General features: G+C 44.1%; 2 protein-coding genes across 2 annotated transcripts; both read left to right on the forward strand.

Annotated features, from left to right (window-relative positions):
• The first annotated feature begins 13669 nt into the window (after nucleotides 1-13669).
• Nucleotides 13670-25828, forward strand: MLN (motilin). The gene is made up of 5 exons (XM_081914057.1): nucleotides 13670-13767; nucleotides 21151-21268; nucleotides 22231-22335; nucleotides 23685-23790; nucleotides 25716-25828. The coding sequence occupies exons 1-5, from the start codon at nucleotides 13685-13687 to the stop codon at nucleotides 25721-25723; spliced, it is 420 nt and encodes a 139-aa protein (XP_081770183.1). The 5' UTR covers nucleotides 13670-13684; the 3' UTR covers nucleotides 25724-25828.
• Nucleotides 25829-47020: 21192 nt separating this feature from the next.
• Nucleotides 47021-64338, forward strand: LEMD2 (LEM domain nuclear envelope protein 2). Its single transcript, XM_081915579.1, has 9 exons — nucleotides 47021-48179; nucleotides 49654-49694; nucleotides 50794-50869; nucleotides 53028-53104; nucleotides 53734-53813; nucleotides 60235-60380; nucleotides 61583-61684; nucleotides 61779-61881; nucleotides 62434-64338. Exons 1-9 carry the CDS (start codon nucleotides 47048-47050, stop codon nucleotides 62582-62584), a joined length of 1908 nt encoding a protein of 635 aa, XP_081771705.1. The 5' UTR covers nucleotides 47021-47047; the 3' UTR covers nucleotides 62585-64338.
• The last annotated feature ends 7751 nt before the right edge of the window (nucleotides 64339-72089 follow it).

Consider the following 72089-nt stretch of genomic DNA (forward strand, 5'->3'; position numbering starts at 1 on the left):
GGCTTAGGGAAGGGGGAAGGATGAACAAGAAACAAGAAGGGAATGGACAGCTTTGATTGCACAATACAGTTTGAAAAGCAGAAAGCTTCTTGGCAAGGACGCTCACTGGGGGTGATAAAACAATGCTATTTTTGGCCTGGGCCTGAGTCACTTGAAGAAGATGTGCTGGGGTTTAAATAACAAAAAGTGTGATTTGTTAACACTTCCCAACCATTCCCCTGAGCCTGCTTTCTATACAAATTGGACCTGTCCTTCAGTTTCAGTAAATGGGAAGGAGGAGAGTTTGTCAGACTTTGCAGGGGATTTAGTAGCCCCATTAAGATTCTTTTCAACATTTAAAAGAGAGAATCACTCCTTCCTGACTAAGGGGGATGATAGGACCTGGTAGCTTCTCCATGACCTCCAATATTATATATCCACTTTAAAATCTGAATTATTATTTGTTAAATTTACTAGGTGCTTATTCTTGCCACAGGCAACTCAAAGCAACTTTAAAAAAAAATATTAATATACTGTGTCTCAAAGAGCTGCAATTTCACAGCTACTCATTCTGGAACAGGGACACTATGGAAACCTTATTTTTATTCAACGGGATAAATCCAGAGTCACTTCCTGTGCTCACCTTAGAAATAATCACTAATGATCTCTTTGGGTTAAATCCTGGTACTTCATTAAAGAGGGGCTGTAGATCAGAGTGCCAGGGGATAAATAATGCAACAGGCATTAAGCACTCAGCATTTGTATGCTATGATACACTTGCTCTCAGCAAAGCTAGTGGGAAAAGAGGAGATATTGGTATGAAAAGAATCCCTCTGGCCAGCTGAAGGTGTGAAATACAGTTTGCTTAGAAATCTAGTCCTGACTGGGGCAAAACTACACATTACAAAGAACATGGGTTGTACTCAGCTTCATGCCAAATACCTTCCTTCTCTCTCGTAATATTTAGTTCAAATTACTCAGGAGTTACTACACTGTTCACTTTACTCTCACCCCTTTTGCCTTCATGAGGGTGCTGTAGATGTGGGTGGAGATATGTGCGCCATGATGGCATCAGGGCTTGGGTCTTATGCACCTTAGCTTCTGTGGGGGGTGTCCGTTCACTATTCCACCTCAGGAAGCAAAATGTCTTGAGCCAGCCTTGATAGTAGGCATGCCATGTGTTAACAACCATCAATGTAAAAATGAGTGGTACAGAACAAATATTAGACTTGGAGCTGTTAGGCTTGTTCCAGCAACTCTGGGATAAGTGACCACTGCTCTATATTCTCAGGTTGGAAGACCTACTGCATTCCTGTCCTCCAGATATCTTCTTGAACTCCGTCCTCCTCCCTGATCATTAGTGCCTGTTGACATTGGCCATTACAAATATTTCCAGGTCATTTTCCAATTCTTGCCTGAAGAACAGATTAGCTATGCTTGTGACACCTGGCGCATGAGATCTCTCCACTTACACTGCCCATCCTTCCTGTCTATTGAACCCCAGTACATTTTGTTCTCTAGACCATTTTGCCCCTTGCAATGCCTTGCTTCGGTGGGGTTCCATTTCTTATCTCCACTTCCCCACACACTGATGCAGGCATGTTGGTTTCCACATCTCAAAACAAAACCTTCGAAACAAGGTCCCATTGGCTGCAGCTTCAGAGGAACAAAATTGTCTCGTCTGCAATAAAAGCAATTTTATCCTGTGCATGAGGTGGGAGAGCCAGGAAACAGAATATTTGGCAAGACCATGAGGTTTGCCCAAGGTCACAGTGGAAACCAGCAGTGAGGCAAGCAAGCTTACAGGCTGGCTAAACATTTGCTCAGTTCCCTAAATGATGTCCTGACCTGTTTCCTAATTCTCGGCAAGGGTTGCTGCTTTCCTGCTGAGCAGGAGAAAGGAAATCTCCTATTATAGCCAGACTTCCACCCCTCCTGCCTGCCCCTCTCTATCCCCAGTACAGACCAAGTTGTGCATTGTTGAGGAGCTGAGCTGCTTATCTGTGGCTTGTGAGCTCACCCAATGGGAAAGGGGTTAAATGGAGATAAAGCTGGAGAGTGGTAGAGACCATATGGAAGGGGAAGAAAACTCTTTATCCTGTAATTGGATTCATTCCCAGCAGCTCCTGGCTAAGGTGAGCCTGAGTGGATGTGACAGGTCATGATCTGTGCATTGCTGTCAGCTGGGCCGCCCCAAGCAGGATGTGTGTGCACAAACTTGTAGATCAATCCATTAGTATGGATCAAATAGATTTAAATGTGTGACAGGGAAGAAGTAGGACACAGATATATTTACAGTTAGGTTTGTTGGTGTTGTGCTGTTGTTTTTTCCCCCTTCAGAGTCAAGATTAACTCTAGCTCAGGTAGCTGTTCCAGCTCTGTGCTCCTAAGCCCTCTGCTGGCTACAGGAAGGCACAATTTTACACAAGACTAAAAATAAAACAACAGCTTGAAAGCTTGAAAGGAGACAAGCTAACCTGGTGCACTGACATTCTGTAGTTTGCAGGAAAATAATGGTAAAACCAGGGTTTGTTTTGCTTTATTTGGAAAGATGTATAAACCACTTAATTTAAAAATAAAAACCTCCAAGGGCTGTGCATAAAACAATCATCAATCAAACACAGATAAAAATCAGCAGAAGTTAAAAACAAGTGTACACAACTAAATTATGTGTCCAAATAGGCTTCCTGAAATAAAATATTTTTAACAGGCATCTGAAACAGTATTGTGAGGGCACCTGCCTAATATTAATCAGCAGGGAGTTCCAAAGCAACAGCGCTGCTACACTGAAAAACTAGCTCCGAGCAAAATGTGGAACTGACATTTTATGGCACTTGTAAAAGTGCAAATTTTGCAGATGGAAGCCGTCGAGTTGGCTCATAAGGGGCAAGGCAATCCTTCAAGTAAGCTGGCCCCAAGCTGTTAAGGGCCTTGTGTACTAACAGTAAAACCCTGAACCAGTAACAAATTGGCAGCCAGTACAGATCTTTGAGCAGATGTGCAATATGCTGGTAGGAACTAACTCTTGTCAGCAATCGTGCTATAGCATTCTGTATTAATGGCAGTTTCCAGACTGATTGCAAAGGAAACCCCACATAGAGTGCATTCTGTTAGTTCAGTCTTGATGTTACCAGTGCCAGAACTACTGTGGTCAGACTCTCCCAGTCCAGGGACAGCTGCAGCTGGGTTTAGCTCTGCTCAGGAGTTCCAAGTGAAGAGGATTCTTTCCCAAAGTGGAACCTGCTTGGGTCAGCTGTGATCAGGAGCTCCAGAATGCAGCCGATCCCTGCCCAAAGTGGGGCTTGCAGTCAGCATTGAATGGAAATGCCAGTAGGGACTAAGGAACTCTAGAACTAATTGTTCCTGAGGGAATAAGTCACATCTCTCCTTCTCTCTGTGTGTGCCCTGATAATGAGCATGCAGTCCAAGCAAGCATTGAGCAGGGTGTTATGCTAGTCACTGGCGTACGAAGGGGGGGCGGGGGAGCGCATTGCCCTGGGCACCATTTGGGGAAAGGTGCCATCGTGGCCACCCCCCTGGGACATGCACCGCGCCCTCCAGAGATGCACGCCATGCAACCCTGGATGCGTGCCACGCCCCTGCTGCCAATGAGCCAGCCACACCCCCGCCTGTTCTCTGCTCCAGGGGCTGCAGCATGTTGCTCCACCACTGATGCTAGGGGGCCTCTAAGTTTGAGGTCCTCTCAACAGTTATGATTTTATAGCGAGAAAGCAAGTATGCATGCCCTCTCCAGCACATATATAATATAATTATAGAGGGGGATGTCCTGGCCCTATGTCCCTCTTCTATCCTTCCCAGCAGATTAGCACTGTGATAGTGTTATACTACTTAGAGTGAGGAGTTGGGCAAAAACCTATGGAATTCTCTAGCTGCTGAGCATCTGTCTGCAAAGTAGAAGAGCCATAGCATGGTGGGGCTGAAACACTCACCTGACCTCCTTCTGGCCAATTCTCTGCTGAAGAGAGTGGGGGATGAGGCGGTGGGGAGGTCAGTGCAGTGTGAATGCATTCAAGCAGCCAATGGGGCACTCATGCCAGCACATTTGCAATTCACGGTCCATGCTGCCACTTCCCTCTTCCCCCTCTCCATCCCACTATGTCGCAGTGACTTAGCCAATGGGAGGTCAGCTGAGTGGCACAGACCCTCCATGCCATCTGCTACTGAGAAGAGCACGTCTGGATTGATTCTAGGGTCCACACTCTCACACTCTACCTGTTAACATACTTGTGCCAGTTCCCCCCAACTAGATTATTGGTTCATTTTAGATATCGTGGCTGAGACCACATAACACCGGTCCTGAAAGACCTACATTGGCTCCCAGTATGTTTCCAGGCACAACTCAAAGTGTTGGTGTTGGCCTTTAAAACCCTAGATTGCCTTGGCCCAGTATACCTGAAGAAGCGTCTCCACCCCCATCGTTCAGCCTGGACACTGAGATCCAGCGCTGAGGGCCTTCTGGGGGTTTACTCACTGTGAGAAGCAAAGTTACAGGGAACCAGGCAGAGGGCCTTCTTGGTGGTGGCGCCCGCCCTGTGGAATGCCCTCCCATCAGATGTCAAGGAAATAAACAACTATCTGACTTTTAGAAGACATCTGAAGGCAGCCCTGTATAGAGAAGCTTTAATATTTGATAAATTATTGTATTTTAATATTTTTCTGGAAGCCGCCCAGAGTGGCTGGAGAAACTCAGCCAGATGGGTGGGGTATAAATAAATGATGATGATGATGATGATGAAAAAGAAGAAGATGATGCACATCCCTGACATTCTTTATTGTTCACTGTTGGTTTTATTTAATTGTGGGTTTTTTCATATTTGAATACTCAGTTGATTTTATATCTTTTTAACATTTTAGTGCTAGAATGTTATTCTATAAACAGCTTCAGGATCCGTGGTTGGGAAGTGATCTAAACATTATTTTAATGAATAGATATTACTACATTGCTACTGCTGTGATAGCGCTAATGAGGGCGGCACCATCTGAGGGGGTTGGGGGTGGAAGCAATGTTCCTCATCCATGTGTCAATGCTGAACGAATGGCCGCCCCACTAATCTTCACAAACAAACAAATGCTAATAGTTGCAGATAAATAGTAAGCTTGACAGCACAGAATTTTGCGAACGAAACACGCAACTGTCAGTCAAAAATGCTGATAAAATCTAAAGCATCAAAGCCTGATTTAATCCAATTCCTGTTATCAGAAAATCTCCAGGGAATTGTACAGCAGTGAGAACAGCTATTTCTTTTCATTGTACACCTCTCTTACCGTGACAGCTAATATCTACTGACAAGACTTGGGTGGTAAAGTTGAATCCAAGGGTCTCTCACTTCTTACCCAGGCAAAATATCCATTGGTTTCTGTAAGAAATCTGTGTGAGCAAAAAGACCTTGGTCACTCAGGACTCAGAGGACAACCTCGTCATTTTTTCTGCTTCCTTTTTTTAAAGCCAATTTTTCACCCTTTGTCAAGAAGGACTTGGATATCATGCATCATTGTCTTACTCATTTGATTGTACAGGCAACTTACAAAGACATAGTTAATGTCCTTCCTGGTTCTGTGGTATTTTATCTTGTTATGCTTAGCTTAATATATTTCAGTTTGGTGTGCTGCTGTTGAGAATGTGCAAGAGGGAAAGGAGGGAAGGAACAAGTAAAATGATTAAAAGTCACCAATGTGCCTGTCAGGTGGCCTTTCAATAGGGATGTGGAAGGAATTCTATTCAGTTTGCATTTAAACCTACCTAATTCGCACTCTCGAAAACAATACAAGACCCAAAACACAGCCATTCTTTGAAATTTATACTCCTCTGAATTTTGCAATGCAATGCTCCAACCAACCAACGTTTACAAAGATGCATAATGAGGAACACATGTGAAAACAATGTGCAAAATGCATTATATTAGGAGAAATTCCTTGTCAATGCATTAGTCAAAACTGCATATGAATGTGTAACCCCCCCCCCCCCCAGGATAAATTTGCACTAAAATGCTGACAAATATTCATGGGGATTTTTGTAATGCAGATTGCTATAGAAGAGTGGAGAAATAAATTTAAGATTGGAAAAATGAGAAATGGAGAGAACTGGAATTGACAGTTCCATTCATCTATATCTGTAAATGGACCATCTGTATGAGAAAAAGGCAGTTCCCAATATTCTGATTGAGAAGCCCAACCCAGGAAGCAGTTCCCCAAATACCAACACAATAAAGTTCACATGAAATACGAAAGGATCTTCATTGCTTCTTTTCCTTACAAGTGAAACTAAGCATTGCTTGTTTTTCCTCTTTACTAAGAGTGCAGTGATGCTCTCCCCTTTGTTGGTGCTGGGAGCAGGGAGAATAGCACACAAGCGTCTTTCCATTAGCCTCCACTTGCACAGAGGAACAGCACAGGCCTAGTGGGCATGAAAATCAGCAGTTCTCCAGCTAGTGATAACCACCAGAAAGTCCCCAAATGGGGCACTGGGAGGAATCTGCCAGCTTTGGATCTGCTGGATCCAAAGCCTCATGGATCCCCTGAAGGGTTGAATCTTTGGCCTCCCAACTATACCACTGGCAGAGCAAGAGAGGGAGCCCCACCTTTTACCCTGGTCAGCATGAGCTGGCAGAGCTTTGGATGCAGCTGTAGATTTGCCAGTCTGCACATCCCCTCATTAGGATTGCTCTGTAAGTTGGGTAGGAACAGATAATGTGGCTTCAGGAGATGAATCCCAAGCCCAACTGCAAGTGTGCTTGACGGGGTCTATACAACCCAAGCCTGTCTTGCTATTGCCTCTGTCACAGCCCACTCTAGACAAGTAAGGCACACACCTGATACTTAACTCTTCATTGGCAAGAGAAACAATTATCGTAGTTTTCCGTGTATAAGATGCCCCCATGTATAAGACGCCCCCTATTTTGAAGGACTCAAATTTAAGAAAATGGGGGGAGATGGTACAGAGATGTTGAGCTTTTGGGGGGAGGGTTGCCCAGAGTTGTTGAGCTTTTTTTGGCAGAGGATTACCTATGGTTCTTGATTGCGGGAAATCGCTCACCACATGCATCACAAAATCTGCCTCTCGTCTGCCCCCTCGCCAGCAGAACCTGTCAACTGCCCACCCAATTGCCTCAGAGTCAGCCAATCAACACCAGCCATTGACGCAGCAATCAATAACACACCCAATAAACACTGACAGACGTGGCAGCAACCAATCAAACATCTACCCTATGCACTATCCATGTATAAGATGACCCCCCACTTTTTACCAAAAAATTAAAGAAAAAAACCTTGTCTTATACACGGAAAAGTACGGAACATCAGCTCCCACAGTGCTCTGGATATACATGCACGCACACTTCTAGTCGCTAGGCAGCTGTCCATGGTCTGGACCCCATGGAGCAGTTGCAGCAACAGCGGGGCCATGCCTTCCGGCTTATATTCCTTCCTCTGATGGGTTGCATGCCTGAAACCTGAGATTTATCCTGCATGGAAGTCATCACTGCTATTCCCTTTTCAATCCCCTCCTGGTTCAAGGAGACAGTGGGGTGAGGGAAGGTGAGGACAGTACTAACCCATCCCTCACCTGAACTGTCCCTTTTTCCTCTGCCACATACTGTGCGCCCTGGCCTGGTTGCTGCCTTGCGACCAGCACCCAACCCCATAAATCACTGGTCCCCATTCCTGGGTCATTCTCCTAGCCCCTGCCTCTACTTCATAGCCCTGCCAGTCCCTGATACCCTCAGGTGTGGTACCTGGCCTAATGGAGATCAGCCCAGGATTTGGCACCATTCTTATATGGCTTATGAGTGTCAGGTACGCTGAATCAATGTGCCTGTCATTGATCTTCTATCTGAATCAGGAGTACACAGCAGGCTATGTAGCACTCACAGACAGGATGAAACCTCACTTCTGATATCCTTCATTATCACATTATCATTGGCATCTGATTAATGGTGTAGCCAAAGTCAGTTTGATATTTATGGGGGAGCACAAGATGACAAGATGCCACAATCTGTAGGGGACCATGGTCTCTCATGGAAAATGAATCAGCTCTTGTTAGGATCAGTAAACATTCCCAGCTGAAATTAGAACCAGGATCACAGGGCTTTTGGCATGGATCTGAGAAGACAGGGAAAGTGAGAGTTTAATGGTAATCCAGGAAAGTGACAAACCCCCCCACCGAATTCCCCATTAATCTGACATTGCTTTCCCCAGCCAAGAGCCAGAGTACGCAATATGGTCTGAACCCAGCAGGAGTTAAATCTTACTATTGATTGTCTCTTTCCAACCCGGCTATGCTCCAGTGAATTAACATGAATTACATTGCTGAGAAGTTGGGAGAAATGTAACCAGTCTGCAGGGAAGAATAGAAACACAAGTTAAAGGCTGTGCATTTAAAATATTTATGCTGTGAGTGAACATGTATTTAAACCCTCTGAATTTCAAATATTTATGTATGCAGGGGGACAAAATCTAATATTAAGAAAAATGTATTAAAAGTTGCCAAAGGCACTTTTCTTCATTAGCAAAGCTGAACACCCACAGATAGCGGTGGCGGCGGCTGTTGTCCAGAATGCATCTGTGCATTCACTGGCACCAGTTTGCAAATGCTGCTTGGATAAGAATATGCTCTGTTTTACACCACAGATCAAATCATTTGCAAACAGAAGGATTAAAATTGGAGTCTGGTGTGGGCTTGATCCAGTGGACAAGATGGGTGCCTCTAAAACAAACCTCTGTAAGATGATGTGTCTGCATTACCTAGAATTCCGAGCAAGGTGCTTGCACACACAGTGTTAGAAATCTGTGGTGTAGCTGTGTTTTGGTTACCAAACACAGCTTGATATTTAAATAAATGCTAGTTCTCATGAACAGACAGCACATGGATCCCCACCACACACACAAACCCTTTATGCTGTGATTTATGCACAAATCAACTTAATGAGAGTTGAGCAGAGATGTGCCAAATCACAATTTGTGTTCACAACAAATCATTTGTTAATCATGGTGCAATCAAGAAAAAGCAGCCACCCATGTTAATTGTATTTATTTCTATAGTACCACCTACTCTACATGCTCAGGGATTGCGTGAATTGGTCCTCCATCTCCTAACCATCCAAAGACTTGTGGATTTTCAGGAAAAGAGGAGAAGCAACTTGAATATATAATTTTGGTCCAAGGACTCAATGGCTGAGTTTAGATGGTCTGCAAAGGTTTTATAAACCATGGTTTATGGAGGTGTGGATGAGCACCAAGGCTGTTTGCTCCTCACTCCCCCCTCCTCTACACTGCCATCCTTCTATTGCACTCTGGGTTCGGCATTAAGCCGAGTTTCCTGTTATATCTGAACCCAGCAACTCAGGGTTCATGCCAGTTAACAAACCAGGAAAATAAGCCAGGATCATAGACAGAACAGATGTCACACCAGCCTGTTCAGATGCAACAGGGAACCCTGGCTTAACTCAAAACAGGCTCTTAATGCAGAAGCCAGCACAACAGGAAGAGGGCCAGGAAGGATTAAGAGAAGGGCACACAGTTATGGTGTTCATTCACAGCTTCGTATGCCGTGGCTAGGAAGCCTTTGGCAATCATCTGAATGCATCCACTGGGCAATGGAGATAATCTGCAATAACCATTCTGTTTGAGCATCATGTAATAGGAAGCTACAGGCAAGAGTTTTGCCCATCTAGCTTAGGAGTGGGATCTTTGGCCCTTCAGATGCTGCTGAACTACTACTCCCAACAGCCCTTGCAAACATAGCTAATGGCCAAAGATCATGGAAGTTGTAATTCAGAAACTTCTGGAGGGCTAAAGGTTCCCCATGCTTGATGTAGCCCATGCGGCTCTCCAGAACCTTTGTATGAGAAATCTCCCATCACCTGCTATCTGATCCTTTTCTCTGGAGATAGTAGGGACTGGCCATGCTCAGTAGCCGATGATGTGGTCAGGCTGTGTTGCTTGCCGACCTCCCTCCTGCCAAGTCCCTGCTGCATACCGTGACAGAGAGGGTAGCAAGATTGGTGCAGTGCAAACATGCCATTGGAGCCAATCTGGCGCTCCTGCCGGGACATTTGCACCATGCTGCCCATGCTTCCACTTCATTCCTTTCTGTCACAGTATGCAGCAGCAGCAATTTGGCCAGGTAAGCAGCACAGCCCCACTGCACCGTCTGCTACGGCGCTAATCCAAACTTTTGGCCCCAAAACTCAGCTCCATTTAAACTGAAACAGTGAATTTAGCAGTGGATTTCAGGAACTGCGAGTCTTCCTCCATCAGAAGACTATTGATCTCATCTTCGCGTGTTGAAAACAAGCATCGCCTCACTGTAATTAATGATTCCTCGGCAGTTTCCACCAGGTATGTCTTTTGAAGAGCGTTGGTTGTGCTCCAGCAGCAGCTCTACAAACACATGCCATGGAAACCACATCGGCATAGTTAATTTGTCCTCTGACATCTAATTGATACAAATATGATTGATCTAACCATTTTATTTTTATTTTTAAAACTGTCCCTCATGCTGGCTGGCAGACACATTTCACTGGCACAAAAAAGGGAGAAAGATATGAAAGTTTTGTGCTTTCAAAGAATGACCTTTCCTGATAATTAATTTGCTGTTCCCAGCACCATCTGCTGTCTCGCAGCCACATCCATCATTGCTGTAAAAAAAATTAAAGCTCAATTAAAATGAAAACTGGTGTCACAAATTTGTCAGGGGAAGGCACAAAGTTCTGAGCAGCAAAGCCATTTGACCCCTCCTGGAGGTTTACATCTGGGCCCCCTTCACAGGATTTACGATAACCTATCATAAATACAAAGGGCTCTGGGGAGTGCCTTAACTACCAGCACATTTCTAGGGTGTGTTTTGATCAAAGATGACATTATTGACTGGGATGATAACTGGGAATGTGTCATAAAACTTGGGCGAAATTCTATAGTTGAACATGTTTGCATTGAGACGCTGTCAGCCAAAGCAGATGAGGAAAACTCTATTAAGCAGCCCACGTCTCCAACCCCCTTGTATCTGGAAAGCAGAGAGAATGCTCGGAATCCATACACAGCAGGAGAAATGTTCCTTGAAATAAATAAATAAATAATCTGTTATTTATTTGTCATTTATTTTAGATACGTCTGCCCTACGCTTTGGTCGACAAGGCTTCCAGAGCACCTTACAAATGCAATCAAGGAAAGATGCAACCGATAATAAATAATTGAACCAAACAGATAATCACAATAAAAGCAGCAATTAGGGCCAACATCTAAAAGGTTTTTAAAACCCAGCATAAAATGCAAGCTACTTTAGAAGGCTAAGATGAATTCACCTGGCAAATAAATAAAATAAACCAGGCAAGTCTCTCTGGCAACCTCTTATGAACAGGGGAAATAACCCAGCTGCTATTAATCAGAACTGAGATATATTTGGAAGCCTTTGTGTCCAGAGTTGTGGCTTTTCCACCCAAACTCCATTGTGGTTGCTTCTTCCCATAACAATGGGATAACACTGAGGGAGTCACCTTTGGAGGCAATGCGGGTCCTCTGTTGGTCACATCAGATTTTCCAGGCCATCTGCACTCAGACAGTTCCACTGTACAGTGTATCAAAAAATGGAAGGCTGACTGATGATAGATAGATAGATGATAGATAGATAGATAGATAGATAGATAGATAGATAGATAGATGATAGATAGATAGATAGATAGATAGATGATAGATAGATAGATAGATAGATAGATAGATAGATAGATAGATGATAGATAGATAGATAGATAGATAGATAGATAGATAGATAGATAGAGATAGATGATAGATAGATAGATGATAGATAGATAGATAGATAGATGATAGATAGATGATAGATGATAGATAGATAGATGATGATAGATGATAGATAGATAGATAGATAGATGATATAGATAGATGATAGATAGATGATAGATAGATAGATAGATAGATAGATAGATAGATAGATGATAGATAGATAGATAGATAGATAGATAGATAGATAGATAGATAGAGATAGATAGATAGATAGATAGATAGATAGATAGATAGATAGATAGATAGATAGATGATAGATAGATAGATATAGATGATAGATAGATAGATAGATAGATAGATAGATAGATAGATAGATAGATGATAGATAGATAGTCTCAGAGGAAGTTTGCTACCCTCATACTTTGAAGCATTTTCCCACTCACCTCAGGGCTACACACACTCACTTAGACTAATGAAAGGAAGAAAGCTGAGATTACAGTTTCAAGTGTCTGGGCTTCAAAGAATTGCCCCCCAGGGCAATAGTTCAATAACAGAATGAAATGCAGACTTGGAAGATCTACCCGTTTGTAAGTAACTTTTACCATGTATGTACAAAGCATTAAATAGAAAGGTTCATCATAAATCAGTGTCATGTATGTCTAGGCAAAGTAATCCATGAGGAAAAAAATGAATTGCACACTCCAGATGATGATACATTGAATTAAAAATGTTTATTTGGCACAGCTTTGTGTAAGTAATGTGAGTTATCATTTCTGACAGTGGTAAAGATTTAACTTTCAGAATCTCAGTGTTTACATAATTATGGAGTGACACCTTAATTTTCTGTAATACTTAAAAGATATGGGTAAGTGGTTTAAAAAAATGCTTAAAAGCTGTAATTTTCCACAATTCATCCAAACTGATAAACACTGAAAGACTTCCTTTACAAACAAACATGGATGTACTCTCTGTTGGTATGAAATTCTGCACAGCCTAATTATAGATATTAAGGCTTAGCAAATTAAGTAACAGGAAATCAAGCCAGCTACTCTAGAACACAGAGAATGGTCGACAAGATTCATGGGCTTGAAGCCTGGCCCATGTTCTACAGCAAGGAAAGGAAACCCCTTCTTTCAGCCCATGGCCACATTTATTCATGGACAACCTTCCGGGGGGTGGGGGCACATGTCCGTGGTGCTCAGGACCAGATACATGTGTGGCAGGCTACATTCCAGCCTAGCAAAAGTCACAGGTTTCGACACAGCCACCTCTGCAACCTCTATCCAGTCAAGCAAGAGGCATCATCACACATTTGAGCCAGACAACAGGCAAGGAGCACATTCAGTTGTGCTCTGGGGACAATGCTGAGGGCTAGATAGAGGGGCTTGAAGGACCACATTTGGCTTTCAAGTCTGAGATTCCCCACCCCTGTTACCCAAAGTAAACTTGGGTTTGTCAGCAAGTATATACTCAACAGGGAGCTACAGCCAAGCCTGGCATTCTGATGCGTATACCTCTGCATATACTTGTATTTGCAAACATATTTGTTGCATTCACAGTGTACGTTTTTAAGATGTGCTCCAAAATATGTAATGTTGCATTAAGAGACACTCATCAAGAGCTTTGTCACTAAGATGAAAAAGCCATTCCTTGAATTCAAATGGCGTTGTGAGTGTTTACAATTATTTAGGATTGTGGATCAAACATTTTAACAAAATCACTGGGAAGGAGGCGAGGAAAGGGATGGGGATGAAAGCCCAGCCCAGAATTCCCAGTGGCAGCAACCAAGGGAAGCAACGCTCCTTGGAAACTCAGGATTCTTACCTGGTATGTGCAACAAAACCATTTCTATGTTCCTACATTTCCAATCAATCCAATGTATTCAAGGGCCATGAATACTGACAAGGGCTGTTGATGTCATTAGGAGCTGGTAATGGTTATATAAAGGCCAATGAGATCAGACCAGAGAGAAGAACAGACAAGGGGAATCTGCAGAGCACTGTTCCACAGACAAGGAGGCAGCACATTCACTAGGTAAGCATTTCTACCCATTCATTTCTATGCAATGTAAATCTTCCATGGAGAGACAGTGGAGTTTAGGGATCTCAGATGTCTCCTTATATGGATATTTCATTCTGTTTTGTGGCCCAGAATGTTCACTCTGTAAGCCCAGGACAACTGAACAAGAATGGGCTTCTGGCTTCTTTCCCTGTGTGAATAATAATTTAAAAAACCATTTTCGATCTCTGTGCAATGTAAGCATACTTTAGAAAATTCTTGACAATGCACAGATCTTCTGTGGAGGCTCAAAGTATGGGTGAATTTCACTCTAGTGATGTCAAGAAAGGCTACCGTTATGTCCACACCAATATTATTACAATGATTGGGACTCTGCAGTTACAACGTCCCATCACACCTGCATCTTCTCAGTGTCACAGTCCACTTTGTGTACCTGATAAATTAAATCCTTACCTATAAAAGCTGATGTCTCATTAAAACAGAGTCTCTGGCACATATGCATTGCTTTTCTATACACTTATCTCTTCTGAACTTTCATTGCTTGTAGTTATAGCCCCCTCCATTGCCCAAATGGTCTTCTGAGCAGTTTATAAGAATAAAAACCATTTTAAAGCAACTATCACATTGCAATGAGGACTGTGGTTAATTTTGGACAGAAGGTCAAATCCAAATATGACTTTTTATTTTATCGTTTTTAGAAAGCTACTTGCATTCCCACATTCGCCCCCTTCTCCCCCATCCCTTACACCAAGTATGGGGAAGCTGTGACCCTCCAAATGTTGTTGCTGGATTCCAGCTCCCATTATCCCTGGCCACTGGCCAAGCTGGTTGGGACTGATGGGAGTTGTAGTCCAGCAATACCCAGGGGGTCGCAGAATCCCCATTATCATTCACTGTTCTCAGAGTTTCTATGTCCCATTCTAAGTAGCAGGCACTGCTGTAGAGAAGGGAAATAACAAGCTCCACATTATCATGTAATGCATCTTCTTTAATTAAAATCACCCGGGAGATCTGCAAGGCAATGTGAATTGGCAGCAGCCACACATTTGTGATGCTATGTCGTTTAGCCCCAACACTAAAGCTATATCCAGGCATTTGCCTGAGCACGCAAAATGTTAAACCAGGGAAATGTTAAACTGCTGATGAGGGCAGGGGCATGCATGAACTTAAGTACCATCCCCAGTGTCCTCAGGCACAAGCAGGTTGTGCTTCAGATCTTTGCATGATTAGCATGAAGGTCTGACAAACCTCCATAAGAGTGAGAATCCTGACTTACCACCGTTTCTGATCATGGGGAGAGTTTCTGCTGACTGAACATGGATAAAAAATTATCATCAATGTGCGTGGCACTTCACAGAGCACAATAGCACAGGTCCCAGCTGCCCCCAGGAGCATACAATCTGAAATCCAACACGAGGGGAACAATAGGGGAAGGCAAGGCAATAATAAACAGAGAAGCAATGTGCAACTCTTTCAAGTTACAGAATTTGGAAAAAGGAGAAAAGAGACTATAAAAAATTGCTTAACAGTAGGAACAATGTTGGTCCAAAATAAATGTGATGTTTGACACATTGCTTGCCCTTGCATGGTTGATTTTTTTCCTCAACAAAAAGCTGAATTGGGGGACCTTGACATTATGGGCAGAGACCTTTAATCCTTTGCCCCCACCAGTTTCCCACTTGGAATTGTTCACCCCCACACCTGCTATTTTCAATAGGAAGAAATCCCTCCTTGACACTGATGGGAGTTTTATTCCCATTGCGAAAGGCAGGCATGGGAAACAGTCTGATTTCAACCCCAGGCCATGGCGTGGACAAAGGGTTAACACTCCCATGCCTCCCTGACCTGGTCCGAATTCAGCTCCCCCTCCCCAAGTTGCCTATTTGTTAAAGAAAAATGAACCTGGCAAATGTTATGTCTAGTTTGGCTCCCCAATTCTATTCTTTCTGGGTAGAGGAGAGGGGGAAGAGCAAATGTTTAAACAAAAGAGACAGTGCTTCCTACAATTCCTTCTCTGCCTCCACATTAATTTCCCCCTTGTTTTGTACCGATGTGCACGATGACACCTGGAAAAAATGGTCAGAGAAAGGGAATCAGGCCCCGAAGATGTCCAATTTTGAATCACACCTTTTCAAAATGTTACCAGTGAGCTAATTTACAAACAGCAAACACACTATTCGCCTTGGGAGGCACCGAGCTGCAGTGTTAATGTTTGAAAGACGTGCCCTGCTTGCAAAACAAGGAAGGGGCAATCCGTAGTCTCACCAATCAAACAACAGAAAAACTAGGGGCTCTTTCCCCGGTAGCAGAGAAACAGCGAGGCTAGTCAAGAGCAAGGGGGAAGCTAACTGGCTTTGAGGCTCTGCAGTGTTATGCTGAAATTACAAATAAAGTAGCACGAAAGCACAATCATGCAAAGGTAACGTTGTGCAAAGAAAGAGAGGCAGATTGTGTTATATGGATCTGGGCAGCACCCTTTCAAATCATAGCAAACCACACTTCCCTCAACCTTATGGTGCAATTGGCTCGAAGCAGAATCCACAAATTTACTCTGGGGTTCTGGTCCCTAGCAACAATTTGCAGGCATGACAGCTGGTCAGGAAATAGAATATATGCTGCTGCTTCTTTTTTTACCTGATGAAAAATGTCGACCTTTTGTCTCTCTTCCTATTCAAGGAAGACATTTTATTTTAATCTTTTAGAAACTGGACGTTTTCCGGTTTCTGATGTGCTGTGCGCACTGTGTCCATGGAAATGATGCACAGCCAAATGTGCAGCAGAATGGAAACAAAGCTCATCAACACTGGGTTCAAAAATAGCCAAAATAATAGTTCTGAACTGTCAGGTTCTTGGGGGGGGGAGGACTAAACACAGCAATTATTTAAAGAAATGGGTTTATTTAAGGGCACCATTTGAAATGAATGAAGGTGGCTCCAAATGTTCCAACGAAGGATGGAAGTGCTAATGTAAAAAGAAGATAATGGCAGCGGTTAAGTGGTTTGCAAATAAAGAGCACATGCAAAATAGTGATTTATTGGAATCTGTTGGTTCCCAGTAGCAATCGGAGGGGGTTGGAGGGGGGCACTAATTGGCACCAACAGTGCATTACGAACTAAATATGCAAATGACTGCTTTTTCTCCCACTGAATATACAGATACAGGTGCAGGAGTTCCAGGATCGTGGCAACAGCTCCACGAGAGAAGTAGGGACTAAAAAAAGTATAACTTCCTCCCTGACATGCTCCCACTAGCCCAGTTTTTGTGTGACTTGTTGAAGACTGGCTAGATTCTACTCTTAGAGCAACAAAAGCTCAGTCTTCCTTTGCACCTGGCTGCTCAGTGCCAAATTAGACGCTGCATGTGTAAGTGTGTAACAAACTCCTAGTGGCCCTTTCATATCCACCCACCTGCAGAGAATGCAGCTTTGTGAAGTAATGGTGTGGTGTTGGGGCCAGTGGGTGCTTACCCCTTTCCTTGTCAGCCACCTCTCCACTCTACATTGACCTCCAAGCTGCTTTATCATCTGCAGGATTTCAAAGGGGTATTTGACCCTGCAAATATGCATTGGGAGCCTTATGGTAGGATCACAAAAAAATCTGTTTTATATAGCCAGACCATTGATCCATCTAGATCAGTATTGTCCACATTGGAAACAGTTCTTCAATGTTTCAGAGAATTGTGGGCAGGGCTGGGCAGCCCATAAGGTAGACTGAGGCAGCTGCCCTGGTGGCAGAATCTGCCCCATGGATGCCCCACCTGCCCCTGCTGCCGCTGGAGAAGTGAGGAGAAGAAGCGGTAGCTTCTGGTGAGATCTCATGAGATCTCGTGGAACTCTTGTGAGATTTTGCTGGAAGCCACCACCATGCAACCCTGGTAAGCAAGGCTTTGATGGGAGAGGTGGCGGGGGGGGGGGAGTGCCTCAGGTGGTGAAATGGGACAGGCCTCTCCCAGTAGTGAGGGATTTAATGTAGGATAGTTCCATGTAGGCAGCTTGCTATAACAGAAACTGCCTGCAGGCTGAGATTTTTTAAGCCTTTGACTCCGGACTGCTTCTCCTAGGCTCTGCCCCTATGTGGAGAACTTCAAGTTCTTGGAGGCTGAACTCTCTGGTTTGAAGAAAGGTGCTTCTCTTCCATTCTATGCCCTCCTGTCTGATGTGTGCCCTGCACTGCTGGACCAGTGAGGTAGTGTGGGAGGCATTTGGTTCCTCAGGCTCATGGGAAGGTGCCCTTGAGGATTCTGGCTCTGGTTCTACAAGCCCTGGTGTAATGAAAGGTTCTTCTGGGGACTTCTAGTGGTCTCCTGATGTTGAGCAGTCTATTTAGAACCCTGCTCCTTGATCTAGCTCCTTAGCTGGTGCCCCTGCAACCTCCAGTTCTGGGTCTGAATTGTTGCTGGATTCAGGGATCATAACACCTTGTGCATCTGTAGCCATGCAGTTGTTGTGACACAATTTCCTTTATTGTTCTGCATTTGAACATGTGATCTGGACCAGTATCTATATCGGGATGGAAAGCCTGTGGTCCTCTAAATATTGTTGGACACCAACTCCCGTTATCCCCAACTAATGACCATGCTGACTGGGGCAGATGAGAGTTAGAGGTCTGCAACATCTGAAGGGCCACAGCCTCCCTATTTCTGATCTAGATAGAACATGATCCAGGAATAGAACTGAAACCCACCTCATCCATGTTAAAGGTGTAATTACATCAGATACTTCTCAGGTTTGTGCTCTTGTGTGCAGTCAAAAATGTGCATTGTGCACAATGTGGTGCAACATTTCTTGCACTAGCTTTTCAACTTTTCATGTGAGTACTGCAGCACATCCTGGGTGACCCTGTAGCACTTGAGCAGATAGGTGTGAGATCAAGATTCCTGGGTGCAATGAAAATTTTGGATTTTTGATGTACTAAATTAAAGTACTCCCCCAAAACTCCCCAGAGGAATGTCATATAAATGGCACCATGCTCAGTTCTTTTTCATCTTCCATGCCCTAATACATCTGGGTAATAAATGCACCAGAAGAATTAGTTTTTAGGTGCTGTACAATATTGGTTTCAGATCCTGCACAATTTTATTGGTACATAAAGGCTTGGTTTAGAACTAAATCTGACCCAAGAGCAATACTTGAATAATGCCAAAAGCACTTTAAAAAAAATTAATTAAGTCTCAGGATAAAAATGAGCAAAGCTTCTAAGTACTTGGACCATGCTTCATTAAATTTGTTCAACAAAGAGCATTTAATAATTAAAAGGCTCTTGAATGTTTACATAAATCCTCCTTGTGATGTGGTATTGCTGTCCAGTCAAGTCGAAAACTGGTTTACAGCAGCCCCTTAAAGTCAGGCTCCCATAGAGTGAGAGTGACAAACCATGTTCTTAGCTCTGTACAACCTATCAAGGTTTATTAAGGAGCTCAGTGCACCAATGGGAATTGACCAGATGAGCTTATTAGGTCTCTTATAAGATTAGGGACTGTGACACAGCTGTCTGATTCTTTTCTTCCCCTCTGTGAAGCTTATGGAGGAAAAGAAAAAGAGGGGAATTACAATAATACTAATAGGAAAAGCAATATGTTTCTCTGCCAAGAGCTTTCTCATCAGGGGACAAATGGTAAGGAGGAAAGATGCAAAACCCTCATGTACATTCCCGTACTTGAATGACTAGATTTCTGAAACACAGCTATAAATCTACAGCATAGCTAGCAATACTGAACAGCAATTTAAAACTCCTGGAGATTCGGTTATAAATGCAGTAGGTTATTTCCTTATAACAAGCCAGTGGTGTTGGTCAACTGTTTTAAAAGCTTTCTGTCCATACCCCTGGGTTTTGATGTTATCTGGTAGCTAGAGAAGAAAACACAACCAAGGTCTCCCCAAGTCCTTGTTTCAGCTCAGGACAATGAATCAGTTCACAGAAAGTCAACATTCTGATGTGCCAGCAAGCACAGGTCAGCTTTCTCAAATGGATCTTGAGATGCTGCCCACAGGTGTTGGGAATAATGGCACCAAGAAGAGGTAACACAGGAGCACCCAAGCCTCACGCTCACTGAAGTGGAAATGGCTGTGTGTGAATCCACTTGGCATGTGAGCAAAGAAGTCTGTGAAGGTTGTCTGGGTTGTGTTCCAGCACTTTGCATCTTGAGTCATCCAGTTGCCATTTCCCGAGGAGCATGAATTTGAATGCTACACAAATACTCAGAAGTAAGCCCCCGTTGAGTTTAATGTGGTTTATTATTGAGTGGGTATAGGACTGCAGCTTTAGGCTCTCAAACCATTAGAAGAAGTCCAGAGTCAATTCCCCTACCTATACAGTTGCTCTGATGACTTACTTTCTGGAATATGAATGGCCACTGAGAAGAGAGGTGGGTTTTTTATTAGGCAAAAGATGTAGTTCCAGATACACTTTACTGCATCACATTCCTGCTTCATTATCTCAATTCTAGCAAGCAAAGTCCTAAGCAATATAATAGCAGTTTCAGATGGTGTGCAGTTTCGCCTGTAAATTGCAGATTTATGAACGTTTTTCAGCTGACTTGCTGAATAACTAATAAGTGCTTATTAATCATCAGCCATCAGATCATATTTTGCTCTCCCCATATACTGCTTTCCATGCTCTAAACAGGGAACCAGCTTTCTATTTCAGCTTTTAGAGCAAGGGTAGGGGACCTGTAGCCCCCAAACATTTTTGAATTCCAGCTCCATCATCCCTGCCCACTGGCCACACTGGCTAGGGTTGAAGGAATTTAGAGTTCCACATGAGAAGAGCCACAGGTTCCCCATTCCTGCTTAAGAGCCCGGGTTACCAAACACTTCTTTGTTGTATTATGCTGCGTTACATGGCTATTCTGACTAACATATTTAACAGAGGAGGGGTGGTAATATTTTTAAGTGCTTTCCATTTTGTTCTTACCAGGTGTTATATTTCAGCTTGCTGTGCCTTGTCCTTAAATTATGTGTGATGAAGAGTGAGATAGAATTCCCATAAATAAAAATAAAATAATCTGGTATTTGGCCCAGTGTTGCCAAACTATAACTCTTACCAAACCTGGCTATTGGTCATGTTTGCTGGGGCTGGTGGAAGTTGTAGTAGAGTGGCATCAGGATGTTCAAAGGTTTCACATTCCTGGTGTAGAGGACTGGAAAACCTATAGTAGGACACATGGACATCACTTTTGTGCAAGATTCTTTGCAGCTCTGGCTGGTTGAGCTGCCACAATCATGTCCATCCGACCTCGCCAGAGAGTGCCGCTCAGCCTTAACTGTGACCATAATTTCTGGCATGTAGATTCTCATGGTGGAAAAGACGACACAAACCTGGATTGGAAAGTCACATGTGGCATCTGGCAAGTCTATGGCCAATCACATATATTTTTATTTTATTTTTTGTCATGCTTTAGGATGGTTCCAAGAAAGGTGGTGGTAACTCTTCTGTTCCTCTACATGGTAGCCATGCTGGCTAAACAGAGTGAAGGGTATCTTGCCTTCTATACTCCTGATGACTTCAGAAAAATGCAGGTTGGTATCTGGAAAACAGTGTGCCAGGGCTCAGGAAATGCCACAACTCAATGTTAACATGCATGATTTGTATACAAAAGGTCCCAGGTTCAGTCTTGGGCATCTCCAGACAGGGCTGGAATTAAGTTCCTGTCTGAATCATCAGAGAGCTACTGCCAGTCTACTGAGTTTCGTATGTTCCTATGACAGAATTAGAAAGAGTACCGGGAAGTCTTATATGCTCACCATTCTGCAACTATTTCTCCACCTCCTGCTTGGCATGATCCATGGTGATGTCCACTACCAATGGAAATTCTGGCCCAAGCCCACAGTAGTTCAATAAGCCCAGGAACAGACAGAAAATTGAGGCAAGGTCAGGACCCTGGATAAGGGTGAAGCTGCTGGTTCAGAACCATGGACAGAAAATGCAAGCTGTCTCAGCAGTGTTTTAGAACAGCTGGCAAAGTTCTACAGTCTGACCCACATAGTCCATGAGCGCCAGATCTTGCCAGTTAAAACGCCAGTGCCTTTTGCTGCAGCTGTTGGCTTTTTCTAGACAGTGGGGTTTCAAGCTGTGGGGACTGCTTTGGAGAAAGCTCATTGAGGCTCTCCTGATCCTCAGAAGAGCCTGTGATCCAGTAATCAGAGTAATGTAGCAGTGATATCTTCTTGGGGTTCAAGGAATGAGATGTGGACCCCAGTGCCATCGGACTTAAATTCAAAGGACCATGGAGTGGAACAAGCTTCTCCTTGGAAATGATGTTGTAGGAAGTCTTTGCATCTGAAGAATTTTGGTTCAGGGCAGTGACACTGCTCAAGCAGTGAGCTTTAGCCAGATTTTGTTGACAGTGATGCTGTGACCAGTTGCTATTGCCTGTTACCATTGTTATATTCATTTGAAATGGCAACATAGCCAACTTGGTTCTCATACAGTGACCCACCCCAAAGTGCCATTCTTAATATCTCTTGTCGTTTGGCCCTAGGAGAAAGAGAGGAACCGAGCACAGAAGAAATCTCTGACTTTGCAGCAGCAATCAGACACAGGAGATTTTCCTGAGCTGTCAGAAGATGAAGGACAGATCATCAAGGTAAATTGTGCTCCAAATTATGCCAACCATTACACTGGTTGTGTTGTATACAGCTGAAATCCTAACAGGATGTGATACAGTCAAGTCAACTAATCACACATACAAATTGGCCTTTTTAAGAATTACAAAGCTACAAAGGCTTCAGGAGCTGTCCTGCCTAGCTACTATTGTGAATTACAGCTTGGCTTAGGAAATTGTCTCCCCCAACCACCAGCTTACTGATTAACTGCAACACTTGCTTCAGATCTACAGTTTATGCATCTCTCATCTACTTCATTGTTTAGTCTCCTTTATAATCTTTAATATATTTTATGTTCATATTGTGATGTGAAGTTTCCACTAACTCTTCCAGAAGCAACACTATGTTAATGGCAAACCTCAAAAATGTAGACAGGTGTCTTGAGCTTCAAGGCCAAATTTACCTCCATATCCCTCTCACTGATCTTACTGCAAGCAAAGGTGTTCTGAAAATGGAAATGGCTGTGGCTCAGGAGTAGAACAAAAAGTTCCAGGTTTAATCCTTGATGTTTTCAGGCAGGGCTGGGAGAAACCCCTGCCTAAAGCCATGAAGAGATGCTTTCAGCCAGTGTGGACAATACCAAATTGATGGACCAGTGGTCTAACGCAGGATAATTTGGCTTCCCATGTCCCTAAAGTATAGGTACTACCCTCTGTTCAGTATTGGCAAGCCTCAGTAAATGAAGACCTATTTGTAGCTAAGTAATTTTATAAATTAAGCTTGTCCAACCACTCAAGACCTGTGATCAAGTTCCCATCCATCTCAAATTTACCACACCAAAATCTTCATTATTCTAATCCATTTGGCTGGATTGCCTATTGGAAGTGCTTTAAAATCATGAAACTGGGTAGCATAACTAAATATGGAGTTTATATTATTTAAGTTTGCTCCCAGAAGTCTTATCCTGCAGTTCTGTATTTCAGGAATTTGTCTGCATCCATGCAGACAGGATATTTCCTTATGTGACATTCTTGACATATTTTAATTTAAGGCCTATGGTTCAACCACAATCCAGATCAGAGTTCCACTGATTTCACATGATGCTGCTCATGGTGTACTGGACTGCTGCGTTCAGCTTTTAAAAACTTGATAAATTGTCAAGACTTACAAGATGAGAAACAACTGGCATTGGCTTTTGCAACCTCCCTTTCAATGAGCGACTTAACCCTGCTCCACAGATCACAAAGTCAAATGCTAAAATACTGGATCAGGAAATACCTTTAAGCAATAACAAATTATCCAACACTAATGATTCCTTCAGCGTGTGTGAGGCAGAAAGTTGTGGAAACATTGCTTTTTCTTTGCATGTTGACCCTGCTTTTCTTCACAGCTGATTGCTCCAGTAGAAATAGGAATACATCTGTCCAAACAGCTGGAAAAATATCAAGATGTCCTGAAGGAACTCCTAACAGAGATGTTACCCGATACTCAGAATGGTACGATATTATCTGTCTCTCCCTTTCCTTGGAAGTCCTCGGCGCAGAAATTCCAGGAATAGCTTTTGTGTCGTGTTGACTCGTTTTTAGAAAACTCCTGACCAAAGATCATAAATCCTTCTTCTATCAGCAGTGATTGCAGTCAAGAAAAAGTACACCCCAGCGACATTTTTCATTGGCACAATGCTTCTCCACTTAGGGCTCATCCACGTGGCCTTTTGTCCTACTGCTTTCCTCCAGGGAAAACCACTCCTTTGGCACTCAATCAGAGCAAACAGCAATATGGGTATCCACTCGATTGACATTTGCTCCAATTTAGCACTAAAGATCGGGTTTTCCTTGAGTAGAGGAGTGAGGCAAGGGGGAAACCACTCAGACCCATGCCTAGGTAAAAGGTAAAGTAGAGGACCCCTGGATGGTTAAGTCCAGTCAAAGGCGACTATGGGGTTGCAGCGCTCATCTCGTTTTCTGGCCAAGGGAGTCGGTGTATGTCCACAGACAGTTTTCCGGGTCATGTGGCCAGCATGACTAAACCGCTACTGGAGGACCATGACGAGTGCCAGAGAGCATGGAAACACCGTTTACCTTCCCGCCACAGTGGTATCTACTAGCACTACTATACTTTCAAACTGCTAGGTTGGCAGGAGCTGGGACAGAGCAATGGGAGCTCACCCCGTCATGGGCATTCAAACCGGGGATTCAGCAAGCCCAAGAGACTCAGTGGTTTAGACCACAGTGCCACCTCCATCAGGTTTTCCTTGGGTAAAGGAGCGAGGCAAAGGGGAAACCACTCAGATCCATGCCTAGAAAGTATGGGACAAGCAAAAAAAAAAACCTGCTTGGACCTGTGGCAATACATCAGCTACTGGAAAATTGTATATGTGACCAAAAAAAACCCACCCTACCATTGTTCTGTGCCCATTTTTATCAACTGTTGAGTTGCTCTCCTATATTGCACTTTTGTGGCAAACCTGGAGTTTTGTGTGATTATGATATGCAATGAATCAAGGGCTTCAAACTGGACTATGCATTATTTTCATGTGAACTATTCCTGTTTCTCTCTGGAACTGATAATAGACTTGGAAATGAATTACACTGTGGGCTTGTAAAAAGATATTGCTGTTAATAACTCTTTAGGATTGCTTATCTTTCAGCCTTGAAATCAAAGGGAGTTTATGTACATGAGCTTGGGCACGATCAGAGAGCCTCATCTCGCTGAAAAGTTCCAAGCTATGCAAAGCGGGAATGGGGAATTAAAATACTAGTCCCAGGATTCTACTGAATAGCTAAAGACATTTGGATAGGATGTGACAAAATATTCAAATTACCTCTGCATCCGTAACTGGAGCCAGGTACTCAATGACATGTGCCAACTTAGCTCTTTTGAAAATTTAATTAAAATCTCAGAATATTGTAATCAGAACTGCCAATAGCCTAATAGAGTAGGATTGTAGTCTGTCCTACACATGTGGGTGAGCAGGGCTTACTACTGCTGTTTGAAAATGCAGATCAGTTTAACATCATAGACATGTTTAGCCATTCCCCCAGAAATGCAGCATCTTAAATCACACATGCAACTCCCCACTCCCTTGTCTCTGCACATGTTCCTCTTTAGACCGCCAGGCAATTAACACCAAGGTCTGTAGAGGGTTTCAAAGTGCATTTAGTTGAACACACTAAGAAACCTCCCTACCCTCAAGAACATTATCCACAGTTTATGACCTCGTTTGTTCCAGCAAACCTCTGAATAACACCATGTAATTATCACAGAGAATTGTTACGATAATCTACTTAGTTTCAAACCATTTTTATTGTTGAAACCACCTTTTGTTTCTTCATTTGATGGATTAAGAAAATCCAAATTTGATCTTGTACAGTATCGATTCACAAACTTACATTGTTGTTTCTGTCTCCTCTCTTTATAGTTAATTGATGTTCTCGGAATGGGAAGACAAGAGCGAAAGACTAAACTGCAAATTTGCAAGATTCCACTTAACAGAAAGGCTGTCAGGAGTGGGGGAGAATACTTATGCAAGATAATAAAGCATGAAACTTAAATATATGATTAGTTTATTCAAAGTTCATTTGAAAAGATTGACCCAAATGACATCGGAGAACATGAAAGGAAGATGTCACTACAAGTCACTCTGCATATGTAACATACATTAACTTCCTTCCACCAACATCAAAATACTTTGCAAATCCCAAGCAATTAAGAGCCTGTCCTCTGTACCATTCTCAGGGCCTAATGTATTATGCTGATTATAATGAGGCATAAAGCCCTAGTGTCAGCAACTTCAGGAAGAGAGGAAAGCTTGCCTGTGCATATTTGTGCATATTTACAGTTGGAATGGGTGGCGCTGTAGTCTAAACCACAGAGCCTAGGACTTGCTGATCAGAAGGATGGTGGATCGAATCCCCGTGACGGGGTGAGCTCCAGTTGCTCGGTCCCTGCTTCTGCCAACCTAGCAGTTCGAAAGCATGTCAAAGTGCAAGTAAATAAATAGGTACCGCTCTGGCGGGAAGGTAAATAGTGATTCAGTGCGCTGCTCTGGTTCGCCAGAAGCAGCTTAGTCATGCTGGCCACATGACCCGGAAGCTGTATGCCGGCTCCCTCGGCCAATAAAGCAAGATGAGCACCGAAACCCCAGAGTTGTCCACCACTGGACCTAATGGTCAGGGATCCCTTTACAGTTGTGCGAGTAAATGGAGCTTGAGTCCTGAACCCATCCTGACATACCATTCTTATTTCTCAACTCATGTATATGCTATAAAACAGCTTTGCAGGCCACCAAAGTGCCACATCTTATCAGTGCCAGATTTACGTATAAGCTAAATAAGCTATAGCTTAGGGCCCCACTCTCTTGAGGGCCCCAAAAATTACCATATAGCATATATTCAACACAAAAAACCAGCAACAATTTGTTGTTGACAAAGGAAAGCTGAACATATAATGGGCCCTATTACCTTCAGTAGCTTAAAGGTAAAGGGAACCCTGGCCATTAGGTCCAGTCGTGGCCGACTCTGGGGTTGCGGCACTCATCTCGCTTTATTGAACACGGGAGCCGGCATACAGCTTCTGGGTCATGTGGCCAGCATGACCAAGCCGCAGAAACGCCGTTTACCTTCCCACCAGAGTGGTACCTATTTATCTACTTTGACGTGCTTTTGAACTGCTAGGTTGGCAGGAGCAGGGACCGAGCAACAGGAGCTCACCCCGTCGTGGGGATTCGAACCGCCAACCTTCTGACTGCCAAGTCCTAGGCTCTGTGGTTTTGACCACAGCGCCACCCGCATCCCTTTCAGTAGCTTAGGGCCTCATTATACCTAAATCCGGCCTTGCGTCTTATGCTCCCATTTGCAAATGCTGGACTATGAAAGTCAAGTTGATGGGTCAGAGAGATGAGGACCTAAAGTGTGGTTTGTCGTGGACAGTGGATTCTATGCTTTCCTGAACTCTCATAATGCTTTACCGGTATTCTGAGTTAAATAATGAAAACTAACTAAAGGTTTTGAAAACATACCATACAATTTGCTGTGAAGAATCCACAACTATCCATCCCTGCCTATTTTCCCCACAAAGCACCAAGGTCCCATACAATCTCATTTTACTCTGCTTTCAGCCGAAACATTAGTGAGCTGTGGAACAGGGAAGTTAAGAGGTGTCCCATTAAACTTTAATTAGTTTAATGTAAATGCCCAGTGCACTTCCTTCTTTAAAAGTCTCACCACGGCAGAGGATTTCGCGCAGCAGCTAAGAAGGGCAGGAGAGGCAGCATCTTCCCAAAAAGGAGTCCTGGAGCATGCGGTTTGTAAATCAAAAATAAGGTTTATTTACAAAACACCAAAAAACAACCCTGGCGACGAACCACACATCTCAGCAAAACACACACCCAAAGGGAGAAGGGGGAAGAACAAACAAACAGGGGGACTATTTATACAGACTCATGTTCCTGGAAGCCTAATGACCTCCAGCTGCTCAGTGATTAGAGCGTTTCTGCTACTCTTTTAACCCTTTGATAGCAACACCCCCTCTCGCTCGTAACACTGAGCTGTACCAACCTTAATACAAATTTAAACCTGAACAGAAACATTTATGAGATTGCGGACTCAAAGCTTTTGTAAAACCGTCTGCGAGATTTTCTTGGCTTGGACAATACTTTAGTTCAATTAAACCTTGTTTTACACTTTGGCATACATTTTGATAACGGATATCCAAGTGTTTTATGTGCGCCTTGAATTGACCTGATTTAGCTAGTTTAATACAAGGTTGATTGTCTTCCCACACTCTGATAGGTAGGGAACATTCTCCAAACAATTCTTGTACCAGTTGCTTATAAAATTCCAGTTCTCTACATATATCTGATAACGCATTGAACTCAGATTCAGTTGAACTTAAAGCTATAAGTGATTGTTTTCTTGATCTCCAACCAATTAGTGCATTTCCAAATTTTATCGCCATTCCTGACACTGATTTTCTATCTGGTCCAGCATCTGCCCAACTGCTGTCGGCCCAACATTCAAGTTGTGTGCTGCCCTCTGCTGATAGTTTTAAGCGAAAGCTTTTGGTAGTTTGGAGATACCTTAAAACTCTTTTTACTCCTTGCCAAGCATGCATTGATGGTTTTTCAGCTTGTCTACACAGCATGTTGACAGCATATGTTATATCGGGCCGAGTCCACTGTGCAATGTGGAGTAGACTGCCTATCGCTGACTGGTAAACCCCGGGATTACAGAACTCTGCCTTTTGCTCAGTTTGAGCATCCTTTGTGTAACTTAACTCCATTGGGGTTTTAACACCAGCACAGTTGTTCATTTTAAACCTTTCCAGCAACTGCTGGATTTTAGCTTCTTGGCTAAGCCAATAGTTACCATTTTCATCTTGCTGAATTTTAACTCCTAGATAAACAGATACATTGCCTAGTGATTTTATCTGAAACCTTTCTCCAAGCTTTGTGGCAAATTGTTGTGCAAGTTTATCATCCTTTCCACTGTATAATAAATCGTCAACAAATATCAAAACTGCTTCTTGTTCACATCCCGAGCCTTTTAGATAAAGACACGCATCTGCTGCGCTCTTTCTGAACCCCATGCTCTCTAGAGCATCGTTTAAGCAGGAATTCCAATTACGGGCGGACTGTTTCAACCCATAAATGGATTTGTGTAGGCGCCAGACCTGGTTTGGCTTGTCTCCTTCAAAACCTGGTGGTGGTGTCATATAGACTTCCTCCTGTAAGTCTGCATTTAAATAAGCCACATTGACATCAAAATGAAACAGCTTATTTCCCTTCTTAGCTGAAGAGGCTAGAAGCATTCTTAATGACTCCGATCTTGAAGTAGGGGCATAGATTTGAGAATAGTGAACACCTTTGCGCTGCGAAAACCCTTTTGCAACTAGCCGGGCTTTATATTGCAACTCTTCAGTAGTTGTGGGCTTTAAACGATATACCCATCGACAACCTACAGCTTGTTGCCCTTTCGGAAGCTCTGTACTTGTAAACACACCGAGAGACTTCATTGAAGCCATCTCTTTTTCCATTGCTTCCTGCCACTTTACGGCTTCTGAGCTTGGAAGCTGTTGTACTTCCATATAGCTTTCTGGCTCACACTGTGCCATATTTACGTATACACTTGTCACCTTAAACCGCTCTGGCGGCTTGCCCTTCGTGGCGCGTTTTGACCTGCGCAATTGCTCCTCTTGTGCCCCCTCTGACCGTTGGCTGTCAGAATCTGTCTCAGACTTTATGTCTGGACGCGCCCCTAGGGATAAAGACCTCCGTTTAGATACCTCCCTTGGGCTTGGTGTTGCAGGTGACCTGCTTTGCTTTTGCTGTCTGCTAGGCCTACTGACTGGCGAAGTTGGAGCACTCCTAGATTCTGGCTTTTCTACCTTAGGAGAAGAACCTCGTGCCTGATCAGAATCTGCATCTGAACCATGTGCACCATCCCTTTCTGGCTCATCACTCTCTGGACTTTCTGTCTCAGCATGAATGCCTAAATCATCTCTCAGAATGTCAGGGTTAGCGTGTAAGTGAGTCCATCCGGACTGCTCACAAAAAACAGCGCTCCTACTGAGGACCACTCTTGTAGTATCCCCACCTGGGTCCACAAACCTCCAAGATTTGGCATGTGGTTCGTACCCGCAAAAGATGAGTTTCCTAGCCCTTGGACTTCCCTTTTTCCTTAACGCTTTTGGGATAAGTACATAGGCTTGAGATCCAAACACCCGAAAGTAATTAACTTTGGGCTTCTTCCCATATAAAGCAAAATAAGGCGTAGTATCAATTACCGAATTATATACTCGGTTCAGAATATGAGTAGCCGCCTGCCAGGCTTCCGCCCAGTAACTCTGAGGAAGTTTAGCATCAAACAACATAGAGTTTGCCAACTCTTGCAGAACCCTATTTTTACGTTCGGCCACGCCTCCTTCTTGGGGGGAATAAGGTGTAGACAGACGATGCTTAATTCCCTTTTTCTTAAAGAAATTCTGCAACACAGACCCGGTAAATTCTGACCCTCTGTCTGTCTGAAAAGCAAGTACTCTAGTACCGAATTCAAGTTCTACCGCATGAACCCAATTTTTAACTGTTTCTGCAGTATCTGCTTTTGTTTTGAGAGGAAAAAACCATGTAACCTTTGTTTTGTCATCCGAGAGACACAGTGCATACTTCGAACCTCCCATGCTAGCAACAGGCATTGGGCCACATAGGTCCATATGCACAAGTTGGAATACTTTGTCAGATTTCCTATCTGAACTGGGATAGCTGCATCTATGAACCTTCGCACTTTTGCATGCAGTACAATCCAAATACTTAGTACATTTGTTCAATTTGCACCCTTCTGATAATTCAGGTTGCCTTTTAACATACTTAAAATTAATATGCCCTAAACGGCGGTGCCATAAATGAACACAAGAATTATGGGTAGGCGTGTTCACACAACCAGCATGAACCTGTTCAACTTCATCTGGACTTGTCTCAAAATAATATAACCCATTTCTGCATTCCACCTGCAAAAGAGATACGTTATTCTTTGAAATAGTGCAAACCCCATTTTCAAACACAGTTTTAAACCCATTTCTATCAAGTTCTGACACAGACAAAATACACCCCTTCAGTCCCTTTAGCACGTAGGCATCAATTTCTGTTTGCAAACAATTTAAGAACACTGTGCCTACAGTCTCTAAGGAACGTTTAGTTGAATCTGCCATTGTCACAACTTTAGGGGTTTGCAAATGTCTGCAATTCTGCAAACGTACACTAGATGGCGCCACCAGGTGGTGAGATGCACCACTGTCGATCAACCAGCGTAGATTGCTGCCTTGGCCACGCCCTTGCATCAACGCCATTGCTGAAGCCATGTGCTGTGTGCTGTGGGAGTAGCCACGACCTCCTCCTCTTCTTCGACGTCCCCTGGAACTCCTTGTCTGGTAACTAGGGGTAACGGCCTTGTTGCTGTCTTGACCAGGTTCACGTGTGCAATTCCTGATTAGATGGGAAGGGGAACCACAGCGAAAACAGTGTCTAGCTGCAAAAGCATTTACTGTGTGCTCAAACTCAGCATTAACACTCTTAGGCACAGCATAACTCCCCTTTAAAGACAAACCTCTTTCTCTTTGCCTTTTATCCTGTTCATCCGCAAGCCGAGAAGAAATGTATTCAAGGGTTAATTCAGTTGAAGGCATAGCTTCCAAAGTTAGAGCTAGAGTCTCATAGCTTTTATCAAGAGAAGACAACAATATGTATGACTGCTGCTCCATAGAGAAAGGAATGCCCAGCTGTCTTAGTTGATTAAAGGCAGACACCATTTTGGCAATATGTTCTTTCACACACGCTCCCGGTTGGAGACGCAAATCAAACAAACATCTTGTAGCATGGATCTTGGCCCCCGCAGTGTTTCTGGAATTTAACCGCTGCAGAACCGTCCAGACCTCATGCGTGTTCTTTAATCCAGAAACATAAGGCATTTGCTCTGGTCCCACTGCCAAAACTAGTAGACCTTGGGCTTTCCTGTCGCGTTTCTGTGAAGCTGCTGCTGCTGCTTTGGCTTCTGCAGACGCGTCTGCAGCTGCCTGTAAAGGCGGTGCTTCAGTACAGCTCCACAACTCTTTTGCTTGCAACCAAACCCTTACTCTAGCCTTCCAATCTTGCCAATTTTTCCCATTGAGTCGCGTAAACGGGACAGTAAAACTTTCCTGGGACTCTGCCATCCTCCCTGGGGCTTAGGAACGATACTCACACACCTGTAGACCGTCTCCCAGCTGCTGAGGTGGCTCCTTGAGGAATCAGACGTCTTCCAGCGAGTACAAACTGCGCAGTGCCTCTTTAAAACTTTTCTAGGCACGTTGCAGGACTCAAGCTGCTTTGGAGGCTTTCGTTGTCGGCAACCGCTTCTGTCTTCACTCCAGTCCTTGCATAAATCACTCTGAACTGCTCTCCTTATCTCCTTCTTGACGTACAAACATCCATAACCTGTCCCATTAAACTTTAATTAGTTTAATGTAAATGCCCAGTGCACTTCCTTCTTTAAAAGTCTCACCACGGCAGAGGATTTCGCGCAGCAGCTAAGAAGGGCAGGAGAGGCAGCATCTTCCCAAAAAGGAGTCCTGGAGCATGCGGTTTGTAAATCAAAAATAAGGTTTATTTACAAAACACCAAAAAACAACCCTGGCGACGAACCACACATCTCAGCAAAACACACACCCAAAGGGAGAGGGGGGAAGAACAAACAAACAGGGGGACTATTTATACAGACTCATGTTCCTGGAAGCCTAATGACCTCCAGCTGCTCAGTGATTAGAGCGTTTCTGCTACTCTTTTAACCCTTTGATAGCAACAAGAGGGAAGAAAAGAGGGTGTCACAGTTATGGAGAGATCTTTCATCCTTCACCTGGCAAGAGTCCTGACTTCTAAACTTTCCTTCAGCTAATAAGAAACATTGTCCTGCTTCCTGACTGATCCCATGAACCTTCACACCAGAAATAACTGTGTATGCTCATATTACATTACAGAACTAGGGTATCACAGTGGTAGAATGTCCCTGGCTCAAATTTCACTGCAGCGATAAGCTCACTGCACCTTTAGGGAAACTGCTATTGTCCCAGCCTCCACACACAACCCTGCCCTGCCTTTACAAAACTATCTTATAAATTATTGAGCTACAATATGTGAACCATTTAAATGTGTGATACCAATGTTAATGAGTATCTTTGGCAGTTCAACCTGAACCAAGATGTTATGTCAATGTCATCAGATGGGCTGACAAAGGGCAACAGCTACCATCCTAAGATGTGGCATTGTGGTGTCATGCAAAGCTATTGCATAGTATGTTCATGGGTGTGGAGAGATAGGGCAGCATGTCAGAATGGATTCCAGGCTCAAGCACTTTTCCAAAAATATTTCCACTATTGTTGAGCCAGCTGAATCAACCCTGCACATCAGACTCTAACACCAAGTGGTGACCAAAGAATAGTTTTGCTTCTAGTGGCCAATAGTATAGCAGGACAAACCTCCCCTCACAGTGGCATCTCACAGTGGATGCCAAATACACGTTTTGAAATCAATTTTCACAGCTGTGTGCATTAATAATAATGATGATGATGATGATGATGATGATGATAAAATTACTTATACCCCACCCATCTGGTCAGGCCATCCAGCCAATCTGGGTGGCTCCCAACAGAATATTAAAAACATGATAAAACATCAAACATTAAAACTTCCCTAAACAGGGAAGAATTGAGGTGTTATGTTAACCACGTGTGACTTTCCATGAACATGCAATTCACCAGAGTATCAACTCTATATCTTTATTACAAGCTCTCAGCTTTCTAGGCTTCCCTCATGTCTTCCCCTGCCAACATGGTTTGCCTGGTGTTATAGGATCTAGGAATGCACACTGGTGCTTATTTCAACCCTGTAAACAAATCTGCTGGGGGGAAACTTAGATATGCTTCAGTTTTACATTAATTGCTAGCCACTTAAAGGCCTGACATTTGACGAAGAGCTGTCACTCTCTAGGTGGCACACGCTCTTAACAGCAGCAAGGTTTGAAAGGTGGAGGGGGGGAGAGAGAAGCACCATGACAAATGATATGTGTGACACAGATTCAATTCCAATCCAATTTCGTACTTCCAAGTTAATGTGAATTCTTCTGTCACTCTGAATCATTGAGCGAGCTCAAGTATTGCTGCCAAAATGGCATACATGCCATTCGATCAGCTCTGCACTTTGCTATGGATGCCAGTCTCAATGAGAACCCTCCAAGGGTCTAATTGATTCCTATGGTTACCAATGGTGGACACCATTTCCATATTAACTGAATAGCATTCACATATATTTTCACTCTTCATTGTTAAGGTAATATGCATAAAAGGATTGCTTTGGCAAGGGGGGAACCAATGCAGAGAGAATTTGAACAGATAGAACATTTCTGGATTCTTTCCTATTGATATGGCATCACCCAGAATCTGCTTTTCTAGAGCACTTTTTCCTGGAAGTGAGTTTTTTGAAGGATGAAACATGCATTGCAATAATGTATGCACACAATTACAATGGGTCAGTGTCTCTGGCTGTTAACCAGAAGGTTGGTGGTTTGAGCCCCTGCAGTGATGGCTGTAGGCAGGATTCCTGCATTGGACTACATGACTCTTGGGATCCCTTCCAAATCTACAGTTCTATGGTACTGCAAATAAGTCCCACTGAGCTTCAAGAGCCTTGTTTCAGACCAGACATGTGTGGGATTCTGCTGTTATAAATGCAGCCTAATTTGAAAAACAAAACAATATAATTTTCACAGTGTCCTTACCAGTCAACATAAATCTGAAATTATGGCATAGAAGAGCCTAATTTTTGCAAACATTTGGCTACAGTCAGTTCCTGCCACCTATTTTCCATTTCTGTATATAAACACACATTTTGTCTTCCATTCCCTGCCATTGCTTGTCTCTGATGCCTTCCTCTCTAATGAGCCAGAGCAGGAATCAGGTTGTATTCTCCATCTGTATGCAGAGCAGCCCATCTCACTGTTCAGAAGCCTTTCTTCCCACAGTCACCCCAATCATCAGCATTCAATTGTTCTCCATCGGCTCTAATCATTTATTTTTACCAGCAGCAGCTCATCCAGTTTCTGGGACGGCAAACTCCATTTGCTGTTCCAAGAATGCATGGCTAGCTGCAAACAGGCCTCCAAAGAGATTTATCACAATCCTGCCCCCTCCTTAGATGAGACTGGGACACAAAGAGAGGGAAATGCCACTAATAAACTTTGGGCGGACCACAGGGCTAGTAATGAGGCGGAAATAAAAACAGAATCCCAGTTAATGCCAGCCTTTAAAATGTCATCAGCTGGAGCAAAAAAATCTAAATTATGACCCCATTATTTCTTAAAGGAAAAAAAAAGCTACTTAGAACAGATTAATAATAATGTACCAACTCAATAGTTTTGTTGATCAAATCCTAGTGCCTTAAAGAATTCTTCGTAATTGGCACCCAAGCATCTCTAAAATCCTGATTCCACACACACACCCCCATGACATATGATTCTTATTATTCAAAAAGTGAACTCCTAGTCACAGGGGGAAGGCCAATAACTGTTAATAACTCATTCTCGAATTGCCCCCCTTAAAAATCAAATTGCCCCACATTGGGAACCACAGTTCTAGCCATCAAAACCTTTGAATAAGCATCTTTGGGTAACTCTGGAAATATCAAGGTACCATCAATGCCTATTATGTCAATGATGGCATTGTTTCACTTCAAACTACATAATAGCATTTGTATTATTATTATGCGAGAAGTAAGGTTACAGGGAACCAAAAGAGGGCCTTCTCAGTAGTGGCGCCCACCCTGTGGAACACCCTCCCTTCAGATATGAAGGAAATAAGTAGCTATCATCCTATCTTCAAAAGACAGGCCTGTTCAGGGAAGCTTTTAACATTTAACGCTGTATTGTTTTTAATACTTGATTGGGAGCCGCCCAGAGTGGCTGGGGAAACTCAGCCAGATGGGCGGGGTATAAATAATAAATTATTATTGTTATTGTTGTTGTTGTTGTTGTTGTTGTTGTTGTTGTTGTTGTTGTTATGGCATTGAAATGGTAAATGTATGAAGAGTAATACCAGGCCAATGAGGGGCAAAAGTGAAATGATACTCAAAATGGCAATCAGTAAAGGTCCTGTCTAGAGGAAAACACTTTTAACAGAGAAGGGAAAGTCTATTTGGGGCCCTTCCAGATTAACTTAAAAATATATATATATACTGATTTGTCCGCAGGGAGATTAGATGATGTTGGCTATTTAATGAGCATTCATTCTGCTACATCTGCAGGGAGGTTAGATGACAATGAACCCAAGCAAGTGATGTCTGGCACTTTTCATTGCAGTTTCCTATCATTTCCCTAAACGCAAAAGTTCTAGTCGTTTGGGAATACGGATAAGTTGTGCAAGAGTTTGAATACTTTGTATTCATTTTAATGTATTTTTTCTTGGTTTTAATGTTCATTTGTTGTTTTGTTTTTGCTAAAAGTCGCCTTGAGTTGCCTGTGGCAAGAAAAAGCATCTAAGAAAATTAATTAAATAGTAAAATAAAATACAGTTGTACAAGCAAAATTGGCTGAATCCCGCCAGAAAATAGCATCCGCCTGGAAGCCTGCCTGGTTACATTGATCATATTTGTCTGCTTAACCCACACAATTTGAAGGCCCAGAGACTAAATACTGAGTTAAGAATCTCTGTGAAAGAAGGTGGTAGCACTTTAATTCCATATTTATATTAGTTCCTGCTCCATCCTATTAGCTGCTATTTGTGCATTCCAGTTCAGACAAGACACAACTTTAGTCTCACGCTTCCAGGCTTTTCCCCTCAGACCAGACGCTATCCTTTGTTAAACATACACTCGCAGCTGCTAAATGGATTAAGAAATTGCACTATAATTTGCAGGCGCCTCCTTTAATAAAGAAAGTTGAGCATGGCTTGATCCTGATGCCCCAAATTAGAGTAAGTGATGAGAGCAGAGTGGCTTTGAAAGGAAGGCACCAGGAGGCAGAAGCATCACAACCAACTTCCCACCCCCCTCATACTTTAATGCATTCATTAAAATCAAAGGCACAATTGCTCACTGAAATAGCACCAAAATGCATCTTCTAATCAGCTGACACAACTCTATAAAAGGCTGCATGTTCTCCCCTTACGACTGCACCCAGTAGAATCCAGATGAAATTTCTCAACTTCAAAGGTCTTCACACATCTTAAAAGGGAATATAAACTGCCTAAATGAGAGGAGGAGGATTTCTCCACTGATGGGACCAACCACACGAGGCTTTTTTATGTATGAGCAGTCTAGCAACACCCTGTCAGCTTATACTCTGCATTGCTCTAATGACTCAAAGGGGTGCTACGGAAAGCTAAATAATACATACACCACATACAATTCCATTTTCCCCCTCAAGCAGCGCTAGTAATTATTACAATTTACATAACTTGGAAGAACTTGGGACGAAGGGTGTTTAAAATGAATAACCAGAGAGGGACATGTGAAACGAGGCAATATGTTCCACTGGCATGCCTCTGAAAAGGAAAAGTTGACTCTCCAAAATGCAAGGTTTTCATTTCTTACAGAGCTTGAGGGCTAAATGCTAAACTTCTGTAGTTGCATAGATCAGGTCTGGGGAGCTTTTTTCAGCCCAAGGACCACATTTCCTTCTGGAATCCTCCAAGGACTGCACACCACATATTTTGTACAGTAGGCTAGCTCCTACACATCCCTCACATGCACTCTCTCTTTCATCTGTTCAGACAAGCAACGTGTACTGGTATTTATTGATAAAAGTGTTTGTATACTGCTGCTCACTAAAAAAAAATCCAAGAGGTTTACAACCACAATAAAAACCATATAAAAACTGAAAGCCAGAATTCAAGGGTGCATTCCAGCCAAGCAAAAGAAGCTGGGCTGCAAAGCAAGACCAGTGAGGGTGTGGTCTGAAAAGCGTTTTGGGGCCAAATAGAGATCTGGAGTGTTACATTTGGTTTCCAGGTCTGAGGTTCCACACTGCTGGCATAAATAATCTCAGTAATATATATTCCAACAGGGACGAAGATGGCACTGTGGGTTAAACCACAGAGCCTAGGACTTGCCGATCAGAAGGTCGGCGGTTCGAATCCACATGACGGGGTGAGCTCCCGTTGCTCGGTCCTTGCTCCTGCCAACCTAGCAGTTCGAATGCATGTCAAAGTGCAAGTAGATAAATAGGTACCGCTCCGGCGGGAAGGTAAACAGTGTTTCCGTGTGCTGCTCTGGTTCGCCAGAAGCAGCTTAGTCATGCTGGCCGCATGACCCGGAAGCTGTACGCCGGATCCCTCAGCCAATAAAGCAAAATAAGCACCGCAACCCCAGAGTTGGCCATGACTGGACCTAATGGTCAGGGGTCCCTTTACCTTTAATATATATTCCAACTACAGTACCTCAGAAGGTGGTAGACTCACCTTTGTTGGAGATTTTTAAACAGAGGTTGGATGCCCATCTTTTCCTGTTGTGATTCTAGCATTGCAGAGCGTTAGGCTAGAAGAACCTTGTGGCCCCTTTCAACTCTACATGGTTCTTATCTTTACAATATGTGAACCATTAGCTCCGCTCTTTCACTGACTTACACAGGCCCCCAAGCACTTATCTCCCCTCACAGGCCCTCGTGTGTACATGAAGGTAGAGAGAACTTTCAGTCAGAGCAGGCTGCACACACACAAGGATTGATTGCACAAGCAGGGATACTCATAAAATGCACAAATATTATCCTCGTTGTGCAAGCAGAACCTGATAAACTCTTTTATTTGGGGGTCAATTATAATTTCAAATACATCCTTACACAAACAAATATATACTTCTCCAGGAGTTCCCTTGCTTACCAGAAGTTATAGTCAGGCAAAGTAATGAATAGTACCTATTAACATATCTGCCTAATACAAAATAGGTAAGAAAAGAAAATGCAATTTGATGGTTTAAGGTTATGCATTTTGTACATTTTGCCATGCAGGGTTGACAATTTGTGTTTTACAGCTCAGACCAGAAAAAAAATGACTCATGGTTCAGAGCTTTAACGGTTTTTATGAAGACTAAGGCTCTACCAATCTCAGCATCTCCTATAATCAAATAATTATTATCCAAGTCCATAATTTTCAGCAACTGCAAACATCTAAATTTATAGAAATAAAACAAAGTACAAAAAACTCTCATAAATAAATGCAAATAAAAACCTGGCAGTTAAAACTCTCTTTCCCAATTTTATAAATAAATAAATAAAGGGAAGGGAGAGAGCGCCAACCATAATTTCTCCATTTAGGCACTCGCGATGCATACAAATAAAAAAGATGCTTAAAGCTGATCATTTATCAGAGCTCCGAAGAAGTAAATCTATAAAAACAAAAAGCTTAAAAATAAAAATTGATTTATATTATTGGCTGAAATTACATAAAACAAGCATTATGTTGATTGTTACTGCCACTGTTGAACATTTATTTAGAAGAGAGGTAGGGAATTACCAGCCCAAAGGCCAAATGTGGCCCCTGAGGCTTTCCCTGTTTGGCCCTTAGCATCTCCTCCTCCACTACAATTGGGCTTGGTAAAAGCCATCTACTAGAGCCAATAGAATACTTTTTCAGGTCTAGTTGCTGAGGGGGCTGTTTCAGGGGTTCACAGCTGGGGAGAGGGGTTAGAATCAATGCAGAAGCACAGGGCACAACACTGATCATAGAAGTGCCAATGACGCTGATTGCTCGGGTGGCAACTTAATGGCCCACTCCTATGAAAGGCAGCAGAAAGTCCTGGACATAATTCTCTGGAATGATGGGTGGTATTCAACTAACTGTAACACATGTCATCAATGCAAAGATTTCCTCTTGCACAACAGGACCTTCCCCACCATCTCCTCCCTCCTTGTGCACACCCTGACAAATGCTACAATTCCCAGAGTTCCCTGTGAATAAGGATTGATTGTTAAACCACTCTGGGAATCATAGCTCTGGGAGAGGAATCAGAGATTCCTAACAACTCTCAGCACCCTTAACAAACTGCAGGTCCCAGAATTCTTTGAGGGAAGCCATGACTGTTTAAAGAGTCATCGTTTAAATATATGGCCTGAATGTGTCCTTCATCTGAACAGAACAGAGGACAAGAGACCCTGGGCAATCTCTGAAAGCAGCATAAAGGGGAAGGGGTGGAGCTATGCCGCCATTTTCACTGAGTCCAACAGGACTGGTGCTCCACTAGTAACCATGTTAAGTACTACAGTCAGGAGCCACTCTTAGTGCTGAAACCACTGAAACACTGTGGAGTCTGAAGACTGGACAATCGGTTTCTTTACTGTGTGATATGTGAGCTTGGCCACACTTCACTTGTCCCATGCCTAGAAAAAACGAGTCCAAGCGGTTTTCCGTTTGCCCTGCCAGTTTTCCTGGCAAAACCTGCTCATTACCTCTGAATCAGAGCAAACATCAATCTACAGAAAACCCAATTGATGTTTGCTCCAGTTTGGCAGTCACGTTCTCCTGAAGAAAAGCAAGAGGCCCTAATAGAGGACCAAATCATAATGAAGCAACATGGGCTTCCTTTTTCACCAGACACCAACTAAGGTAAACCATATAAATATTAGACAGGGAGCCATGATGTCTGCCTCACTGCAATGAAGGAAGCTGTACTTTGGTCACAATCCAACCTAGGCTGTTGCCCATGTACAACATCAGCAGCCACCGCTGTCTGCTGAAGCGCAGTGGAAGTCCCCAAAACTGTTGTGTAGCACAGAAAGGACTGGAAGAAAAGCTATGCCAGGGGCAGGAATGGAGACAGTTCAGTTAAACACTATCCGACCTAAAGGGCATTTGATACCTCACACAGCTTGCCATTTGATCCGATTCATAAGCCTGACTAGTAGTAAGCGCCTATAATAGGATTACAGTCAAAAGACCACACAGAAGACAAGGCATGTGCCCCTTGTCTCACGTGGGCCTGCACACACTGAAGTGCTCAAGGCAGGTGGACTTACCACCAACACTGGCTCCTTCTCCACTGGCTCCTTCTTCCCCCAATTTTTGCTCCCACATTAACAGCAGCAGCACAGGTGTTCGGAGACCATCTCATCACACAATATCTCCATGGGGAAGAGTCGTTCTTCAGAGGTACCATGGGTGAGGTCGCCCCAGGCAGTGCCAGCTCTGCCACCATTTTGCAGCAGCGGCAAATGCTGCTGTGAAATCTTAAACAATATTTGTTGCAGCAGAAGCAAGTATGAACACACCAGGGTATTCGTGCATATATGGGCTGCTATTTCCATATGTCCATTTAAGCAACTTTATCCAGTTTTACGCCTCTGAAATCCATCTCAATGTTTCCCATAGATGATAGATATAGATCATAGATAGATGATAGATAGATAGATAGATAGATGATAGATAGATAGATAGATAGATAGATAGATTAGATAGATAGATAGATGATAGATAGATAGTAGATAGATGATAGATAGATAGTAGATAGATGATAGATAGATAGATAGATAGATAGATAGATAGATAGATAGATGATATAGATAGATAGATGATATATTTGCACTGTGTGTTGTTGAACCCTTCCTCCATTAGTACTCCACACCATCACCATATGTTCTGCAAAGCTTTTTTTGAAATTCAGGTTTTCCAAAATACCAGATTTGCACACAGGAGCAATACCTCTTTAAAAAATAAAGAAAAATATTATTTCAAAACAGGGTACCTGAGGTCCATTGTGGCATGTGTTTAGGTATGTGTTTTCCAATATACCAGATTTGCACAAATGAGCAATCAATTATTACATATGTTGAAAGGCCTACCCATACAATGCACTACAGCTCATTCACAGTCAGGTAGCATTCGATTTTATATTGAATTTTCTTCCTTTATCAGGTTATTCACAGATCAGGAAAATCTGAAATTAGTGGAAGGGAAGTAGGAACTGCTACTTGGATAAGAACATTTTGTGGAAGTCACAAAATAGAAGAGACACAACCTACTTCAGGGGGTTGTTGCGAGGGTAATATGTAGAGGAGAAATATAGACCACCTTGGGCTCTTTGGTGGAAATATGGGATATGAATGTAATAATAAATAAAAACAAGCAAGCAATTAGCTTCAAATCCATATTCAACTCCAGGGTGAACAAGCTCTATGTTTCACAGTAGTCAACATTTAAACTTTAAAGAGATCCTGCCTGGGCCACCTTGCCCACATGCCTCACTCTGAGGAACAACCCTTCCTCAGATCAAGGCGTAGGTGTCAGGCTTCGGGGAATCGGATCCCTTCCCTGGTGGCAGTAAATAAGCAGATCAAATGAAAGGAGCAGTCTTACCAGATAAGTTCTTTAATAATCACAGCAAGAGACAAAGGAATGCATCTCTCTCTAAAAAATGGCGTTGCTCCCAGTAAAGGTTTGCCCCCTCTGTCCCCATTAATCTACGTCACGCCTACGCCAGGTAATCTGAGCTTGTTACTACTGTGCTTTCGGTTCTATCCCTTTCCAAGCCCGTCTAGTTTTAGCCAAGGGGGATGGGGTCAGGAATGCTGTCCAAGGACACTGAATCTGCCAGCTGTCTCTCTCATGACATTTCCTCTTCTAGCTCTTCCTCACCCAGTATTTCCCAGCTTTCCCCCTCTGGACTATGCCCTTCTGCAAACCACTGTTCTAAATCAATACAGTCTTCCTGCCCTTAGGAAGGTTCAGAAAAAGCGGGGAGGGGCTCCCACCATTCCTCCTCAGTCCAGTAGGTACCATTCCAGAAAGCACTTTAGGGATGCCATCACCACAGCAATGCTCCTAGAGGTCATGCCACAATGGACCAGGATGAGTGGGAACTGCAGTAGCAAGCAAGAAGCAGTGGCTGACAGCCCAGCAGATGTAGAGGCAGAGGCAGCTGCAGAAGGGCAAATAGACAGAGGGCCCTCAATACTCTCCCTAAGTCAAATCCTGTGTAGAAACCTTTGGGTTTCGTGTGGCAGGATGTAGTCTACTGTACACAAACAGGTCCCTTCCATTGTTCTATCGACGTTTGTGCCTGGCCTGGCTCTTCGCTGGTATGTACCTCCCAGAATGAGGCTTTTTGGCTTGGGACGGTTGTTCAACATCCTAGCCCAATCAAATGATAAAATGAAAAGTTTGGCATGGTGAAAGAGTAAAGAGTAGTTCAACCTTTCCCTCGCAATACTTCTGTCAGAAAGTCTGCCTCTTATTTTCAGAACTCTGAAAGTGGGTATCACTACTCAAAGACACACACACCCCAGTAGGACACGAAGAGCTCAATGAGTGCCCAACGTACATTTAAAGATCCTTATATTGTTGCTGTTATGAGGAACATTAGTCACTATTTCCGCATTATCTTTAATTAAATTCAAATATTAAGCAGCAATATTTCAGCTGTTTTCATTTATTTTTTATATAGAGCAGCGGGAAAAGCAATTACTCTACATCTCTGATGTGCTAAATTTAATTTTCAAATCACGCCTTTTTTTCTTATTTAATTACGAGCACCAAGTCTCTTCCCCCCCCCCCCCTTAATTCAGTCCTATTCCTGCTCCTGTAAACTTCTGTGTTAGATGATCAGGTGCAGTAAATTGTAAAGGGGAGCAAGGTGACATTGGTTCAGAATTCTACACGGAGGGGGTCCAGAGATTTGTAAACTGACAATAGAAGTGGCATATCTGTGTTCCCCTTGACAAATGCCCCTTACATTAGTGCTGAAACGAATCCTGCTCCCTAAATCCTTATCAAAAAGATTCTATTGCAGCTTCAGAGACTGAGGGTTGGATCCTAACTAATAGCACACTCCTAGACATGCCTACTCAGAAGTAAGTCCTACTGAATGCAATGGAGCTTACTCACAAATAAGTGTGGTTGGGGTTCCAGCCTTAATCATACCTTTAATGAATCTACTCTAATACAGCCCTGGATGTCGGCTGAATATTTAGTACTATATCATACCAGTATTTGACATCAAGTACATAATAGCCAATGCTAAATTTGTTATAGCCCATCATGCAAATAGGAAAAATGTGCCCAGAAAGTAATTTTCTCCTTTGGAACCAAAGGGGATCAACTAATGTTTTGCCTCACTAGAAATGCATTCGATGGTTACACTATATTTGATGCAAGCTAAAGGGGGAATTTTCCTAAGGAATAATAAGAAGAAGAAGAAGAAGAATAAGAATACATAGCAGCCTGGGCAAAATGTTAAGCTCGTTAACTGAGAAACAAGGTTTTCTCCATACACAGGATATACACACTTTGCATTGTCTATTCTGAATTTATTGCATGGTGCTTTCTCAGTTTATTTCATTACATTCTTGACGTTTTCCATGCCAGTTTAAAACCTCTTGGCCCCAGATCAGGTAAAAAACAGAAAGTTCTAGCCGCAAATTCTTGAGCTGGCATGATACAAAATTCTGTTTTACAATTACAGTATTTCTTTAGATAAAGTTTTAGAGCAAGGTGAGCAGTTCTATTGGCTACCCAATTTCCAGCTGGTGGAATGAAGCGCAACAATAAAGGGTCGTTTTAGTTTTATTTGTATTTAGTTTTATTTGCTGCAGCCCCTCTAAAACATGTCCTCCTAACGAACGAGGGCTGAGATCGCCAAGGCACAAGAATGAACAAAGAAAAGGGATCGTTCTCATCGGCTCTTCCTTAATATCGTTATTCCTTGCCCCCGTTTCCCACTGGGTGCATTGCGCCTCCTGCGAGCCTTTTCCCACGACGCTAAAAACCAATAAAAGCAATCTTCCGCCACAATCCGATACGCGTTTACATGGAAGTAAGCCCCGCTGCGTTCAGTTTGCCTTAATGGCAGAAACACATGCACCGGAATGCATCCCTAAGCCTTAGGCATACAGTGGTGCCCCGCAAGACGAATGCCTCGCAAGACGAAAAACCCGCAAGACGAAAGGGTTTTTCGGTTTTTGCGACGCTTCGCTAGACGATTTTCCCTATGGGCTTGCATCGCAAGACGAAAGCCCATAGGGAAATCTCGAGGACCTTTTTTTAAATGCTGGCAGTGGGGAGCAAAGCCTTTTCCCCCCCTCCGGACTTCAGAAGAGGTCCAGGAAGGCCGGCGGGGGCGAAAGGCTTTGCTCCCCACCGCCAGCATTTTAAAAGCGGTCCGGGATAGCAGGGAAGCGCTTCCCGCTATCCCGGACGGCTTTTGAAGGCAGGCAGGGGGGGGCAAAGACTTTTGCCCCCCGCCCGCCTTGGGAAGAGGTCCTGGACCTCTTCCCAAGGCGGGCGGGGGGCAAAAGTCTTTGCCCCCCCCTGCCTGCCTAACCGGGGGCTTTTAAATCGCCCCGGGACTGTCCGGGGCGATTTAAAAGCCCCCGGACGGCTTTTGAAGCCTCCCGCCGCCACCCGGCTTCGGGGCATCGTCCCGATGCCGGGCGGCGGGGCAGGAACGCCTCTCCCAGCCGCCCGGCTTCGGGGCATCGTTCCGATGCCGGGCGGTGGGGCAGGAACGCCTCCCCCCGCCGCCCGGCATCGGAACGATGTCCCGAAGCCGGGCGGCCGGGCGGGAAAGCCTCCCCCCGCCGCCCGGCATCGGAACGATGTCCCGAAGCTGGGCGGCGGGGCGGGAAAGCCTCCCCCCGCCGCCCGGCTTCGGGGCATCGTCCCGATGCCAGGCGGCGGGGCAGGAACGCCTCCCCCCGCCGCCCGGCTTCGGGGCATCATCCTGATGCCGGGCGGCGGGGCAGGAAAGCCTCCCCCCGCCGCCCGGCTTCGGGGCATCGTCCCGATGCCGGGCGGCGGGGCAGGAACGCCTCTCCCAGCCGCCCGGCTTCGGGGCATCGTTCCGATGCCGGGCGGTGGGGCAGGAACGCCTCCCCCCGCCGCCCGGCATCGGAACGATGTCCCGAAGCCGGGCGGCCGGGCGGGAAAGCCTCCCCCCGCCGCCCGGCATCGGAACGATGTCCCGAAGCTGGGCGGCGGGGCGGGAAAGCCTCCCCCCGCCGCCCGGCTTCGGGGCATCGTCCCGATGCCAGGCGGCGGGGCAGGAACGCCTCCCCCCGCCGCCCGGCTTCGGGGCATCGTCCCGATGCCGGGCGGCGGGGCAGGAAAGCCTCCCCCCGCCGCCCGGCTTCGGGGCATCGTCCCGATGCCGGGCGGCGGGGCAGGAACGCCTCCCCCCGCCGCCCGGCTTCGGGGCATCGTCCCGATGCCGGGCGGCGGGGCAGGAACGCCTCCCCCAGCCGCCCGGCTTCGGGGCATCGTCCCGATGCCGGGGCGGCGGGGCAGGAACGCCTCCCCCAGCCGCCCGGCATCGGAACGATGTCCCGAAGCCCGGCGGCGGGGCGGGAAAGCCTCCCCCCGCCGCCCGGCATCGGAACGATGTCCCGAAGCCGAGCGGCGGGGCGAGAAAGCCTTTGTCCCCCCTGCCTGCCTTCCCAGGGGCTTTTAAATCGCCCCGGACAGCGGAGAAGTCCTCCGCTGTCCCGGGCGATTTTAAAATGCCGCCCGCCAGAAGAGGTCGGGGGAAGGCGGTTTCCATAGGAACACATTAATTGATTTTCAATGCATTCCTATGGAAAACCGTGCATCGCAAGACGAAAAACTCGCAAGACGAAGAGACTTGCGGAACGAATTAATTTCGTCTTGCGAGGCACCACTGTATTTAATAATGGAAGTAAGGAAGGAAGGCAAGAGGTCAGACAGATGTCAGGCTGTACTAAAATAAAGAAATAATAATCTTTCCACATTTCGGAATCAAAGATGGGACGACTTTAAACAATAGCAATATTTAAGGTGCAACAGAGATTGGGGGAGGGGGGGCAAGTCCTCAGTGTACTCTGCCGCTGATCATAGCTGTCAACTTTTCCCTTTTCTTGCGAGGAATCCTATTCGGAATAAGGGAATTTCCCTTTAAAAAAGGAAAATGTTGACAGTTACGCCACTGATACGTGTACGTGCTTTTTGCTTTCTTTTTTGTTTATTTATCTCGCTACTAGTATAGACGTCTACTCGGAAGCAAGCCCTCCTGAGCTCAAAGGCACTTTCTCCCAGGCAAGCGTATAAAAAGGAATGCAGCCTCTCGGAGCGCCATAAGCGACCCTCTCAAGATGGCGGCCGCGTCGGAGGCGGCCCTGACCTCCACATGATGGCAGCTGGAAGAGAGACGCCTGCTTGCCCCTACCAAGATGGCGGTAAGCCCTTCCTCGCCGGGGAAGGTATCACTTCCGGCTGGCGCTCCTCCGCTCCTCTCTGGCTATGGCCGCAGCGGGTCTGTCAGACGCAGAGCTGCGGGCGGAGCTGCTGGCCCTCGGCTACCAGCCGGGGCCCATTACCGATTCCACCCGCAAGCTCTACGCCAAGAAACTCACCCGGCTGAGGGCCGAGGTGGCCGCTGGGCTGAGGAGCCGCGGCAGCACCGCCCGGACACACCCTCAGGGCCCGAGCGGCCCCGCGAGGCCCAAGGCCGCGGCCGGGCCAAAGGCGGCTCCCCGGGGGCCCCGCGTCCCGGTTAGGAGGGAGGAGAGCGAGGAGGAGGAAGAGGAGGATGAGGAGGAGGAAGAAGAAGGGAACGACTACGAGCCGCCTCGTCGGGAGGCGGCGAGCGGGAGTCGAGGGCTGCTGCCTCAGAGCAATGACTGGCGGGCAGACAGCGGGCTCGCCGCAGCCCGGAGGCCCCAGTTGACGGCTCGGGGGGGAGCGGCGCCCAGCAGCCGCTGGGAGGAGGGCAGTAGCGGGTTGGCTTCGAGGAGAGCCCGGCTGGAGGCGGGAGAAGGCTTCGAGGCCCCTTACCAAAGGGAGGCGGCGGCGGCGCCCAGGTTTACCTCCAGCCCTTCGTGGGGAGCAGCATCCCCAGGAGGGGGAATAGGGTTAAGTCCCAGCAAGTGGTGGGAAAACGAGCAGAGCGTGAGCCCCAGCCTTTCCTGGAAGACCCCCGTGGTGGGGGGCAGTGCTGCAGGCTTCAGTAATAGGGCCCAGCTAGAGGCCGAAAGGGGGGTCACCCCCAGCTCCTTCAGTAACAGGGCCCACTTAGAGGCCGAAAGGAGGGTCACCCCAAGCTCCTATTTGGGATCGCTGACCCAAAGGAGCGAAGAGGGGCTGACTTACAGGTCCCCATGGAGAGCGCAGAAGGAGGTTGGGCTCGCGCCCAGGAGTTTGAAAACACCGCCATGGGGGGCAAGAGAGTTGAGTAGGGAGACACGCTGGGATGGGACGCGCCAGCATGTAGGCTTGAAACCCCAAGCTCAGGGCATAAAGAGGAAAGGCAGAGGCCTAGAATTTTATCTCTCCTGGTTCCTGTGGCTGGCAACCATAGGGCTGCTGGTCATTTTCCTGGGCATCCTTTGGGTGAAGATGATGGGACCTCCGCGACTGGAAGGGCCTGAGAATTGTACGTGTGCAGGATGTAACGCTGCTTTTCCTCTTCAACCCCACTTCCATCTCTTCTTCCTCTTGCGGATAGCCTCATTTAGAGTTTTGTTGTTCCAGTCCCTTTTCTTTTCAGCTTCTTGCTTACAGAAACACAACTTGTAGAACTTTTTGTGGCGAAAGTTAGCATCCGTTCCTTCAAAAGCTCATAATCAATGTACAAAAATGACTGAGGCTGCATGCTCACTATGTCTTCAAAGCACATTTCCCCTCTCAATAAATTCTAGGCACTGTAGTTTGTTAAGGGTTGCTAGGAATTGTAACTCAACGATGGGTTAACTACAGTACCCAGAATCCTTTGAGGGAAAGAATGTAGTTGCAATGTGCTTGAAAGTTATAGTGTGTGCATAGCCTAAGGATGAATACCTTTTCAAATAACCATTATAGGAAGTTTGTCCTGGCCCAGGTTCTAAGGATATGTTGTCAAAAGAAAGCTTTATGATGTCTTTCAGATTGGCTGCCTAGCAACTACTGATCTTGAAATGTTTAGTAGTTGCACACACCAAAGAGATTAAGCAGATGAAAGGGTTCTTTCTACCTTTTGAAAAGGATAGACTGAATTCTCCTGATGTATCAAATAATAATTCTCTTGTATGACTTTAGAATGACAAGTGGGAGGTGGACATGGTTGTTACTAATAGGATGTTTCCTTCGCTGTCTTAGACTACCACTCCAAAAGCCAAAAATAGTTACTTCAGTAACTACATATTCATGATCAATTGGACAGTTTTTCTGGTCACTTTGTTTTTGCAAAGCATTGTGGGAAAATGTGTAAAAGACTCTTCCCACCCACTTGTATTTTAAAATCTGATGAACATTTATGTGGCACTATATATTGGCTGGTACCCTTCTGTTACAGATTTATGATGAGGTAGTGGGATGTTCTTACTCATTCCAGAAATCAGTCTAGCATCCTTTCACCAGCCTTACAAAGTAACTTTTCCTACAGTATGATAGCAAAATACTATCTCATTCAAGATTTGTCTGCACTATGTTTTAATCCATAAGTGTTCAAGAAGCTAAATCACATTTTCTGTCTATAGTTATATTCAGAATCAAAATCCCAGATATTCTGCAAAGTAAACAAATGTGCTTATTTTGACATGAATGCAGAATAGTTATTTCTCTTGTCTTGTTACTATGTTATGTAAATCATTTCCTTTTGATGGGAAATCTATGGGTGCTTAACTTTGCAGGAAGTCCCATTGAACAAAATGGGGCACTTCCAAGGAACATTATTAGGTTCATATTGCAGGTTTAACAAAATAAATTGCTTAGAGAATAAATTCCAGAAGGGTAGCCATGTCCATCTTCTGTAACAAAACTAAGTGGGATTTAATCCGCAAAAGTTTATGCCACAATGAATCTGTTAGTTTTGAAGATGTACAAGACTCATTGTTTTTTTAAAAAATAAATCCTTTTTTCTTCTCGTTCAGTTAACCTATTGTCCATGGATTGTGAAAGAACTAAAGAAGGTGTAAGTGTGAATCTTCTTACTATCTCCAATGTTAAATTTTGTTAATAAGTACAATGTACAGCTTACCTGTGGCTGCTATCAGCCCTAGTCAGTTTCGCCAAAGGCTAGAGATGATGAGGAGTTTGGTCCAACAATATCTGGAGGGCCACAGGCAGTTCTTTTTTTCGGGGGGGGGGATGCAGAACCCTAAACATTCTGTGAGTCTAAGTTTGGCCTCATTGAGGGACAGTATTTCATTAAGAGTAGGAAAATGAGAGTATTCCTGAACACTTTTTAAAGAAAAAAGCACTGGCCACAGATCACTTAGTATCTGTGTTGCTACAGAAGTAAGCTTCTGCTATTTTCCAAGAGAAATCTAATGATTTATTGATGTGTAATTAACAGACATCTTCTTATAGATTAGTAATTCAGACCATGTAAATCTAAGCTGCTGCAAATCTAAATCCTTCTTATCTTACAGAAATATTCGTTAGTCGGTTGTAACAAAAGTGAGACTGATTTGTGACAAGGATTTCATCTGTAAAGCTACTTTTCAATAACAAGCTTAATAGAGCTAACAGCCTTTAATCTCTCCTGATGTGCGCATGTAGTTGTAACTTTTTCTATAACATAGAGCTGAATAAGACAAACCTTGTTATACAATATAGTGTATATAATTAAAATGAAAGCCCTTGATTTGTTTTTTGTACATACGTAGATTTAAGATTATCATCAAACTTACTTAGAATATAAGAATTTGAGATCTGAGGGCTGTATAGTTTTTGTACCCCCCCCACCCCAAAATCCAATGTTTTACAGTGCACATAATCCACAGGATGTGATGGATTTTATTCTGATAGTGACTGCAGTGAAGGGAACTGATATATAATGAGTCCACTCATTCTCCCCATCATCATACAAAATGATATACCTTAGCAATGACATTTGCAGAAAGAGAGAATTAAACTTCTGGCAAGAAATGAGGTCTTATGAGTCCATCCTTAGTTTTCAGTAGCTAAATTAGAGCGCATGAGAAATGTTCTATTTAATAGTTGGTTGTAATTTTTGTAGTTGGTTGAATTAAAGATCTGTTGAATAATTTTCTCTCTTAATTTTTCAGTACTGTCTGGAAAAACATGAAGAAATGGTAATGACCATTCTGTATGAACTATACAATTATCTTGCAGTTCAAGCTGGTGAGTTCTTATTTATCTTTTTACCAATCACTTTGTTCAAAGAAAATAGGTGTATACTAGCTAGTTATTTTCAACCTTAATTTGAATTTAAAAGAGCGAGGACTGTTTTGTTTCCCTTCAAAGCCTGCAGAGGAATGTAGGAAAAACAGCCTTTCTAAATCTGAGCTGCATTATTATTAAAACAATGACCCCCTAGTATGGCACTGATTTTTTCACATAGATAAAATGAGATTTAGGGTCATATTCAACTAATCCATTGTGCTAGTGTGAGACCATGCAAGGATTCCCACTAGCAAAATAAAGATGCAGTTCACAAGTTAAGTTCAAGACCTTCTTCTAGCTTTCACAGATACGCAGCGTAGTTTTAAAGGGCTGGCCAACACAATCCAACAATTTCCAGAACACTGTTACATTTAGCAGCTGACTAATGAAAATATCCCAAAGGATATTGATATGCTTTTCCCTGTGAAAGCCATGGTTGTGTGCTGATGGTGAGCTCATCCTTCACCTATCTCATCCTGGATATATGTAATGTTTCCAGGAATGAGTTTCCCGATCACAGCAATGTATATGCCCCCTTTCCACCAGGCTGGCCCATTTTATATCATTAACCGTTACGTTTCTCTGCATGTATCCCCATCTGCATTGCAGAACTGAACTGTGTCTGGGAAAACCTTTGGAGGTGGCTACTAGGCAGCATTTCTTTAATGCCAACAGGGTCCTAGATGCAGTAGGCTGTAATCCTCTGCACACAATTGACACAGTGGGACTTTCAAATCAGAATTCAAAGGATTGCACTGTCAAATAACTTCTTGCGTAGTTTTCAAGGTAGTTTGTATCTTGAACATTAATTTTTTTTGCAGCTGTCAGCACAACAGACATTTTAATAGCTGGCCAAAACTACTGTGTGAGCAGCGGATGGTAGGGGTTTTATGCCACTGTTTCATATAGTAGGCTTGTTTCCTGAATTTCAGTGGTTCTTAAGCTTTGTTGAAATTAATTTGTTTGTTCTTTGTACATCACATTTTCTTACCTTGTGGCCACTCTGCAGGGAAGGCTACTTAAAAAGTCTTTTGAACTAAAAATCAATGTCTGGTTATGTTCTTTATAACCACAGTGCTGTACATTCACAGTGGGGGGCGGTGCATAAACTGCTTGCACTCCTGAAGAATTCGGCTGCTTTTCAGTTCAGATTTTGAAGTTTAAGTTTAAAATTGGGTTGTGTCATCAGCATGTGGTGGAAGTATCAAAGTGTTCTTGATGGCTTCATGGCCTTGCAGATGAGAAACCAGTTTTCAAAAGAAAACTGGCACTGGACAACTGCTTAAGTGTCAGGCTGTATCTTAGAGTGTCCATTACGATAGGCAGCAATCCCGTCTCACTCCCCTCTGGTGTTTATTGTGAAAGTTATAGTAGTAGTATGCCACCCTTCTTCCAAAGATCACAGGGCAGTCACAACAAAATGGCAACAACAAAATGAGAAAACAAAATACATAATAAAAACAAGAACAAAGCATTAGCCCTCCTCCCACAAGCACATTTTAAGGGCCATAGAATGTTAATCAGCCAGAGGCCTGGTTATAGAGAAATGTTTTCGCCTGGCACATAAGATTTGTAATGAAGGCATCAGGTGAACCACAGAACATAACCTGACCAGTAGCTAAGTGGCAGGCCCACCCTAAAACTTTTTCAGCATTGGAAGCCGCTCAACGTGTAACATCCCTGATCCCATCCCAAATGTGAATCACCATGAAAGCATTTTTTTAAGGAGCATGTGGGGGTGTCCTCAGACATGTTATAAATCTTTGTATAATTCAGTAAATTTTTCAGGCACTGTTTAAAAGTATCCTATTAACCCAAAGCATTAGGCAAGGTACAGTTACACAAAGGAGGGACACATACACGCATTTCTTCAAAGGTATGAGCTGCTCTCATGGAATAAATGTGAGGTTTGATTGCCTTATGCTAGCGTGGATACAGCACTGCAAATTTTATTAAGTCATAAAACTAAACCAGGTCTATATTCTGTAAAAAAAAAAAATTGCTAGCATTAAAAGTGCTTTAAAAAGGAACTTAGCTCAGTGCTTCTGTACTATTTGGCAAGTTTCATGATTTCCATGTCAATAACATTTTCTGTCTCTCCCACCACCACCACCAGGCAACTTTGAGTGTGGAAACCCTGATAATCTAGAAAGTAAATGCATTCCAGTTAGTGTGGCAAAGGAATATATAGAGGTAAGCAAGGTCATGACATTTTTCTGTTATTGTATATATGTGTATCTGCTATTTAGTGCATTAAAACTACCTCTATTTTATTTTTCCCCTTCAGTAATTCTGTTGTTATTATTTTGGCTGTTACTTGGTTGGCATTTTTTTATTTTGGGTTGTTGCGTTGGAAAACCTAAATAATATGACTGCTGAGACTTGCTGTTTCTTTTTCCATTTGAGAAACCAAAATCTTCCAGCATTTTAAAGTCGTTGCTTACAAAGCAGTAGTAAACACATGGCTTTCCTCTCTTCTTTTTTGTACCTCTCTACAGAAAAGGATTGTTAGTATACTATAGTTATGCACACCTATGGAGTGTGTTCCTGCATCAAATATGATCATAAAATTATAGTCTTAGCTACTTGGAAAACTGAATAGAATCCTAACACTCATTTTAATGTATTTAAAGCGTGGCTTAACTAATTGTGCTGTAAATAGGAGACTACCTGGGTGGGTGCCCTATGTATATTTTCTCAAATTCCGTGGAAAAGCAGGTGGAATATAAATATAATAAATAATATGGAAAGAATGTATTTACAGAAAAGTCTCACTGCTAGTTGAATGCAGAATTTACATCTTGGGGCCCACTTCCTTACAGAATGTGACTGCCTACAGTGCACAAAGGTTTGCGGATGCTTTGCAGCGGTTACTGGACAATCACAGAGACTCAGGCATATGGTAAGTTCATTGGAATGGCCTGTGTTAAATTTATCTCCATATCTGTTCACTATCCCATGAGATTCAGTGGAGATGTGACTCAGGGAACCATAAGCGACTGTTTGAAAAACAAGCAGTGTAAGACTTTCCCTAGGAAGACCCCCAGGCTTCTAGAACCAGCTAACTACAAGTGTTCTTCTAAGCCTGGCACTGTAAGATGTTTTTATTTAGATTTGCATTTGATCTGCAGAATTTGATACCCACCAAGTTGCCCACCTGTGGTTTGGTAATTCACCCCCTTTTGCTTTCTGCCTGAGATTGCCAAAACGTGGGTTGACGGGCATCTGGAAGGTCATAGTTGCTAGCTGTGCAGTTCCATAACTCTCAAAGAAATGAAAGGCTGGATTTATAAAAGTGCAGTTGTACCAGGGCCCAATGCCTGCAAGGGGACTTGGACTGAGCTTCCTTTCTCTCCTCCTCCTCCTCCTCCTCCTCCTCCTCTTCAGTGTCCCCCTACATCTTATAAAGCAAGATGTGCAAACACCCTTTTAAGCAATTTCTGAGAGATAAGCCAGCCTGGCTACTCCCAATTTTCAGTGTTTGTAGTCTGTGAATGAAGTCAGAACTGTGATGAGTGAGTTATTTGGACAACATAGTACAGGAATCCCTGTAGTTCTAAAGAGCTGCTTTTCTCCTCTCCCTGTTAGAGTGTGCTTTCCTTTCCTGCTTCTGCCCTTGGGATTTCTATAGTTTCTTTCCATTCCATTTTGTTCCTTTTTAAAATGAAAGAAAACTGATCTGCTCTCCACAATCCCCTACCCCCAGTGGCTATAGATAGTGTTTGAAACTCCCATTGTTCTAGGTGCATTTTGTGACAAGGAATTTCATTAGTGCAAGCAGTTTCTGAGCTCTGGGCACAGAACTGCACCTAAGATTTCAGATTAAAACTGCAGAGTGGAAGAAGGACTTTTTCTGCCTCCCCACTTCCAGCAACTCTAAAGGCTGGAGAAGAGACCCTTTTAAAAATATTAGGGGGTGGGCAGGGAAAGGACTAGACTATCTGAAAAATGAACATAATATTTTAGCAGCAGTTAATTCATTTTCAGCTTTGTATTTTTCTTATAAAAAAGTGTGCCTAGACATAACCTAGGTTTAAGATGCCATTTAGCTCCTAGCTTTCGTTTATCAGTTTCTAACACTGGATATAGGTCTAAAATAACTCCTTAGGAATAAATCTATTGTGCACTCTAACCTGGGAGCAATCACAGCTGAACACAAGTGGAATTGTGCATCTAAAGCATCCAACCATCTGGCCAGGTTAGTATTGGTTGAAGCCTTGGAGGTATATTTAAGTGGGAGTGGGCAGAAAAATCTGGCCCTTTGGTAGTACAAAGGTGCATCGCTCTGGTTAAAGGAACCAAAAGTTGACACCTATGATAAAAGTACCCAGTCCCCTTTTGTAGCCATTTAATGCCTCCTCCTGTATCTCCATAACAGGCATGCGAAACAGGTTTCACTGACTGACCCAGGTTAGGAAGTGAGCAAAACCAATGAGATTTGAGTATAAAATATGAAAACGTGTGTGTATTCATTTTGTTAGTTGTCAAATTTTTTGTGTTTTGCTGAGAGCTGTAAAACTGCACATGCTCAGAGAATTTATTTCATAGTCCATGAACATATTTTCTGGTACTCTATTTCATGCATTCCTTTTGGGAGGAGTGGGGGGGGGCTGTTTGGTGAACTTCACCAGCCCTCCAACTGCCTTAATGTGGCCTTGATGATGTGTTCAGGCCTGACTTGTAATGCTTGGCTGTTACACTTTATTTCTTTTTTATTTGTGGAAAGTAGTGTGGTGTAATGAAGGGGACTTCCTGGTTCAAATCTCACATCTCCTTAGGACAGTTGCTCTCACATTCATACCTGTAATATGGAGATTATAACAGCCTACCCTACAGGGGGAAGGTAGGGGAAGTGCCACTGCACACTCAGAAATCCTTGTGCTGACAGGACGCTTATTTAGCACTGCTCTGGATATAACTCAGTACATAGACTGGCTGTCATTTCTCAATCTGAAACCTCATTGGATTATATGAAGTAAGCAATATTTTGGCACATCATAACTGAGAAATCTGAGACTCTCTCCCTGCCAATACCAGGGTGTTGCTTGAAAACAACCGTTCAGAATGCAGTGATCTCTCAGTTATGGAACAAGGGTACACTGTGCCATTTCTGGTCTTTCAGACGGACTGTAAAACTGATTCCAGTGCTCTGAAATTTATTAATTTTATTTTGTTTTAAGAGATTGATACTGAATACCATGTACTTTATGCAGGTGGTTGAAATATGAGCTTAGTTGTGCTGGCCTAGCTTTCATGTGGTTTAAATTCAGGAGATGCACGGAGCATTTGTTCTCGTTCTCTTGTGCTCGAAGTAAATGTAGTTATATTAAAGGGAAGTTTTATGCTCTTCAAGGTATCTATAACACATACAAAATTTGGATGATCTTGGTCACATCTTCAGAGTAGCTAACTTGCTCACTGGCATAAAGGGCAATATCCTTGCTGTCTTCAATTGGTTCTGGAAGAACAGAATTAGCTTTTTTCCAGTAGATGAGTTTGTTTATTTGTAAATGGTGGCTGCAGACTGTGTCTGGAGAGCAAACATCACCCTGTGCAAATCATTTCAGCTCTTTGAAAAATCATGCCATCTCTCTGAGTGCCTATTATATATTTATAAGGACTTCCTTGCCTGTCTCGTCCCGATATTATAGATTACTCTCTTGAACTGTGAGGGAGATATCAAGAGCCACTTGCTGCCGGCAGGGAGCCCATATAAATATATTTTCAAACTCTCTAATACAGATGTGCTATTTGAAAACACAATTATTTTGGTGAGCAGGAAAGGATGGATAATAGCAATTTGAAATGCATTCCTTTGCAGTTACCAGGGATTCACGCCAGCTAGTGTGCTAAGATTATTCCATCTCCACTCATCTTAGTTATTTCTGTATGGTGTAGAATTCTTTATTTGAGACTCTCCATTTGAAGTCCTGTCTACAAAAGTTACTGCTGAAATTCCCATAGGCCTCAAATGCCTTACTGTTTCTCATGGAGCTTGTAGTCATGTCTCAGTTCAGTTTTTTTGGGTAGGGTTAGCCTGTTAGGACCCTGTTTTCACAACAGATTTTAAATCTGTTCAGCCACTGTGGCTTCAGTCTAACCAAAGATACTGAGAAAGATTGTTTTAAATTAGCCCTTTCAGCCTTTCACAGAAGTCCCGGCACACTTATAAGCGTGATGTAGTGATTAGAGTATTGGGCTCAGACTTGGGGTACCAGGGTTCAAATCACCAATAGGCCGTGAAACTTGCTGGGTGACCTTGGGCTGGTCACTGCTTCTCAGCCTCACAGAGTTGTTGTGAGGATGAAATGGGCAGGGGGAGAATCATGTATTCTATCTTGAGTTCATTGGAGGAAAGGATATAAAAATATATATAAATGGATATAAAAATAATAAGAAAATAAATAAATAACTATAATTCCTCGGGTTTGTTGGGGGAAGCCATTGTTGTTAAAATGATATCAGATTCAATCTTTTATCAAGGTAAAATGATAGAAGAGTAAAACAATTTGCCTCTATATGTATCCTTTTTGAAGCCAGTGAGATTAGTGCACAAATTTGCATAGAATGCCAGGTACCAGATTTTAATTATTTTAGTATGGAATACAGTTCTACGTAATGTTTTGAAGGTGATCCCAAAAGTACAGTCTTGCTGTGTTTTCATGTAAGTTGGTAGATGCCAGTGCCTCAGTTCAGTAGTGTTTATTAGATTTCAGACATAATTTTGAGGCCTTCTTAACTCTCTCACTGCTGCAGAATAATTCAACAAGCCCGAGGCTGTGAGCAACAATAAAATACTCTCCTCCCCTAATCTCATTATCTAAAACACTGCTGTAACCTAATGTTCGAAAACGTGTTCCATTTTTCCATTCTTTGTATAGGAAGACTCCACACTGCTAAACACTGTTCCCTTAGGGACATGCTTAGAATTGCTGGTGGGATGGAATTCAGTGCTTTCTAATTAAGATTTTCTTCACTGTTACAAGTCATAGCCTGGAAGCGTAAAATACACTCCCCAGTTTTGTATTCACCATAATTAAGAGTTTCATCAACACTTGAGCAAATGGATCCTGTTCTGGCAGCTCAATATGAAACTCAATAAGAATGTACAGCATACTAAAGACCTGCTGCAGGCTTTCCAACAAATGTTGTGTGGACTTATTTGAAAATGTTCTGTTAAGAGCAGAACCAAATAAGACAGCTGTGCTTGGGAACGCTGCTGCATATTTTAAGATCTTTCAGAAACTTGAGATCCAAATAATCCAGGGGGATGGGAAAAAAGTTGAGTGTGATGCAGATTGTCAGGAGCTTATGTGCACTGTTCAGCAGTGTTTCTTAGACAACTGATTTGGACTATCTGTATGATGAGCTATTAATTGCAACCCTGGTGTGACATCACTTAGCTGCCAAAAATATGATCACCTGGTTTTTTTTTATATACACTGATTGAAAAGGCCAGGAGACTGGGAATTCTACAGCAGGGCTCTTCCAGATTTCCTTTAGTGAGCCTGCAGAGACTAGAGTCAAAGTGTGGTAATTGCTGTACTACTTCCATGTTTCTGTTTTGCAGTAATTCCTTTATCTGCCTTCAACTTCTGAGAGAGGTTTTCACAGGCATTTTGCCAGCATGTACTAGGGATGGGCAATATCAGCTTTTCAACATTGCAGTGTATCACCAGCCAAACACTGTGGTTTGGCAATATATCACAGTGTTGAAAAAACAAGATGCATTGGTCTCTGCATTCAAGACACCAGGTGAAACTGCCCCAGCTCTCACTTCGAGTTGCACCCTGGCTCACAGGGTGGGACAATTCAGCTTCTTTGTGCCACTCAGCAGGGAGGATGAAAGGTCCCCCTCCCAGCTGAGACAGACCCAGTGCTCTTGCCACTCGTACACAAGCAACAGAAGCATCAGGGCTGCTTTGCGCAGCTCTTCTGGGGGGAGGGAACGTCACCTCCCCCAGCTGAGATTGCCCCGTGCTCTTGCACAGGCAAAGCATTGGGGCTCCTTTAACTGTTCACTACAGAGAACGGCAAACACACTCCCCTCAGCTGAACAGTTTCACAGAACCCCCACCCTGTTGCAGGCTTGTGTGAGCCAGGGCTGGGCTAGGTGCTCCTTTAACTGCGGCAAGGGCAGCTGCACACTCCTCAGTCGAACAGTTTAAAGATGCAGAGGGAGGAACAAGCTGTATCGGGGCCCGGCGGCAGAGTAGAATGGCAGTTTCACTCAGTGATATATCATTGGGGAAACCACCACTGCTCCTGAGTCCCTCTGCTAGCGGATGCTGCTAGCAGAGGGACTCAGGAGCGGTGGTTGTTTCACCAGTGATATACCGCTGAGTGAAACTGATGTCACGGTCTTCTCCTCATACCGGTCCTGGGTGATAAATTGATATATCTCCCAGGCCTAGCATGTACAGACTCTTAAATTCTATATTCACACATTCTGCTGTCATGCAAGTCCATTTACTCAACTGCATGGTTTGAATGCACTCCATGCCCAGTTACCAAATATCCTGAGTCAATCATCTCTTGCATTGAGACTCTCTTATCACTGTTTACTCTGCTGGGTCCATGGGAAGCCAGGTTCCTGTAAAGCCCCTCTGGTATCTGAGGAAGTATGCATTCACACGAAACCTCATACCAATAACTAACTTAGTTGGTCTCTAAGGTGCTACTGGAAAGAATTTATTTGTTTTGTTTTGTTTTGTTTTGTTTCTCCTCTGGCACAGTTAGCCAAACTATCTTTTTGTGGGGATTAGGAGCTGGAATTATCCTAGTGGCCATTTCCAGTGTTTTCTCATTTTGCAGGATGAGGTTTTTCCTTATTGCAGATTTTGCACAGAATAAATTTGGTGTGCGTATAATTGTAGGGTTTCCCCTCATCCTTTTCCAAAGATGCACCAACATTTAATGCAGGTGAACTTAACATTTTCCCCAACAAAATTAACTGCTGGAATTTGTTTCAAGGAAAATAGACTCAACATGCATGCATACTTTTCACTTGATCTCTGTGCAGTCACTGGAGGAGGGAATCCAGTTTAAAAGTTTAATCTCCTGTATACTGTACTAAGAGGTGCTGTCAGAAGAAACAAAAATACTATAGAAGAGGACTACCTTGCTAGTGTGCTATCTTTGTTTGCTCTCCTCTCATATCCTCCTCAATCTGCTGTTAATGAGCCACTGCTGGAATATTCTGAGAAGGTTGGGAGCAAGAAACTAAGGAGTGTGATGGAGAGGATAGCATGTTTATAATAAATATGGACCATCAACTTCTTTGCATTGTTCAGTCAAGGAATCTTTCTGCTTCATCCTTTCAGGTTACAAGGCGATGAGAGTTCCGAACCAGTTACTGCAGTGAGCCAAGTGGTTTGTCTCGAATCCACCCGTCCACGAATGGGCTTAGGCTGCCGTTTCCGCCGGGCACTGAATACAGCAATTACTAACCTATTTATATTCTTTTGGAGTAAGTTTTTCCCTACTTTATTTGTGACAGCCAAGATCTCCCAACAGTCTTGTACAGTGTGAGATTCTGGAAGGTTGAGGAAATAATGAATGAAATTGCTGATTATTTAATCTTGGGCCTAACAGCAAGAAGCAGTCTTGAGACTGGCTCATGCACTGTGGGTGTTTGCCATTTCATGAAAATCATCCCGTGGAGGTCTCTCTGTGTGCACCACAACTTCATGTATTTGTGCTCTGGCATTTACCCTAATGAATTCTGTCCTCCTCCTCACAAGGCACTATTAATACCCTGCTTCCTTAACAGTCGCAGTATTATTCTTAGTCATGCATTGCTGACTAAGCACAGATCACGCACACACATTAGGTGAAATCCAAATTAGTGTGGTTAGGCATACATTCGTGCAGCAGGGTTTCTGCTTCCTCTCTTCTGCAGCCATCTGTTCTCCCCCTCAAACCTCCAGAAGGATGTCCCCCCCCCCCAGGAAATTTTGGGAGCTGCATGAGGAAGAAGCAAAACCTAGAACCCCACTGTGGAAGAGGATTTTCGTTGCACAGATGGACAGACCTCATTGGGTGTCTCCTGTTGTAGGGGGAATTCCCTGCAAAGAATGTGCATGTGAATGATATAAATGGGAACAGGATTTAAGAGGAAAATACCAGTAGTCAGCCTTTATGCAGCTAGTGTGTTATAGTGGATGTTGTTTGGATTTAGACTTGGGAAGGGGAGACAAGGTTTCAAATTCCCACTCAGTCATAAAGTTTGCTTGGGCCAGTCACTATGAATTGTCAGGATAAAATGGGATAGCTCTGAATTTCTTTGCTGAAAAAGTGAAATACTGTGATGATCTGCCAAGCTGGTGAAAACAACGTGTTATTTTGCCATATTTGTAGCTCAATCCTTCACTGAAGTCTTAATAGTAATTTAACTTTGTTTGCCGAAGCATAGAGATACCCCGGGACCTAGCAAAGCTAGTCTGATTGTATTTTGTTTTTAATCTACAAAGATTGCAAATGGTGTTCAGGCTTTATTTGGTCTCCAAGTGAAGAAAGTCTCAAAGCTGTGTAGCACCTTCCAACAAACACGTCTCTACATAATGGCTATATGCTGGGTGCATGGATGGGATCTTAAGGATTGCAATGAAATATTTCAGGCTAGCTCATGTGTATTCGGAAGATTTCATCTCTGTGCTTCCTTCCTCACAGGTTTAGCTTTCCTTTGGGGGATTCTAATTCTTCTAAAGTATTACTGGCGGAAAAGGGAAGAAGAGGAACGGGACATGTATAAAATGGTGCAGAAAATCATAGGTAGCATTCACCTGCTAGTCAAATTATAGGTAAAATTCTCTCAATTTCATCAGTTTGCTTATTTGCCTGACTGCATGCATTGTTCTCTCAACAGCTGCCGTCCAAGGTCACTACAAAGAATGGGAGCAGAATCTGGAACGGTACCCATATGTAGGCATCCTTCACATCAGAGACACACTCATCCCACCACAAGACAGGTGAGTTTTTCTTTGACTTTATTAATGGTCCTGATTAAGTTACTGTGTAGATGTGGGATCATTCTTCCAAAAAGGTGGCTAACCAGTTGTCCCTGAGAAGCAGGCTGAGGAAGCAAGTATCCCCTCATATCTGTCACCAATATTTGGAATGCCTAAGAACAATTTCCCTCCAAATATAGATAATAGCCACTGATAGGACTAGTCCTTCAGGGATGTGCCTGATCATTTCAAGCCATCTACGCTCGGGAACACGATAACCTGCAGCAATGAGTTCTATAAGTTGATTGTTCATGAGTCAAATGAATATTTCCTTCTGCTTGGCCTGACGCTTTTGCAGATGATGTCTTTTGAGTTCCAGTATTTAGAGAGAGATGGACAATGACGTGGAAAGTTGGAAAGGGGCCTTTTCCCCCCCTTTGGTACCTTCAAATGTTGGCTGCTACAGAAATGATCCTTGGTTGATTGTGCTCTAAGCATTAGATTAGACCACCATTTTCCTGCATTGCACAAATGCTCAGCTTTGGTTACAGTGTTCTTTTTTTTTATCCCCAGGAAAAAAATGAAGCGGGTTTGGGACCGAGCAGTGGACTTCCTCGCTTCAAATGAGTCACGTATTCAAACCGAGTCGCACAGGGTGGCAGGAGAGGATATGCTGGTGTGGCGTTGGACGCAGCCTTCTTACCTCTCTGATTCAGATCATTAGCTCTGACCAGAGGCCAAGCCATTGGTTTAACACTGTGCAGGGCAATGTGCCCTCTTCTAGCTAGGGAATGTCCTGTTGCCCATACTCAGGTGAACCCCTGATACTACTGTACATGTGTGTGAGAGCTGTAGAATGACTCCTTGGGGGTGATCATTTTCTGTAAGGAATATAAATGTTGAAATGCAGGTGCACACCAAAGTTACTCTCATGGCATATATTTGACTTCCATAACGTAACAATTAAAAAAGAAGAAACAGGATTCCTTGCCCTAAATGAAAGATGCCATTGATAGTTTTGCTTTGGTATTAGGGAAGCCTGTATCTGACCATCTACTCAGAAAGTCGGTGCTAAGACCACTAAAAGATGCTTTGTAAAGGTGTTCATTACAGAAGCACTGTGGATAAGAGTGGACAGCAAATATGCGAGGCATATTTGTTCTTAGAAACTGATCAGGAATAATCTACTGGCATTGTTTATTGGGTGATGGGTGGGACTGAGAGGGCCAGGTCTTGAACCTTTGGAGGCAAGGTGGGAGGGGCTTAAAGCTTTTTTCCTTAGGCAGTGGTAGGTGAGCACATTTTCTTACGAGAGCGGTAGAAAGCATTCAGTCTTAAAATGGCTTGGTGGGGAGCACCGGAAAGCAACAGCTGTGCTTTTGGGTCACGTGCCATACTAGAGAGCAGATGGGGCACCAACAGTCTTTGGTACAGAATCAACTCCTCACAAATCAAGTGTTTACAGGATTGCCCAAGGAGTGGAAATCTTTTATTCAGCCAATATAGTAACATGTTTTGCTCATATAGCACCTTCGTTGGTCCAAGTTCATGCTGGTTTGTTTGTGAGGGGGAGAAACGCACCAAAATTGCCATGTACCTCTTCAGTGACGTCATAAAGTCCGAGGCTTTGGCATGATGGCACGTCATTCCATTATTGGTTCAGGGCATCCTCTTAACTCATCATGAACTTCACCTCTGTCCGGTGGATATAGCAAGTGGCATATGAACTTGGAATAAAGTGTGCACATTTGAGCCTCTCTAAGTAAAATGAGCTGAGCCTTTATGGTACCTTTTATGACATGTTTTGTTTCAACTGGTATATTTACTTGCAAGTGGGTGGTAGCCTGAACTTGGAAGTTTGCCCTTTTACTCCCCCTGCTGGCAGAGCTGAAAAACTGACGGATTGGAGTTTTCACCTAGGTGCCCTTCGAGGCTGTTTGAGCAGCATGCAGCAATTCATTATGTGCCTCCTGCTGATTCATCAGTGCTGAAATCAGTGCAAAGAAAAGCAGCCTCCAAAAACAAAGCACCAGGAGGTCTTATTGGTTAAGTAGAAGAAAATCTTGCATTCATTTGAATTTTATCCCCACATGTTGCCATCTGTAGCGTAGGCGGTGTCTTAGAGCAAAAGAAGAGATGTAACAGATGTCTCCGTGACATTAGCCATCCTTTTTTTTTTTACACACAAACACTCCCCTTATACTGTTGAAGCAGATAATCAAATTATTGCTTTTAATGTATTCTTAATTTCTGCTGATGTTTGCAAAAAATTCCACAGTGCCTGCATTCTTAGGGCTTTAAAAGAAACATTTGTGGGTATTTTTTACCATCGGACTCTCAAGAGGAAATGCCAAACAATATTATGTACAGTTGACTAAGCTGTTCATTTATTTTTATGTAGATGGGCTGGTGCTATTTATTATACATTTTGTCTCTGTCCATTTTATCTTGCAAAATAAAAATTTGCTACAAATGGGACTGACTGGTATTGGTAACAAGTACCATCTCCTGACAAGGCAGATGCAGGCAGTTTGATTCCCTGGATATTTAATGCTGAAAGCACTCCTGAACTGAACTCCATCATATTGGGTTGCAATGAGTTATAGACAGCACTGGACAAGCACAATGGTACTTGTAAAAACTAAGGCCTTTGGGTGAGGTCCCATCATCCCTGACCATTGGCCATGCTGGCTAGGGCTGATGAGAGCCTGATTCCAACAACATCTGGAGGGTACTACACTGGCCTGCAAATAACCAAAGCTAAACTCCAGCCTTCAGAAACAATTTACAAACATCCACAATGTCCGAAAATTTAAAAGTTGAAGGGAAATGATAGGTTTTCATAATGGATTTGGAAGAGAGATCATCCTGCTTTTGCCCCTGGTAAACACTTGTTAAGCCTGTTTGACCAAGAAGTGATAGTGGGATAAAAATCTCTCAAACTGCTTTAAACTCTTAAGACTTTCACCTGGTTTCCCGCAGCACCCTAACCCACTAAGCTGGGCTTTAGCTTAGTGAGAGAGCATGTGAACATGCTGGCTTCTGGGGAGGAACTTGCAGCCACTTTGCTATTTTTTGGTCGTCCTAGCTAAGGTTTGGCTTAGCGTGCCAACCAGACAAGTTTGTTGTTAAGCACTCTCTTCACTAGCCACAAGCTGTAACAGAGATTCTCATTTACAGTTCATGGTTAGTCAAGAGAGAGCTTTAACCACAAGTATCAGGTTGGATGGCACACCATCATCGTCATGAATTTTTTGTATGCCAGGTTTCCATGGTAGAACCATGCTCAAAGTAGCTCAGGACAACATACAGAATAAAATATAACCACAATTAAATAATTCATTAACAGTTACAATAACACAATTTAAACAAAACATCACTAGGGCAAACAAACATCTCATGTTAATAAATGCTGAAACAATGCCTAACAATAAAATACAAAACATCGAAATAGCACCAAGCCCTGGCTTTGCTTAGTGCAGCTGCAAAAAATGACGAGGAGCAAAATGGATGCAAGCTTCTACCCAGGGGCCCTTACATCTCACAGTCATGTTTGGCTTAGGGGTCTTATGCAAACAAGGCCATGGTTCGTTTCCAGCTTAAAAGACCTGGTTTTCAGAATGTACTAAAATAACTTGTAAGACAAAATGGACCCCTTGCAAAATGAAAATGCAAGCAATGAACTTTGCCCTGAAAGACTGTAACTTCTAAACAAAGCTGGGGATCTGAACCCAAGGCCAAGTCTAATTCCTTCACTGTACAGAAAATGTCACCTAAGCCACTAGTGAGGGGCTTGAAGAGAAAACAAAAACTGAATGCAGCCGGCACTGAGTTTTTCTTTTTGTCCTCCTTCACCATTAATGAAATATTGGGGTAGCCCCTGCTTCTACATCGCCCCATCCTGATCTGTGATGTAGCAGACAAAGTTTTACAGATCTTAGTTTAAAATGGTTTGTGCTTCAAAGGTACTGTCTGCAGCTGCTCTGTTGAAAGTTATTTCAGGGTGTCGGATGCATGCCCTGTTTTTATGCCTTTCTAAAAGTACTGAGATGCTGATGTGCTTTGTGTATTTTTTCCCTGTGGCAAAGGCAGGCACATGTATTAGTTAGCCTGTTCATCCACATGCACCTTTCCAGCAAGAGTTGCCTTGTGTTGGGGCAGTTTCGAGTTTCCGTTGACTGTTTTCTTCTGTCATTGTGACACACGCTAGGGAGACTATTTATAAATCTCAGAAATCTGGGTTGATAATGCCATTGCGTCCTCTTACTGTCAAAAAGAAAGGAAAAATATGCACCAACTAAGCATCTAAAATAAAATTTGCCCTTTATCTTTTTTATTTTCCATTTCCATTAAAGGCTTTTCATATTAAATGTTTTGTCTCCCACTGACATGACAGCTGATGCTGTTTTCTATTTATGGGAGCCTAGTTTGGGAACAGTGCCAGTTCTACTGGGAAAATCAGCATGAAGCAAATAATCAAAAGGAACAGGCGGCGAAATGTGCCCAAAGCATCTCATTTCCCAAAGGCCTGGACTGTAACCTTCAAACACTTAGGCCAAATTAGATGGTACGCAAAATGCATAAATGGACTTTACATTTTTACACTTTTGCTTTATATAATGGGGCAGGGGGAGTCAGAACCATGACATCCAAAGGGGAATATTCACTTGCTTGCTGTCTAGTAGCCATCAGCAGTGGTATCTTCTATGACTTTGTCTAATCTTTTAAAGCCTTCCAGGGTGGAAACCATCACCATATCTTGTTGGGAGTGAAGTCCATAGTTTATGTTCTGTGTGCAGAAGGTAAAGGGACCCCTGACCATAGGTCCAGTCGCGGACAACTCTGGGGTTGTGGTGCTCATCTCGCTTTATTGGCCGAGGGAGCCGTCGTACAGCCTCCGGACCATGTGGCCAGCATGACTAAGCCACTTCTGGTGAACCAGAGCAATGCATGGAAACGCCGTTTACCTTCCCACCAGAGTGGTACCTATTTATCTACTGGCACTTTGGCGTGCTTTTGAACTGCTAGGTGTGCAGAAGGTACCTTCCAGCAAAAGGTCAAATAAGCAGAGTGAGCTTAAGGCAGTGTTTCCCAACCTTTTTTGGGCAAAGGCACACTTCTTTCATGAAAAAAATCTCGAGGCACACCACCATTAGAAAATGTTAAAAAATTTAACTCTGTGCCTATATTGACTATATAAAAAGTACAGTGGTGCCTCGCAAGACGAAATTAATTCGTTCCGCAAGTCTCTTCGTCTTGCGAGTTTTTCGTCTTGCAATGCACGGTTTCCCATAGGAATGCATTGAAAATCAATTAATGCGTTCCTAGGGAAACCGCCTTCAGACCAGGTCTGGGGACAGTCTGTCCCCCGACCTCTTCTGAAGGCTGGGGGGGACGGGGACAAGGGCTTTTCTTCCCACTGCCAGCCTTCAGAAGGCTGTTCTGAAGGCTGGCGGTGGGAAGAAAAGCCCTTCTTCCCACCTCCCGCCCCGCAAGCTCCGGGGACAGGAGGGCTTTGCTGCCGACCGCCAGCATTTTAAAAGCCCCTGCTGTCCCGGGGCGATTTTAAAATGCTGGCGGGCGGGAGCGAAGTCTCCGCTGCCCCGAGGAGATTTTAAAATGCTGGGGGTCGGCAGCGAACGCTTCGCTCCCGCCCGCCAGCATTTTAAGATCGCCCGGGGCAGCGGAGAAGTCTCCGCTGTCCCGGGAAGGCAGGCGGGGGGAGCAAAGACTTTTGCCCCCGCCTGCCTTCAGAAGAGGTCCAGGACCTCGTTCCGATGCCCGGCGGCGGGGGGAGAGGTTCCTGCCCCACTGCCCGGCATCGGGGCATCGTTCCGATGCCTGGCGGCGGGGGGAGAGGTTCCCGCCCCACCGCCCGGCATCGGGGCATCGTTCCGATGCCCGGCGGCGGGGTGCGAGGTTCCCGCCCCACCGCCCCGCTTCGGAGCAGCGCTCCGAAGCGGGGCGGCTGGGGCAGGTATTCCCGCCCCACCGCCCCACTTCGGAGCAGCGTTCCGAAGCGGGGCGGCTGGGGCAGGTGTTCCCGCCCCCCCCGCCCCGCTTCGGAGCAGCGTTCCGAAGCGGGGCGGCTGGGGCAGGTGTTCCCGCCCCCCCGCCCCGCTTCGGAGCAGCGTTCCGAAGCGGGGCGGCTGGGGCAGGTGTTCCCGCCCCCCGCCCCGCTTCGGAGCAGCGTTCCGAAGCGGGGCGGCTGGGGCAGGTGTTCCCGCCCCCCGCCCCGCTTCGGAGCAGCGTTCCGAAGCGGGGCGGCTGGGGCAGGTGTTCCCGCCCCCCCGCCCCGCTTCGGAGCACCGAGAGAAGCGATCTCCCCGCAGCCCCTTGCTTCAAAAGAGGTCCGGGGGCAGCGGGGAAGAAGTGCTGCGCTTCCCGCTGCCCCCGGACCTCTTTTGAAGCAAGGGGCTGCGGGGAGATCGCTTCTCCCCGCAAAGCCTTGCTTCAAAAGAGGTCCGGGGGCAGCGCTTCCCGCTGTCCCCGGACCTCTTTTGAAGCAAGGGGCGGTGGGGAGAAGCGATCTCGGGCGCCGCGGCGTGCAGGCGCACTGCTCGCTCCTCTTTCCGCGCAGGCGCCTTCTCTCGCTCTTTCGCCTCCTTTTCTTTCTCTCTCGATGGTCCGCCTACAAAGGAGCGAGGGAGGCGCCCGCCATGTTTGGATTTGCATCCAGCAGGAGATGCCGCCGCCGCCCCGCCTCTCCCGCCTCCCTCCCACGGCACACCAGGCAAGGTTTCACGGCACACCAGTGTGCCGCGGAACACCGGTTGGGAAACACTGGCTTAAGGTTTGTCCCCTGAATTGCAATGGTAGGTCCATTGTTCCCTTTCAGATAATCCGTCTTCAGTGTGATGGCTGTGCATTTATTGCATGGGATGCAGCTCTCTTTCCCACTGGTAGTCCTTTTAATCTGGGGATTGCTCACATTCTCCCACTGCCATTTTATTGTTAGGAAAATGCTGTTCTTTCCTCTGGAACGTCTCCATTGTTGCAAGTGCATATGTTTTCTGCTATTATAGGCATGTATTGGGTAGTGCTTTCGAACTGCTAGGTTGGCAGGAGCTGTCAGCATCGCCCTTGAGCCAGTGCCACTAACTGGACTCATCCACTTCAACCCCGACTGGGCTAGGCGAGCTGGGTATCACTTCCAGAGACCACCTTCTGCACAGGAACAGGTCAAAGTGCTGTGGACTCACAGCTTAGTGTTGTGAGCACTGGATTCACTCCCACAAGAAGACAGTCGTTGCACAGCAGAGTATAGCAGAGTATAGCAGAGCATAAACGACTCAGAGAGCAGCTCTGTAGAATATCTTCTTTATTCTATCTACAACTATTATACAACTGTATACAGAGCTAAATGAGCCTTTTGTCTTGAGTTTTCTTCCTGAACTCCAGCGGTATGGGGGTTTGTCTGCTCCTTTATAGATTTTTTAAAACCTGTTTTAAGAGAACTGGAGAATTTGCACAGCAGAATATACAGTTGTACAAAGAACCTCAAAGACGTACGTTTATATTACAAACCTAGCTAGCTGATCCTTTTAATTGGCAGCAGGCTTAGCAGTTCTACAAGGTTTATTTCCCCCCAATAACAATCAAACTGGTAGGGAGGCAATGCAAACCTACCACAATAAAGGAACACAAACCCATTAACACAAATTCTTAAACCCCGTCCACAACCCCAAAGCAAGCAAAATATAGCTATAGGCTTTGGTGCTTTGTCAGCACTGAAGGACTTGCTTGCCGTTCAGTGTTTGATCAGACAAGAGGCGGCAGATGCCCCACGTTTCCGTCACTGAAGAGGAGCTTCTTCATACGCTTCTTACTGGAGCTACTGCTGAGTATGAGCCGACCTTCCACTTGCTTCTGCCAAGGCTGGTGACAATTATTCTTCCTGATCAAAAATTGAGGCTCTTCCTCAAACCTCTTGAGTGATGCTGGAAACCAGGCTTCAGACTCTGCACAGGAGAGATAAAAAGACTCAGCGTCAACGCCAAGGATTTCCACACATAATGAATCACCGCCCACCTTGTCCCTACTGCTCTGTGTGTACAATCAAAACTCATTCATTCTGGTGGGCAGAGAGGGAGCTGAAGGTGGCTTGTTAGATATTAGAAGCATGGTGAACATTCATCCCACACTTTTCTCTGTTTGCAGGGAAGGTTTTTCCAGGTGGTGTGTACATCACAAGACATGATGCCCCTATTGTATCACTTTCCATACTCCTTAAAAAGATTGTCTCTGCTCTCTAGGCAAAAAAAATATACTGTCATCCTTGGACCTGTGGCATTTTTTTCATATGGTTGCATATTTTTAACCCTAACTGAACTGTCTTACTGTGTTAGCAATGCTCATCCTATAAATGCTCAAGCTGTAACAGGGTTAGAAGCCCAAGCCAAGCCTCAGTAAGTTTTCTACAAGCTTCTAGTAAATTTGCAGACTAATATTTTTGCTCCTTGCACATACAGGAACATAGGTCTCTGCTGTGGTGTCTGAGAATAGCACATGGGTCAATCGTAGAATATTTGCAGCTGCTCTGAAGGAAATGAATGGATCTTTGGGTATGGAAGAAAAATTCTCTACACAAAAGAGAAAAACTGGCTAGGACTCCAAGCAGTAGGTCAGCATGTTGGGTGCAAAAATAATATTTTAGTTCCGTTAGCTGGCAGATCTTCATGGAGAGGCTACTACATGTGTGCATAGATGCATTAAGCAGCACTGGACATGGCAACATACAGTAGCAACACACAAAACAGGTGTTAGGTAAATCATGCTTGGAGTCTACACATGAATTTGAGCCTTAAATCACTTTCCCTATTAAATTATTGCCATTGCACAAGGCCACGTGTCGGTCTCATTTCACTTGCCTAGCCGTGAGGAGGACCTGACTATACAATTACACAGGCTTGGCAGCTCACTGGCAGCCAACACCATCTGCAAAAGGCATCCCTGCTGCAAAAGGAAGGAGACTGATCTGGCTCTGATTTCCTCTGTCTAGAAAGCTCTGTAAAAAGGTGTTGATATTGGTTGTGTGCTCTGCTCAGATGAGGGATTAATGAATCGGTCAAGGTAGTAAAATATGATTCTTGGTGTTCTACATAAGTTGCAGAAGGAATGGCAAAGTATGGCTCTGGCGTGTCATCTGTTATCTCCAGAGCGTGCTTTCATTCCTGATTGTATCACATTCTTCCCCACCAAAGCTGACACTTTCTTGCACCTTAACATTCCTTAACATACAGTACCAGATCCAACAGCTGTTCTGCTAAGCAATAGTTCATCATATGCCTCAAGTTTCTTGCTTCTTTTAATGCATATCTAATGCATATCTCGTGGACATCTGAAAGGCATGAGGTTGGCGAATGATGCACTAAATCGTGTCCTTTTGAAAAGCAAAGCAAATAAAATCTGTCTGAAGGGCTGTGAAACTCAGAAAACACTTTTTTAAAATATGGCCATTCTTCTTGCTTATTTCAATGCCTGTCTGGATTATCTCTCAGCTTAGAACAAACGAGAGGAAAACCGTTAGAGACAAATGCTTGGGCAAATCAAGAAATGCTCATTCCCTTTAGCAATGAGTCAGTACACAGCCCAGAACGAATGTGTTTTGATTCTGCGATAAATCACAGCAGTCGTCATGATTCAGAGATGCTCAGACGCTCAGGAAGTTGTTCGCAGCTAGCTGAGTGGAAAAGCTGTGTCCACATAGACATCAGACGCAGAGCTGGCAGCTCTACATTCCCATTGACAGACGGATTCGTAAGCACGCTCCCAGCCTTCCTGTATGCAAGGGAGGACAGAACTGCACTGCCTAAATTGCATTGGCCTGCACATCCGTATGCCCACACCAGCAGTAACCAACAACAGCCTGTATGTGTGGAGTGCAACTACTTGGAGCTGCCTCCTTCATCATGTGAAAGAGGGTTTAGCACGTCCAGGCATCAAAAAGCCTCTCCTGGACACACAGGATGATCATCACTGGGCAAACAGGCATAACTGACCGGATGGTTTCTTTAAAAAAAGGCTAATCAAAGTGCAAAATAACACCCATTTATTATACAGCAGTTCAGATGATGATGATGATTTTATCATTTTTACAGCTGGCCAGGTGTGTTTAAGGTCCAAGATTGGTCTGTAAAACAACACATACACACCGTAACACAATACAGTCGTACCTTGGATCCCAAATGCCTTGTGAGTTGAACGTTTTGGCTCCTGAATGCCGCAAA

This window comes from Podarcis melisellensis, assembly GCF_964234715.1.
Source record: "Podarcis melisellensis genome assembly, chromosome: 6".
Lineage (NCBI taxonomy): Eukaryota > Metazoa > Chordata > Lepidosauria > Squamata > Lacertidae > Podarcis > Podarcis melisellensis.

Coding starts and splice junctions, on each gene's coding strand:
- LEMD2 (XM_081915579.1), top strand. CDS start 47,048: ATGGCCGCAGCGGGTCTGTCAGACGCAGAGCTGCGGGCGGAGCTGCTG. Junction 49,695..50,793: donor GTGAAAGAACTAAAGAAGGT/GTAAGTGTGAAT, acceptor TTAATTTTTCAG/TACTGTCTGGAAAAACATGA. Junction 53,105..53,733: donor TGGCAAAGGAATATATAGAG/GTAAGCAAGGTC, acceptor ACTTCCTTACAG/AATGTGACTGCCTACAGTGC.
- MLN (XM_081914057.1), top strand. CDS start 13,685: ATGAGATCAGACCAGAGAGAAGAACAGACAAGGGGAATCTGCAGAGCA. Junction 21,269..22,230: donor ATGACTTCAGAAAAATGCAG/GTTGGTATCTGG, acceptor GTTTGGCCCTAG/GAGAAAGAGAGGAACCGAGC. Junction 22,336..23,684: donor ATGAAGGACAGATCATCAAG/GTAAATTGTGCT, acceptor TTTTCTTCACAG/CTGATTGCTCCAGTAGAAAT.